This window comes from Triticum urartu, chromosome 7 (genome assembly GCF_003073215.2).
Source record: "Triticum urartu cultivar G1812 chromosome 7, Tu2.1, whole genome shotgun sequence".
NCBI classification, from domain to species: domain Eukaryota; kingdom Viridiplantae; phylum Streptophyta; class Magnoliopsida; order Poales; family Poaceae; genus Triticum; species Triticum urartu.
Window position 1 is genome coordinate 442575766 of NC_053028.1, and position 72089 is coordinate 442647854.

The window sequence follows — 72089 nt, forward strand, 5'->3', positions numbered from 1 at the left end:
ACCACATATAAATTGTACATTATTCTATATTGAAAACACACATCACCCCTTCCCAACGTACATCATTTTGGGCCGCATGTAAGAGGTGCTGGTTTTGTGGTCCCTCTCGTGCAATGTTTATGATGGTTCAATCTATTAGCCCAAGCGGTTTATCGACAACAACAACTGTCATTTGACCAAATGAAAGATTCATTGGTCCGTCTTATGTAGGTCATGTCGACATGCATGTATGACCAAAGTATCGATCATTACGTGCATCCGCCCCGCTGACACGAAGTGGGAGGTGGTGGGCCAAGCATCCTAGCTAGGTACGACATTATGTCATTATATATATCCTAGCTAGGTGGCTGTTAGGGTGCTTTTGGGTTTGCGAGGCAGGTGCCACCAAAGTTATGCATTGTGTATTTAAAGTTTTAAACATCCCCAATATTCGTATATATATTTGGCCACTTCCAGGTGGTTCTTGACTTCTGGCCCCTCTCGTAGATCTTCAATGATGCGCCCAACCGTGGGCCCGCGGGGTCAAAGTTGTGCATTGGAATTTTGAACATCACATACCACCCTTTTCACTCATATATATTTGGGCCACATGCTGGTGTGGCTATCTTTTGACCCTCCCTAACGTTATATTTTGCTGCAAAGACTCTGACGATCCTTAACGGACACGGGGTATAATATCTAAACCATGTGCCATACAAGTGCGATGTGAATCACCACGACCACGCAAGCGCGAGCAAATTAAGGTGGAGGTACTGGCTCAACCGTGTGCGATGCAAGTGCGCTGAAATCACCACGACCGTGCAAGCGCGAGCTAAGGGTGGAGGTACTGGCTTAACCGTGTGGGATGCAAGTGCGCTATAAAACCACCACCCGTGGAAGCTAAAGGCGGGTAAGTTTATTTGGAAATTAGGACGAACCGTGTGAGATAGACCTGCTAGCTAGAAATATAAAAAACAAACTACCCGCCTTGAGCGTTGCAAAAATCGGCGGATTCGTGCCACTTTTCCTTATTATCATACACGCATACTGTTATTGGACTGTGCATGATCTTGGGCACTCCCACCCCGCATCAATTCCTTTACCCAAATTTTAGTAGCCGCCGTACTTCAACCGTCGCCCACACTCCTCCAGCACCGACCTTATAGTAAAATTTTAGTAGCCGAGGCATTTGAACCGTCGCCCTCCCTCGTCCACCACCATCCCCACCCACTATTATTAAAATTTTCAGTAGCCGCGGCATATCCTCAAACACCCCCCCCTCCATAGTCCCCGCCCCCTCCCCCCTTCGAACCCTAGCTCGCGGCCGCTGCCGGTGCCGCCACCAACCCTGTCGGTCTGCCCGTTCCTCCTAGCTTAGATAATAAAGTTCAGCTTATCCAGCGATTCCCATACCGTGGCCCCACTCCCCTGAGTTTTTAGATGAGGCATGCGGTGTCCCTCCCCGCCAGATCCACATCCCCTGCTCCAGAATGTCGCAGCCTAAGCTCGAGCATGTATCCCGGGGAGCCCGACGAGCATTCAGCCAAGAAGAGGTTTATCGTGGCCTCTCCGGTGGATGTTGGCGAGGTGGCCGCCGTTCGCCCCGACCTGTCGATCCCGGAGCAACACATCACCGCGGACGCCGGCGAAGACGTTGACTATGTTGCCATGCCAAAGGCTTCATGTCAGCGGGCTAGCGTATTACTGTATCTCGGGAAAGCTGGCTATGACATCAAGCTCATCCACACCGACGGCTTCATGCGGGCCATGTCACAGGTTAAGTGGTCCATCCCCAACCCCTCTGGTTCAACTGCCGTCGATCTCTTTGACGGCCCTGTCACTGATCTTCTCCACCAAGCGGTCAAGGATTTGCGAGCTTTATACACCATCGAGCCCATTTTGTCACTTCTGAAGGACACGTTCTACGGCTGCGGCTTGGGATCCTCAATTGCCAAGTCAGATCTCATCGACCACGACCACGAGGAGGGCACCCACGAAGGTTCTTCCAAGGTGAAACAGCCCATCTGTGACATCAAAGAGCGCACCATGGGTATGTGCTCTTCCAACTGGAAGGATCCCGTCCATGAAATGTGAGGCAACATTCTATCAGCAAATATTACCTTTTCCAGCTTGCCAACCCGTACCCTTTGTTGTAGTAGCATTTGTCGTGTGGTGCTTTAACTGTGCCATGTTTAATTATTTCAGTTATGCAAAAATGTATTGTTCAATAGGTCTATGTGATGTTTAAGTACGAATTGTCCACTTTAGTTTCATGAATGGCTATATTTGGTTGTTTATAGTGAGTAGCTGCCTTATTTATCTATATTTGGTTGTTAGGTTGGTTGGAGTGAGCATTTTTTCAGTTATCGAGCAGATGCCTTGTTTATCTGTATTTGGTTCTTAGTTTGGTTGTAGTGAGTATTTGTCCAGTTATCAAGCAGACGCCTTGTTTATCTGTATTTGGTTGTTAGGTTGCTTTTTTTAGCATTTGTCCAGTTATCAAGCAGATGCCTTTTTTATCTATATTTGGTTGTTAGGTTGCTTTTTTTAACATTTCTCCAGTTATCAAGCAGATGCCTTGTTTATCTTTATTTGCTTGTTAGGTTGGTGCAGTGAGCATTTGTCCAGTTTTCAAGCATATGCCTTGTTTATCTGTATTTGCTTGTTAGGTTGGTTGCAGTGAGACTCTGTCCAGTTTTCAATGGCTATATTTGGTTGTTATACTGGTCATTTATGCCTTGTTTATTTCAGTCATTCACAATGTGTGGTTCATTATGTGCAAGTCGGAACCGTGCCGCTTGACTACATCAATACCAGTTTGAACGGCTATATTTGGTTCTAGTTATTCCTGGTGTAGTTAACACATGCCCTTTATTTTCAGTTTTACACATTTATCCAGTGTGATGTTTAAGCATTACCTACGTTCTACTCCCTCCGTTCCAAATTACTCGTCGCAAAAATGGATGTATCTAGAACTAAAATACATCTAGATACATTCATACTTGCGACAAGTAATTCAGAACGGAGAGAGTATTCATTTTCAACAATACCAGTTTGAATTGCAATATTTGATGGCTGTTAAGCCTGCTGTCGGTAACATTGCCTTCCATTTTATATCTTCTTTAACAGCATGCTAAAACCAACAAATTCAAGCTATCATTTGGAGATGATGTTTGCCTTTGCTATATTTGTTTGATGTTAAGATTGATGTACTTATCATGCCTTTCCACTACTTATGCAGGACAACAATGGGAGTGGCCACCATTTTCCGCCGAGGTTAGATTCATCCCTAGGCTTGTACTCCCCCCATCGTTACATAATGTAGTGCATATAGATCCAGGCCTGGACACTAGTTAGCCTCTAATATTGACTTGTTGCTTGTTGGTACATATGCCCTTGGCAAGGATCCACGCATCGACCCTTTTTGCGTATGAGACAATGAGATATTGATGAACAAGCATCAAGTGAGGAAAGTAGTAAGGATTATTAGCAAAAAGATACGAATGGTGGCAAGCAAATTATTTGTTTATGCTCTATCCAACACAACAGTGAGTTGTAGGATGGTAACTACAAACTCTGCAACCTTCTCTTTTTACTGCCCATAATGATTTGTTACACAACAATGTCTGAATCTTTTTTTCGTTCCCAGTGGTTCCCGAAGCAGTTCACTCAAGATTACCTCGCAAAGTACATGATTGGTGGACACGCAATGAAGGTTAAAGTATTTCATCCAGACTACAATGAGCATCGAGAAGTCCTAACGAAGACAGTGCAGGATGGACAGGCAGCCATCACAGGGGGTTGGCCTAGAGTCGTGTGTGCCTTGCGCATGGAGGAGGGCACAATATGGGCATTCCGCTTCACCTTCTCCAGCAACCAGAATGTCTTTTGCCTCTCCCTTTACAGTCTTTAGTACAACTGTGGTTCATCATTCTTTACTTGGTGCTTCGGTAGTTCTTTAGTATATGTACCTGTGCATTGAATTATGGATTCGTGGTTGAACCTATATTTGTAATAAACATGGTTGGATATGAAATAAGTGATTGTCTACTTCCAAATTCATAACATTTGATTTTTAAATTAGGGATTAATTATGGATTAAATAAGGATTACACTGCACACAGTTTGCGAAAGTGAAACGTATGCGATATACGTGGAGATCGGACACGTTTCTAGGCTCCACTACGTGTGCGATCAATCTCCACTGCACACACGACTTTCTCTTGAAAATTGTTTGCGTTAGGCCACCTTGCGCAAATGTTTATCACATAAAAAGTGTGTGTGATGGACAGCCTTTGCCAGATAGTTTATTTCTACGCACCGTGTGTGATGCATTCAATAACGCAAACGGTAAAATTATTAATATCATGTGCAATGACAATGCTATCACAAATGATTTAACGGGAAAAATTGTGTGTGATGTACCTGTGAACGGAAACGTTTTCCTTGGAGCGATTGTGTGGGATGTACATACAAACGAAAACGTTTAGCAGGGACAGACTCTGTGGGATGTACTTATGACTGGAAACAATTTCGCCGTATAATTGTATTTTTTAGCTCTACTATACGTATTTTCGTATTTGAGCACTTGCCAGTCACACACGACCTCATTTTGCCGAACGTATGTGCCAGGAGGGCATATCCCCGACGGTTTTTGGGTCGTGTGGGAAGGACCCCCCTATCGCCCACACTCACTTGGCGACGGTTCCAGATGTCGTCGCGGAAAGGGGTTTTAAACCGTTTGTTTAGGACCGATGCGCACCAGTGTGTGGGCAACGAACACTCATTGTATAGAAAGAAAGTGCCATATCCACCTTTTACATAGACTACGATCTTTTACATGGAATACAATCTGCCTACTTGCTTTGTGTCACACTACCAGCACTCCACCCTTGAAGCTAAACATTATGCCACTCATAATTCCTTAGTTTATTTGTTCAAATATGAATTTGATATGATTATAATGATCCTACTTCAATTTTGAAATGTGTGTCCGCCTGTTATAGAGACATAAGAGGTTTGTATTTCTGTGTGTGGTCTGGTCAGCATGGTTGGAGGATGAACTTTGTATACGTAGGGGTTCGTAGTGAGACACTCTTCAAGTTGAATCCGCAATGTATTCCATAGATAATTGACTACTTTTTATGTTTTCATGAATCTCAGATACTGAACAACATTATAATGATTATGAGTTTGCGCGCATGAAAAGAATAAAGCAGAACAATGCCATGGTTGTCAAACTTTGCATTAAGGGACTGAAATCAAGTCTGGATGCAATGCAATGAAATGCAAATGCTCTCCACCTACAGATTCATGCTCAGAATATGATCCTAACAATGATTCTGAGCTAGAGGGAGACCTAAGTCAATGTAGCTCCCTAGTGGAGGAGTCAGAGGAGATGCCCTATCTTATTCACCCATCAAGATGCCCTACCTAGTGGAAAAGGTAGTGACGACTGATAAATCAAATATCCCATTAGGTGCAGTTGCAATATCAGTAGACCCAGAAAACTTGGCCACAACTCTAGCAGACTCTAGCCCTACTACACTGACCATCTCTGATGCCCCAACTCAGCAGACCCCAACCGCAGCAAACAATATGATGATGCCAGTTGACATAGCACCAACTCTATGACGCAAAACTCCCATTCTGGCAAAGAGTACACCAAATCCAGTTGTCAAATCTCTTTTCGAACGAGAGAGAGCCCCAATTGCAGCAAATAGGACCTTGTTCCACTTCTTCCCAGTGCGCATCTTTCCTTCATGGAAAGACTATACCACAGACAAAGAACAATTTCCAATCTTCCTCCGCAACTTATGCGTAAGTAATGTACTAATGTTATTCATGGTAATTACACATATGTTTATGCTCAGAGAAGACATAAGATTTCATTATTTTAAATTGGCGAGGACCAAACTGGATAGTCAATACGAGCAAGGGTTGGTTGCGCTTTTCAAGCACTCATTGATGAAGTACTGTTCCTACCTAAGGCAAGCACACTTCGATGGCAAGCCTCTAAACAAAATTGCTATGAAGTCTCTGGTGCTACATTTATTAGACAGTGACTTGAATAATCTTGTTATACATTGGTCTCATCTACGGCGTAAGGTACTGTCTATAATATCACATCACAATTTGAACTACATTTCTGCATGTGCCTTAACATATCACTCGTACGAAAACTTTTTGCAGAAGAACATTCATTATCAAGGGACCACATAATCTTGCAACTATACGGCACACTGCATTGCTCTTGTGAGTACCTCTTGCCTTGTATGAGCATACTTACTTTCATAGCTGGTTGATTATGTAGCATCACTACACATGTTAACCTTGTTATCCTCCATTTGGTGGACATTATAAGATCCGTATCGACTCTTACATAAATTTAGAATCAACCCAATGCTTTTGAAAAGGTTTAGCTCTACAGTCCTCTTGTGAGGGCTGAACATCGTCTATCACTTTACTTACATTAACAGCCACTCCCTTCGTCCCATAATATAAGAGCGTTTTGTACAGTACACCAGTGTATAAAACACTCTTATATTATGGGAAGGAGAGACTGGTTCACTGTGTAACATTCTGCATCTTATCTCCCTTGCCCACCATTTACTAAAAACTATCAGACTATATTTAATCTTACCAAAGAGTTGAATACACAAACAATGCCAGTGCAGAAGTGTAGCACATTGCTCCCGTCAGTACATTTTGTCCTGTAATGCTTGTACTTACATGGATTGGTAGTTGATTATGTAGCATCAATCTGCATCTTTTCTTCATTATCCTCTATCCCTTCCAGTATTATCATATCTATAATTACTCTCTACAAAATGTAGAGTACAGGCAATGCATATGAAGAAGATTTTGTGCTGACATTCTTGAGTTATCGTTCCCTTGACATGGATAAGGGCATTGTAAAGCCGGTGTTAACTATTAATGTAAGTCAGTCCGGCCCTCTCAACGCTCCCCCGCTCCCACGACTAGGTTTCCCCCGCTCCCCCCGCTGCCGCCGCCGCCGGCGGTCGCCAGCAGCGCGCTCCCCGCCTCCCTGAATAAGAAATTCGAGTCCCCGAAGAAAAAGGGTGGGTGGGCGGGAAAAACAAAGGCAACTTGGAGACGGATGAAACAAACACCGTTGAGAAGAAGTGATAATAGATCTTGTGAATGTTGAAATGATCGGATCCACTTGAAGAGAAACACGCCGGTGAAAAGAAATTGGCATGACAATCTCGATTATCATGAAGGATTAGTATTCCCATAGGAATATGAGAACACCATTTGGGGAAGGTATGGAATCAACATTTGACTTCGAAGCAACTCGAATACCACAACTCAAAAACAAAAACAAAGGATTGGATTGCAGAATAAGCCAGAACAAACATATGATAGAGATTTCGTCCGAAGTTTTTGTGGTGGGGCCTACATGGGCTCGATCGTACAACACCATCATGTACAAGGCAGTGCACATGACATACGAAGCGTCCCCGAGTCGGCATAGCCAAGGACTCTTTAAGACACAACAAGACCACTGTAAAATCAACCGTGAATAGGCGGACCACTAGACGTCGAACCCCAATTTCATATCATACATCTGTCGGAAAGATATCCTAAGAGCTACTTGAATTCCCACTTATAAACTCCCGAAATTTTCCAGTTATGCAATCAGGTGTTGGGGATACAGGGGAAGCATAATATCTCACCCAAAACTAGAAAATCCTACATCCAGCTGTATCAATCCTTCAACACATAACCAAGAAACCTTCGGAAATCATCTACCTCAACCTTCGAAAAGCATCCGTTATACAAGTTATGGCAATACTCCCGAACTCCCTCCCCAGTACTGGGTGGCGTCGAGGTTATCTCACCAACAACTGCATAGAAGAGATTTTCGATGTCGGCGAAACTAAACTCAGGTATTCCAGAACTGCAATGATAAAATTGTGACGACAACACCTCGGAGCTCAACTCCCCGGGACACTTCCACAACCCCTAAATGACGGGAGGCACCAAGAACAATGTTCTCGTCACAAAACCATCAGAACAATTCCAAGATACCCGCGTGATCCTAAAATTTTTTAGTGAAATTTGAGAAGAGAAGAGTCAAAACTCTACGTCAGGATGCCTTACCAGAGCGATGAAGGGACTGAGGAGTAAAAAGAATTCCTAAACTCTCCGATATATAATTCCTAAAAGACTCAAAACATTTTTCTAGACTCAACTCGTCAGCTAATTCGATCAAGCAGGGGGGGCTCCTAAGGTCGGGGAAGGCTCTGATACCAACTTGTAACGCCCTCGATGCGACTATATCTCCCACGTGTCGAAGCACGACTTAGAGGCATAACCGCATTGAAAGCAATGTCGCAAGTGAGGTAATCTTCACACAACCCATGTAATACATAAGGGAGAGAGATACATAGTTGGCTTACAATCGCCACTTCACACAATTACATGAATAAAGCATTACATCATCCAAATACACTCAAGGTCCGGCTACGGAACCAAAATAAAAGAACCCCAAATGCGACACGGTCTCCGATCGACCCCAACTGGGCTCCACTACTGATCAACTAGAACGAAACAACACAAAGGACAAGATCTTCATCGAGCTCCTCCTTGAGCTTGGTTGCTTCATCTGCACGGACTCATCGGCACCTGCAATCTGGTTTTGGAAGTATCTGTGAGCCACGGGGACTCAGCAATCTCGCACCCTCGCGATCAAGACTATTTAAGCTTATGGGTAAGGTAAAGGTATGAGGTGGAGCTGCAACAAGCGACTAGCATATATGGTGGCTAACATACGCAAATGAGAGCGAGAAGAGAAGGCAAAGCACGTTCGAGAATCTATGATCAAGAAGTGATCCTAGAACAACCTACGTCAAACATTACTCCAACACCGTGTTCACTTCCCGGACTCCGCCGGAAAGAGACCATCACGGTAACACACGCGGTTGATGTACTTTAATTAAGGTCAACTTCAGGTTTTCTATAACCAAATATTAACAAATTCCCATCTGCCCATAACCACTGGCACGGCTTTCGAAAGTTCAAATCCCTGCAGGGGTGTCCCAACTTAGACCATGACAAGCTCTCACGGTCAACGAAGGATATTCCTTCTAGCGGGAAGACTCGATCAGACTCAGAATCCCGGTTTCAAGACATTTCGACAATGGTAAAACAAGACCAGCAAAGCCACCCAGATGTGCCGACAAATCCCGATAGGAGCTGCACATATCTCGTTCTCAGGGCACACCGGATGAGCCAGACGTCGGGTGGGCCAGCCTAGAGTTGCCCCTGGTAGCTCCGGACATCGCTTGGTTTGGACCAACACTCAGAGGAGCACTGGCCAGGGGGTTTGAAATAAAGATGACCCTTGAGTCTACTTCGATGTAGAGAAACAGGAGTCAGAGGCGAGACGGGCAACGCGAGGCGGGGACAGATGAGGCAGGCGTGGGACGAGCGGATTCTAGCCGCCGGCGAAGGATCTAGGCGGGCACAGCGGCAAGGGCCCTGGATGGCGTCTGCTGCAGAAGGAGTCCCGCGAGGTTAGGACGGAGCGGCAGTGGAGTCGCGAGGAACGTAGGGGCCGCGGGTGAGCTCGCTCGGGGAGCTCGTCGGGCGCATCTGGTCGATGTCGAAGCCAACACAGGCGCAGCGAGAGGAGATCGGCCCCTGGCACGTGTGAGGACGGGAAGAAGCGGCGCGGCTCCTTGGCGGCTTGGACTCTGCCGGCCGGAGCGACAGCAGGGAGCTCCTTCTCCCACCGAAGACGGCGACGGGAGGAAAGGGAGAGAGGCGACGCGAAGATGGAGGCGCCATGGCGTGTGCTAGCGGCGCTGGAGGGAGACGAGGGGAAACGGGCAAGCGGCAGCGCTGAAAGGGCATTGAGGGAGAGAGCGGCAGCGAGGGAGCGAAGGGGTGCAGCGCGTGCGTACTGATCCCCTCTGGCGGCGTTGAGGGACGAGGAGGGAGAGAGGGGGAGGAAACAGGGAGGCTAGGGGTTCGGTCGGGCCTTGGCTGGTTCTTGGGCCGGCCGGCCTGAGGCTGTAGCCGGGCCTTAGGGGAAAAAGGATGGGCCACCCTGAGATCTAGGCTGGGCTCTCTCTCTCACTCTAGAACGAAAAAAACAGAGAAGAAAAAAAACAAGAAAGAAAGAAAGAAAAGAGAGAAAAGAAGATGGTAGGAGAAAGAATATATTCTCAAACTCATAAAAAATGAGTCCAATCCAAGAAAATAGGAGTGGGCATGGATGCAAGGTTTAGATTCAAACACATTTGAATTAAATTCAAATGGGTGAATAGGAAGTGGAGGTTTGGAAGGTCCAAAAATGTTCGGTTTTTAGAGGAACCTCGATAAAAGAGATACAGAATTGTGGACAAGATGTGAAGGTCAAACTCGAAGTGGAAATAGGCATGAGGATTATTTTTGCACGTGTGTTATGGTGAATATCAAATTAAAGAAATATTGAATATACCTCCCTACTATTGGGAGGATAGGTTATAAAGAGAAACCACCAAGTGAGTTCCCTCGATTTAAATGGATCGAAGATCCACACAATTTATTTAGTTGAGTTAAGAAAAGAAATGACATGATGGCATGATGGCATGATGCAATGCACATGATGCAATGATGAATGCAAAGAACCAAACAAATCACACGACGAAACCCAGAAACATGGAAGGCATCTGAAGCTCCGGTCTTGGGGCGTCACAATATGCCTGAGGCATGCACAAGTCTACTGAAGGTTGTGAGGCAAACCCAACATATATTGCAGCAAAGAAGGCAAAACATCTTGAAGATAGCGAGACAACCCCAAAGTCATGTCTTGATGCAGTGTCCAAGTTACTTGAGACTAGCAGTCAGACAAGCTCACACAATTCGCTGTCTAAATCAGTTCGACTTCTTCAGTCCCAAGTTCAAGCAGAAAGGAATTCTGCAACTCAACTTTTACTTGAAGTCCTATCTCTAAGGAAGATTGCGGAGAACACCAATGAGAACCTCATTGCTAAACAGCTACGCCTGGAAGCTATGACCGACATGCTAGGCCGGTCTCACAGCCTTGCTCAGCAGCTTGCGCAGCAGCTCACGGGCAAGGCTAACTTTTCTTGAACTGTCTTGGAAGTGGTCTTGGTTCAGTATTATTTCGTTACACTACAATGGTGCCCAGTTTTTGTAATCTTCTTCTTCGTTACGCTTTATGATCATTGGTGGTGAACTTTGATGCCCAATGGATGTAATATACCATAAACCCTTTATTGTATAGTGTAGGTTTATTCTAAGTTACTATGCTGTGATTTCTTTATTGTATAGAGTAGGTTTGTTCTTAATTCCTACTAGTTACCATATATGCCATCATCCGCCATCTGAAAAAATGGCGAAAATCTGATGTAGTCGACCGGGCCGAAACATTTGCCTCTAACGGGCCTGCATTTTAGTAGGACACAATTGGGCCGGCCTGCAACTTTCTTGGGCCTGAAAGGCCATTGGGGCCCTTCACACTTTGTGCCAGACCCACAACTTACACGAGCCTACATTCGTCCCAAAGTTTAGTTGGGCCTTTAGTGGACCCAACGCTTAGTTGGGCCCATGTAGCTTTGGGCCATTAAGAGGGTGAATATTCTGGTGGCCTGTTATGGCCCAGAAGATACAATGGGCCTTTACCGGGCCGAAATGCATGTTGGGCCTCAATTTTCAATAGTCGTCCACCGGCCTTTATCAGGCTGAAATGTGGACCGGGCCATTATTGGCCCAGTTATAGGACGGGCCATTACTAGACCAAAACATATCTCGGTCCTTAGTTGGCCCACTGATATCATGGGCCTTTAAGAGACTGAAAGCTTAGTAGAGGCATCAACGGGTCGAATTATACGACGGGCCTTTAACAGGCCCAAAGTTACGTTGGGCTGAACTATTGCCACCTTGATCACAGGCAGTTAGTGGGCCAGATGTCACGTCGTACCATATATGGCGCATGGGCAGCACAGGCCATTCCCAGGCCGAAAGACACACCGGGCTGAAATGGGCCCATGTCTACATCGGGCCTCTAACAGGCCAAAATATCACTGGGCCATTTTTGGGCCCAAATACTCGGCGGCCAATTAACGTGCCAGATCTGTCTTTGGGCCGTAAATGGGCCATGTTTAAGTAGGCCCCTAGTGGGCTGGCCCACCAGTACCTGAGTAAATACTACGGGCCTTTGACTGGCCGGCCTTTTGACCTATATGGGCCTCTGTTGGGCCCTGCCACATGTCGATGTATCATAGGCATGTCTCCTTCATTGGATGGACGACATCTGGCCCACCAAGGAGCCGACACGTGTTTCCTCCAACCAATGATGATTTTAGACGTGGAAAATCTCCATTGGTCCAGACTGTTAACGGGTTATTGGATCCAAACCGGAACCCGATAGCTTAACGGCGACCCGTTACAGTGATTCCATGTGTCGGTTACCCTTGACAAAAGCACTTCCATGATGCGCCATTTATAGTCATGGAAGTGGACACTTCCGTGATGATAATTTTGGTATTGTCATGGAACACTTCTACGACAACACAGGTATGACTATATTGATTCTGTCATAAAATTGTCATGGATGTACATGCATGACAGAAAACGTGACCTATTGTGACAAACACGTATCATGACAAAGGTGGTTTTGTTTTTGTTTGTGATACTTTCCAGTGATGACCGTAGTTTGAGGAGTTCATGTATGCTTTGATCCGGTTCTCTACTAAAGGAGGCCTTAATATCCCTTAGTTTCCTTATGGACCCCGCTGTCACGGGAGGGTAGGACAAAAGATTGCATGCAAGTTCTTTCCCATAAGCATGTATGACTATTTACAAAATACATGCCTACATTATATTTATGAACTGGAGCTAGTTCTATATCGCCCTAGGTTATGACTATTATATGATGAATATCATCCAGTGAATTCACCGATCCAATGCCTATGAATTTCCCACATATTGCTCTTGCTAAGTTACTACTGCCATTGCTACTGTTACAACTGCTACAATACTGTTACTGTTGTTACCGTTACTATTGCTACTGTTACCACTCCTATCAAAACTATCATATTACTGTGCTACTGATCACCTTGCCGCAGATATTTAATCTCCAGGTGTGGTTGAATTGAAACTCAACTGCTAATACTTACAAATATTCTTTGGCTTCCCTTGTGTCGAATCTATAAATTTGGGTTGAATGCTCTACCCTCAAAAACTGTTGCGATCCCCTATACTTGTGGGTTATCAGTAGCATAATTTCTTTAAGCGTCGTCTAGAGTTTTACTAGCATAATGGATATTCAATTTCTTATCAACCCTTCATATAGTAGAAGATGGGGGCCTGGGACTGCCAGTGGCCCCACAAGGTACTTGGGCGCGCCCAGGGGGTGGCCACGCCCAAGTGCCTTACGGGCAGCTAGTGGGACCCCAGTGGTACTTCATTGCTCTGGTATTTTTAGTATATTTTATAAAAATTCTCCATGAAATTTCCACTCATTTGGAGTTGTGCAGAATATGTATCTCTGATATAGCTTTTTCAGGTCCAGAATTTCAGCTGCCGGTAATCTTCCTCTTCTTGTAAATCTTGCAAATTAAGAAAGAAAAGGCATTAGAATTGCATCACAAAGTGTTACAATGATCAAAACATTATAAATAACAGTAGGAAAACATGATGCAAAATGGACGTATTATCTGCACTAGCCACGCAACTGCAACTGCATGTGTTCAACGTGTTTGCTACTACGTGTTGTTTTGTGAGGGTGGAAAGAGAGTTGCATGTCTGCTGCTAGGAACGCAATTGCAATTGTCGCCCCCGACTGTAATTAGGTAGTGTTTTGTCAAGGGATTGGGAATTACATGTCTACTATTGGGAACACAAGTGCAAGTGTCACTCGGATTGCAACAACATGTCTTGAAAGGTGCAACTATGGAGTATAATGTTTCTTTTGCCTTGTTTTGTTGTGTCTTGTTGCATGTGGCCTTTTCATTCTTCTATCTATCTTAGTTTTCCCATTTTTAACACCCGACAGCCTACGCACAACTAGAGTAGTACGTGGTTTATTTTATTTTTACCTAGTTTCTTTTCTCTTTTTTATTTTAATTTTACACGTGCACCACCCTCGTATCCCTGTGTGCAACCATGTTGAACACACGACTAAAGTTGCACAGTCCTGTTTTTTCATTTTTCATAAACATTGTCTCTGTATCTAAATTGTGTGTCTTGCTATTTTAATATTTTCATATGTTAATTTATCCACTTGTTAATGTCTTTTTGCACTTTTAAAACGCTATTGTTGCAGATAATTTATGTTTACTTAAATGGGCGTATACTCATATATAATGAGTCAGCTGGGTTTGATTTTTTGGTGGGTCTATGATTTTTTTTTATTCTGGGGATTTTTTGTGATGCATTGTGTTTTTGGCAAAATAATTGTACTTTTAGGTGATGGTCTTTCGTTTGGGCAGTAGACACACAATACATTGCCGTTTGCATTTTTGTGCTACATATAAGCGTTTGATTTTGAAAACCTCATAGAACAACTCATGTTTTTAGACTAACTAGATGATACCCCGCGCGTTGCCGCGGGAACTTGTTGTGATTTTTCTTAGCAGTAGATAGAAAAAATACGAACAATATCGCGGTACATTATTATGCCAAACTACTTCAAGAGACAATATATTACAAATGTGAGCGGAGGCAAGGAGATGAAAGCATGAAATAAGGGTATATTGTGAAAGCTTCGGAAACTGTCCATACAATTAACTTTTCCGTTGAGCATGCAAACAAATTCCCTACCCTATCTCAAATTCCTAGTTCTTTTCAGGGTCCCTTCTAATTACTATGAATGGCTATATAGTAAAGAAGGTCTTCCACTTGTCAACTAAAAAATATGAAATGACTAAAAATATTTGAACTTAGTTATTGAGCAAAGTCGCACGCAAATACCATGAGGAAACCATAAATATGTCCTCTTGAAAAATCTGCAGTCAAAGGAAAATAGCATGTTTTGACGACATTCTTTATCAAAGTAGTTGACACATTGGTATGCAACTGTAAAAATTGTGGTGAGACAAATATGTGTACTGTTACATATGAGAAGATGACAAACTCGATTAGTCAGAACTTATTAGTTGGTTAAGTGTAATTTGTATTAAAGGTATATGCTATTGTACTACTTTTTGTCAGATACAGAAATTAAGACTTTATGCAATAGTTTTTTATGCAAATTGTGTGATCGTCTTACCCGCAAAAAAAAATATTGTGCGATCGTGAAAATTTTATTCACGTCAACTCAAACATTAATTTTAATGAAAAAATCATAATAACCTAGGATTACCTGGCACGATGGCTTGAGAACCAATAATGTAAAAAATGGTGAGCAGTCACTTAGAATAAACAATCTTACATCGGATAATTTGATGTTTCTTGTTGAATCGAAAAAGAGATCAAGATAAGCATGGCCTCAAATAAGGGCAAAGTTTGATATCCATGTGAGCCGTGTGTCGGATCCCCTATTGCACCACCATGTCTTTTGGATAACCTGCAATATCTCAACATGGTTTAAACCTGGAATTTTTGGATAACCTGCAATTAAGATAAATATGGTTTAAACCATGCACTTTTTTCCTGAATATGCCAAAACAGAATTTATGTCACAATCCAAAAAGACAGTGTCAAAATGCAGAGCCTAATTGTCAATTAGCTATACCCAGAACATTGACAGATATAAAATAATCGGCAGCTTAATTAACTGCTAGATACTGTGGCGGCAAAGCAGCTAGACAACATATAGGAGTACTGTGAAGAGGGGGATTTGGACGAAACCTGATACAATAGGGGAATTGAAACCAGATGTCTGCGATGGATAAGCCTCGAGAATCATCCCATCAAGCATGCGTAGTACCAGCAGGCATGAGCGTGGACGACCGAGGCTGCAGATTCATCTTATCAAAGGAGAAACTTGTGAATCAAAAATTATGCTCGGGGTGGAGACAGATCCCATGGAGAAGATAGAGACAACACATTGACTTGCCGAGGGACCTGGGAGGGGTGGAAACAGATGCAATAGAAAAGGTGGAGAAGAAGGAGATGGCTCCCCGGGGATGATGGGTTGAGATTTCAATCGAGGGGGAATGGTTGCAGCCAGCAGTTGCCGCGGAGACGATGGTAGGGGCTGCTCCGTGTATCACTGCTTGAAGGCGAGCGGAGCTACTATAACGAATCCATCTGCAACTCTTGCTTGGAGAATATGTAGAGGAAGGAGCAAATTCATCAATCCTTTTAGTACTTGAGTGGACATCGGATAGGATGAAGAAGAAGCATATCAAACTAATAATGGTGAAGACAAAGTGAAGCGTACACGAGAAGAAGGGTCCGTGGAGATGGGAAAAAATTACGGGAGATTATTAGGAGTGACATGCTAGATCAGAATCAGACTGATTGGTTGGTTTTGCAAACTGAATGCTGATGTGGCACCATGCTGGTGTGGACATTGTGTATGTTGAGAGAATGTAAGATTTCCTCGGCATGTTTTCTTTACACCCCTTTTTTCATTATTTTATTCTTTTCAACTTTTTCATCAATTGAGCAACCTATTTCTGACATAGCTTAATTGCAACGATGCACAAGAACAATTTAGCCTAGCTTTCCCATCGTTCTGATGATTTTTGCCAGCCGAACGAGTGCATAATGTGAGCGAAGTGCTACAACCTAGTCCAGTTGAGAAAAAGTTTTTTTAGGCAAAGTTGAGAAAAAGTAAAAGACAGGCAGACGGACAAACAAACGGGAGCAACTAGTTAACGAGCGCTCCTTCAGGAGCTTCGCAACGATCAGCGCCACTTGGCGCGCTCTTAACCATTCGCCACGTATCGCGCTCTGGATGCTCCATCCGGATTTTGTTTTTTTATTTTTCCGCACGCGTTTTCGCTTTTTGACGGGTTTTTTCGACGTTTTGGTTTTCCCCCGGTCTTTCTTAGCTTTTCGATCAAAAAAATTTTGAAAAAAAAATTACGTGAAAAAAACGCATTTTCTTTTTTTTTCTTTCGTGAAAATCACGGTTTTTTTCCGCGAGAGGCACGGTTGTGATCAATGTGGTGACTAGCACAAGCATGTAAAGTAGCTCTCGTGATATTGCTGATTTCAGAGACTTAGAATTTCACTAAGTCTTTGCTCTGCTGTTATTTTTTATGTCATGTATTCATGTTGCTACAGAGTGATACATGCTTCATTTGAGTATGTTCAGTAAGGATGATTTTGAGATATTGTTGTGCTCTATCCATCCATGTCCCTGTTTGCATTTATGGAATGTCCTAGCATGACTCGATCTTGCTCTAGTTTTGCTATAAAATGTTCCTGGCAGATTGTTTGCGTGTTAATCAATTTTGCCAAGGTTGTTGTAGTTGATCCATGCATGATATGAGATTGTTCTTGCCATGGTTAGTTTCTTGAACATGTATTCTTGATGGTAGTATGCTTATTTTGTCATGCAATGCCTTGTGTTGAGTGCATCGAGCTTGCAAACATGCCTTCATAATTCTGTTTATGCTATGCCCAGTTTTCTGCTAAGTCTGAATCTGTTAACAAAACTTGCTATGTTTACATGGGTGCCATCGTATTTTCTGTGCCCTTTTGGCTTATGGTCAGTAAGGGACTTTTGTTATATGCTTTGAGTAGTTTCATGCCATGCCTTGATTTGCTATGATATGTTCCTGTAGCATGTTGTTATCTTGCTCTAAACATTGCTTCCTGATGTTAATTCCTGGCATGTTGTTATTTTCTCTAAGTCTGTGATGTTGATATCTTTTCCTCTTTTTCCATGCTTGTTTGAACCTGCTATTGTGTGATTTAGCTGTAGCTCAGTGTTCATCTTTTGTCAAGCATCTTGAGTAGATCACTTCCATGTGATTTGTTGTTATGTTAGAGTGCAGTAGCTTAGTTTATTGTTGCATTCAGATGGCATCGTGTTGTTAATCGCAGAATTGTGCCATTATTGTTTTGCTTCCCATTTGCAAACCATGCATCCGATTCCAGTGATCTTTATATCGATTTCGACCGAAATCAACTCATCTTTCCAGCGGTACTCTTGGTTTGCCAAGTTGATGCCTTGTTCAATTTTTCCCTTCCGGAGCACGCATATGCATTGCATGTCACATCCCGCATATCATGCCATGTTTTGCATCATGTTGCTTGCGCATTGCACCGTGGTTGATTGTTGTTTTCCTTTGCTTGTGTTCTTGCCTTGGGTAGAGCCCGGAACGAGTTCGTGTTCGAGGAACCAGTTGAGTATGCTTACGAGGATCAAGCTTACCTCAACTCGGAGAACTTTGCAGGCAAGATGACCATACCCTCGAAATCACTTTTATCTTTGCTTGCTAGTTGCTCGCTCTATTGCTATGCCGCAATACCTACCACTTGCTTTATCATGCCTCCCATATTGCCATGTCAAGCCTCTAACCCACCTTTCCTAGCAAACCGTTGTTTGGCTATGTTACCGCTTTGCTCAGCCCCTCTTATAGTGTTGCTAGTTGCAGGTGAAGATGGAGTTTGTTCCATGTTGGAACATGGACATGTTGGGATATCACAATATCTCTTATTTAATTAATGCACCTATATACTTGTTAAAGGGTGGAAGGCTCGGCCTTATGCCTGGTGTTTTGTTCCACTCTTGCCGCCCTAGTTTCCGTCATACCGGTGTTATGTTCCTTGATTTTGCGTTCCTTACGCGGTTGGGTTATAATGGGAACCCCTTGACAATTCGCCTTGAATAAAACTCCTCCAGCAAGGCCCAACCTTGGTTTTACCATTTGCCACCTAAGCCTTTTTCCCTTGGGTTCTGCAGACTCAAGGGTCATCTTTATTTAACCCCCCAGGCCAATGCTCCTCTGAGTGTTGGTCCAAACTAGAGCACCGTGCAGGGCCATCCCTTGGCAACTTGTGTTACATCGACTCCTGTATGCTTAGCTTATCCGGTGTGCCCTGAGACCGAGATATGTGCAGCTCCTATCGGGATTTGTCGGCACCGCGGGTGGTCTTGCTGGTCTTATTTTACCACTATCGAGATGTCTTGTAACTGGGATTCCGAGTCTGATCGGGTCTTCCTGGGATAAGGAATATCCTTCATTGTCCGTGAGAGCTTGTGATGGGCTAAGTTGGGACACCCCTGCATGGATTTGAACTTTCGAAAGCCGTGCCCGCGTTTATGGGCAGATGGGAATTTGTTAATGTCCGGATGTAGAAAACTTGACACTTAACTTAACTAAAATGCATCAATCGCGTGTGTAGCCGTGATGGTCTCTTCTCGGCGGAGTCCGGGAAGTGAACACGGTTCTTGTGTTATGCTTGGACGTAAGTAGTTTCAGGATCACTTCTTGATCACTTCTAGTTCACGAACGTGCTTTTCTTCTCTTCTCGCTCTTATTTGCGTAAGTTAGCCACCATATATGCTAGTGCTTGTTGCAGCTCCACCTCACTACCTTTTCCTACCCATAAGCTTAAATAGTCTTGATCTCGCGGGTGTGAGATTGCTGAGTCCCCATGGCTCACAAATACTTCCAAAACAGTTGCAGGTGCCGATGATACTAGTGCAGGTGATGCAACCCAGCTCAGATGGGAGCTCGATGAAGATCGTGTTCGTTGTGTTGTTTCGTTCCCAGTTGGTCAGTAGTGGAGCCTAGTCGGGGGGATCGGGGATCTAGCATTAGGGGTGGTCGTCTTTTATTTTGGTTCCGTAGTCGGACCTTGATTGTATTCTGGATGATGTAATGCTATATTTATGTATTGTGTGAAGTGGCGATTGTAAGCCAACTCTTTATCCCTTTCTTTTTCAGTACATGGGATGTGTAAAGATTACCCCTCTTGCGGCATGCCTACTATGCGGTTATGCCTCTAAGTCGTGCTCCGACGCGTGGGAGATATAGCCGCATCGTGGGTGTTACAAGTTGGTAATCAGAGCCTTCCCCGACTTAGGAGCCCCCTGCTTGATCGAATCGCTGGCGTTGTTGAGTCTAGAAAAATGTTTTGAATCTTTTAGGATTATATATATCGGAGAGTAGGATTCGTTTTATTCATCAGTCCCTTCATCGCTCTGGTGAGGCCTCCTGACGTAGAGTTTTGACTCTTTTCTTCTCAAATTTCACTAAAAAAATTTAGGATCACGTAGGTATCTTGGAATCGTTCTGATAGTCTTGTGACGAGAACATTGTTCTTGGTGCCTCCTAACATTTAGGGGTTGTGGCAGTGTCCCGAGGAGTTGAGCTCCGAGGTGTTGTCGTCACAATTTTATCGTTGCAGTTCTGGAATACCCGAGTTTCGCCGACATCGAATATCTCTTTTATGCAGTTGTTAGTGAGATAACCTCGACGCCACCCAGTACTGGGGCGGGAGTTCGGGAGTATTGCCATAACTCGTATAACGGATGCTTTTCGAAGGTTGAGGTAAACGATTTTCGAAGGTTTCTTGGTTATGTGTTGAAGGATGGATACAGCTGGATGTAGGATTTGTTAGTTTTGGGTGAGATATTATGCTTCCCCTATATCCCCAACACCTGATTGCATAACCGGAAAGTTCCGGAAGTTTATAAGTGGGAATTCAAGTAGCTCCTAGGATATCTTTCCGACAGATGCATGATATGAGATTGGGGTTCGATGTCTAGTGGTCCGCCTATCCACGGTTGGTTTTACAGTGGTCTCGTTGTGTCTTAAAGAGTCCTTGGCTATGCTGACTCGGGGACGCTTCGTATGTCATGTGCACTGCCTTGTACATGATGGTGTTGTACGATCGAGCCCGTGTGGGCCCCACCACTAAAACTTCGGACAAATTCTCTATCATATGTTTGTTCTGGCTTATTTTGCAAGCCAATCCTTTGTTTTTGTTTTCAGTTGTGGTATTCGAGTTGCTTCAAAGTCAAATGTGGATTCCATACCTTTTCCTAAGCGGTGTTCTCATATTTCTATGTGAATACTAATCCTTCTTTATCTTCGAGTTTGCCATCTCAATTTCTTCTCAACCGGTGTGTCTCTCTTCAAGTGGATCCGATCTTTTTCAACATCCGCAAGATCAACTCAAGTCCTCTCAACGTTGTTTCTTTCATCCGTCTCCAAGTTGCCTTTGTTTTTCCGCCCTCCCATCCCTTTTTCTTCAAGGACTCAGACTTCTTAATCAAGTATCCATTTTATTCATGTGAAGTCTCTCCATTCTTTTCCGTCAATGTTCTTATCCGGTGATTCTCAAGAAGATGCTAACGGAGCTTCAAGTTCATCATTCTTTGTTTCTTTTATCTTCTCTAGTGGTTCCTACTCAAGCCTTTCAGTGTTGATCATATTCCTTTCATTGTTTCAAATGTTTTCCCATACCGGTGCACCTCTTAATCATTCACCTCTCACTATTCATTTGTTCCGGAGGCTGAAGATATCTCTAAGATTCATGTTTCCACTCTACATTCGTTCAAGCTCTTTCGAGATTGTTATCTCATCCAAGCCATTTTATTCAACTGGTGCAATCTCTATTTTAAATCCTTCAACGGTGTTTCTTTTCAGTGGGCCCTAACCCACAGGTCTTTTTCCAGGATCTTACCTGACTCTTCTTATTTTCCTGGATCTATCCTCAAATTTCTTTTCGAAGTTTGACGTAAGAATGAATTATCATCAGTCATATGTATTTCTCCATGATCTTTCAAATTATTTTCATCGTTGGCTCAACCTTTCCAATTTTCATTCCGGAGTGCATCAAAAATTCTCAGTGGTGGTTCTCGTCATCATTCTCAACATTTGAAGACCGAAGAAGAGTTTTTCCTCCAAATCATATCCGTTCTCTTGAAGATTCGTGGTTCAAGCTTGTTGCCATCCTCTCATAATTGTTTTTGATTGTGAGAATATTTTTCACCTATCCGGAGCAATTCAAGATTCTTTTCAGTTTGATTCGTCCAAAGCCCATCATTTCAGAAGATTTATTCATTTCCAGCTTTCAGCTCGCATTCTCCAAATCTTACCAGTGCATCATTCAAGTATTCTCTTATCAGCTCGTGATCTTTTCGTTCTCATGTATCTAAATCCCCTCAAGTATCTTCATTCGTTCTCTAATTCTTCCCGGTGTTTCTTTATCTTTTCTTCAATCGTTTTCAAATTCTTACGGTGGTCCGTTCAAGATTACTTTCCTCTTGTTATCATATCAAGTCATTCGTTGTTTTCCAAATCCTACCGGTGGTTTGTGGTGGTGCTATATCTATCTTAATCCTTTCTACGAGAATAAGTAGTATGCCAAATCCGTTGTTTTTCACCAATTTAAATTGGTGAAGGATAAGCATAATGTAATTCTTATTCTCGTTTCATCGAGTAAATTCAATTTCTGCTTTCCGAAGTGGTTCATCATATCACATTCTCGGTTTGAGATACTTTATCTTTTATTCCGGAGTTCCAAGCTTCCACTTTATCTCATCGCAAAGCTTCATCTAATCATTGCAAGGCTTCAATCTTATTATTTTCATCCTTTTTTTCATTTTGATCATCCTTTTGTTACCAGAGTTCTTCATGGATGTTCTACATGATGGTTCACCAAGGATTTCATTCCTTCTCGAAGTGTTCATCAAGATTCTTTTCAAAGGAGCTCAAGCATTCTTCATCTTGCAATCCGGAGTGTAATTCTTTCTACCGTATCATTGGAGGTGGTATTATGTCATTCTTGATAATCTGAGTTCATGTTTCATGATTCACATGTTGTTAAGAATGAGGTATTTTAAATCCATTAATCTCTTCATTGGATTTATATTGGGTTATATTTCACCTAAAGCCTTCCCTAAGGATTGTTGCTATTTATGGTGCTTATAACTGATCCAAATTTTTCATTTATCCTCCCGGTGAAATAAGTTTCTCGTCTCCTTGTCCATATCAATCCAATTCTTTTTCCCGTGAGTGGCAGGTTGTCACCTCATAATTTGAGATGTATTATATAAGACCATATCAAGCTTATTCTTTTCGTTGTTGATAATCCAACAACTCCGTTCTAGCATTTGTTGTAAGCGTGCTCTACCAAGATCTTGTTTTCTTCCCCGTTCATTCCATTTCATCCTCTCATTTCTTCCGGAGGCATGGTGATGTTGCTTTCTTCAACCCATCTTCTTGTTTTGTCAAGATCATTTTCTTTCCTCTGCTCAAGTTCTTTTTGCCCTATCAAGTCTTGCATCACTTTTCAACCGGAGTGCTGCCCGAATTTGTTCTTCTTCGTTCCTCTTTTCTGACGGAGATTGTCAACTTCGTTCATCTCCGTTGTATTCTTTTCTCGTAGTTGTTCAACCTTTCAAGGTTCTTTGGTTTCACTCGTTTGTCAAAGAAGAAACTTAGTTTTACCTCTTCTCTTCCTCTTCCGTTTTCCCTCCGGTGCCATCCTAGATCTCGGGACGAGATCCTCTCGTAGTGGTGGAGTGTTGTAATGCCCCGAGACCGATGTGCCAGGTGTCTTCTAGTTATTCGTTGTTGTTGCCTTGTCATTTGTTTGCGTGTCATGCATTTCATATCTTGTCATCATGTGCATCGCATTTGCATACGTGTTCGTCTTATGCATCCGAGCATTTTCCCCGTTGTCCGTTTTGCAATCCGGCACTCCTACGTCCTCCGGCGCCTCATTTTGCCTCTTTTCGTGTGCGGGTGTTAAACGTTCTCGGATTGGACCGAGATTGGCCAAGCGGCCTTGGTACACCACCAGTAGACCGCCTGTCAAGTTTCATGCCATTTGGAGTCCGTTTGATACTCCAACGGTTAACCGGGGAACCGTAAAGGCCTCGTGTGTGTTGCAGCCCAACACCCCTCCAAAGTGGCCCAAAACCCATCCAAACCCCCTCCATCCTCTCGGCCGTTCGATCACGATCGTGTGGCCGAAAACCGCACCTCTTTTGGACTCTCCTAGCTCCTCCTACCTATAAATATGTGCTCTCCTCCGAAAATTCCGCGTAGATGAAACCCTAGTCCTCTTCCTCCTCGCGCCGCCGGACATGTCCATCCCGTCGCCGGACATGTCCACTACCGCCGCCACATCACCCGGACCAATCTGGGGACGCCACCTCAGCTCCGCCCTCCCCCCCGCCAGTAGCGCGTCGCCACGTGGTGCCTCGCGCCTCTCCAACCGCCTCCCACCGCGCCGGCCACCCGGGGCCCAGATCCGGCCTACCCCGGGGCCGAACCGAGTGGCGCCGGGCCCTCTCTCCGCCGCCGCTCGCCCGCGTGCGCCGCCCATCTCGCCGTGCACCGCCGCCGCCTCGTTCGCCGAGCACCGCGCCCCGCCGCCGCGCACCGCCAGCGCCACCACCGCGCGCCACCCCGTCGCTGCACGCTGGCCACCCCACTCCGCCACGCCTCCACACCTCGCCGGCGCCCCCTTTTTCTTCCTCGCCGGAGCCGGCCGCACCCGTCGCCGGAGCTGCGTGCCGCCCTCGCCGGAGCTCCGTCCGGCCGGATCTGGAGGTGGACCAGATCCACCAGGACATCGAACCAAACGTCGCGCCACGTCTTGGATCTCCTCGTCCCGCACGTCGCCATCCCGTTGACTTTTCTTGGAGGTCTATTTTTCTCTAAGTCCCTTCTGTGTGATATTTTCAGGCCATGTTCATCGCATCATAACTTCATCATCATAGCTCTGTTTCATGCGCATGATATATCGAAATGTTCATCATGATGTCCTCTTCATTTTGTTACATTGCACCATGCTTATTTGAGTCCATCTTGATGCCCTAATTGCTATTGCAAGAGTGCTTCATAATGTTAGGAGCTGATTCTTATCAGTTTATGAGCATTTGTCATTTTTGCCATGATTATTGTGTGCCTCCTATGAGCATGAGCTCTACATGTGTTTTGGGCCATGCCATTCCATCTTTATAGGGGTGTATGCCATGTATTTTTGTGATCAATGTGGTGACTAGCACAAGCATGCAAAGTAGCTCTCATGATATTGCTGATTTCAGAGACTTAGAATTTCACCAAGTCTTTGCTCTGCTGTTATTTTTTATGCCATGTATTCATGTTGCTACAGAGTGATCCATGCTTCATTTGAGTATGTTCAGTAAGGATTATTTTGAGATATTGTTGTGCTTTATCCATCCATGTCCCTGTTTGCATTTATGGAGTGCCCTAGCATGACTCGATCTTGCTCTACTTTTGCTATAAAATGTTTCTGGCAGATTGTTTACGTGTTAATCAATTTTGCCAAGGTTGTTGTAGTTGATCCATGCATGCTATGAAATTGTTCTTGCCATGGTTAGCTTCTTGAACATATATTCTTGATGGTAGTATGCTTAGTTTGTCATGCAATGCCTTGTATTGAGTGCATCGAGCTCGCAAACATGCCTTCATAATTCTGTTTATGCTATGCCCAGTTTTCTACTAAGTCTGAATCTGTTAACGAAACGTGCTATGTTTACATGGGTCCCATCGTATTTTCTGTGCCCTTTTGGCTTATGGTCAGTAAGGGACTTTTGTTATATGCTTTGAGTAGTTTCATGCCATGCCTTAATTTGCTATGATATGTTCCTGTAGCATGTTGTTATCTTGCTCTAAACATTGCTTCCTGATGTTAATTCCTGACATGTTGTTATTTTCTCTAAGTCTGTGATGTTGATATCTTTTGCTCTTTTGCCATGCTTGTTTAAACCTGCTATTGTGTGATTTAGCCGTAGCTCAGTGTTCATCTTTTGTCAAGCATCTTGAGTAGATCATTGCCATGTGCTTTGTTGTTATGTTGAGTGCAGTAGCTTAGTTTATTGTTGCATTCTAGATGGCATCGTGATGTTAATCGCATAATTGTGCCATTATTGTTTTGCTTGCCATTTGCAAACCGTGCATCCGATTCCGGTGATCTTTATATCGATTTTGACCGAAATCAACTCATCTTTCCAGTGGCACTCTTGGTTTGCTAAGTTGATGCCTTGTTCAATTTTTTCCTTCAGGAGCACGCATATGCATTGCATGTCACATCCCGCATATCATGTCATGTTTTGCATCATGTTGCTTGCGCATTGCTCCGTGGTTGATTGTTGTTTTCCTTTGCTTGTGTTCTTGCCTTGGGTAGAGCCCGGAGACGAGTTCGTGTTCGAGGAACCAGTTGAGTATGCTTACGAGGATCAAGCTTACTTCAACTCGGAGAACTTTGCAGGCAAGATGACCATACCCTCGAAATCACTTTTATCTTTGCTTGCTAGTTGCTCGCTCTATTGCTATGCCGCAATACCTACCACTTGCTTTATCATGCCTCCCATATTGCCATGTCAAACCTCTAACCCACCTTTCCTAGCAAACCGTTGTTTGGCTATGTTACCGCTTTGCTCAGCCCCTCTTATAGCGTTGCTAGTTGCAGGTGAAGATGGAGTTTGTTCCATGTTGGAACATGGACATGTTGGGATATCACAATATCTCTTATTTAATTAATGCACCTATATACTTGTTAAAGGGTGGAAGGCTCGGCCTTATGCCTGGTGTTTTGTTCCACTCTTGCCGCCCTAGTTTCCGTCATATCGGTGTTATGTTCCTTGATTTTGCGTTCCTTACGCGGTTGGGTTATAATGGGAACCCCTTGACAGTTCGCCTTGAATAAAACTCCTTCAACAAGGCCCAACCTTGGTTTTACCATTTGCCACCTAAGCCTTTTCCCTTGGGTTCTGCAGACTCAAGGGTCATCTTTGTTTAAACCCCCGGGCCAGTGCTCCTCTAAGTGTTGGTCCCAACTAGAGCACCGTGCAGGGCCATCCCTTGGCAACTTGGGTTACGTCGGCTCCTGTACGCTTAGCTTATCCGGTGTGCCCTGAGAACGAGATATGTGCAGCTCCTATCGGGATTTGTCGGCACAGCGGGTGGTCTTGCTGGTCTTGTTTTACCATTGTCTAGATGTCTTGTAACCAGGATTTCGAGTCTGATCGGTCTTCCTGGGAGAAGGAATATCCTTCGTTGACCGTGAGAGCTTGTGATGGGCTTAGTTGGGACACCCCTGCAGGGATTTGAACTTTCGAAAACCGTGCCCGCGGTTATGGGTAGATGGGAATTTGTTAATATCCGGTTGTAGAAAACTTGACACTTAACTTAACTAAAATGCATCAACCGCGTGTGTAGCTGTGATGGTCTCTTCTCGGCGGAGTCCGGGAAGTGAACACGATTCATGTGTTATGCTTGGACGTAAGTAGTTTCAGGATCACTTCTTGATCACTTCTAGTTCACGACCGTGCTTTGCTTCTCTTCTCGCTCTTATTTGCGTAAGTTAGCCACCATATATGCTAGTGATTGCTGCAACTCCACCTCACTACCTTTTCCTACCCATAAGCTTAAATAGTCTTGATCTCGCGGGTGTGAGATTGCTGAGTCCCCGTGGCTCACAGATACTTCCAAACAGTTGCAGGTGCCGATGATACCAGTGCAGGTAACGCAACCCAGCTCAGATGGGAGCTCGATGAAGATCGTGTTCGTTGTGTTGTTTCGTTCCCAGTTGGTCAGTAGTGGAGCCTAGTCGGGGCGATCGGGGATCTAGCATTAGGGGTGGTCGTCTTTTATTTTGGTTTCGTAGTCGGACCTTGATTGTATTCTGGATGATGTAATGCTATATTTATGTATTGTGTGAAGTGGCGATTGTAAGCCAACTCTTTATCCCTTTCTTTTTCAGTACATGGGATGTGTAAAGATTACCCCTCTTGCGACATGCCTACTATGCGGTTATGCCTCTAAGTCGTGCTCCAACACGTGGGAGATATAGCCACATCGTGGGTGTTACAGCCGTGCCTCTCAGAAAGGAGAAAAATACACGTTTTCTGTTTTTTTTCTTTCGCGAGAGTCATGATTTTGCTTCCACGAAAGGCACGGTTGTGCTTTCACGAAAGTCACGGCCGTGCCTCTCAGAAACGAAAAAAAAGTGTTTTCTGTTTTTTTCCTTCCACGAGAGTCACGGTTTTGCTTCCATGAAAGGCACGGGCGTGATTTTCGCGAGAGGCACGGACGTGCCTCTTTCGGAAAGGGAAAAAACCGTGCTCCTGGTTTCGGTTTTTTCGCCCGATTTTTTTCGTCTGGTTTTTTCGTGAAAAAAGTTCTTTAAAACCTATCAACATGGGATCTAGTTTTGAAGATCTCGACGCTAGGAATCCAATAGTGAAAACGGTTCGAGATTTGGACGCACAGTTTAAAAGATAAAACGTTTTGAATAAACAAATCTACGAAAAAAGGGAAAACTTCCAGGTTGCGACAAGTGACATGCTGCATGTGCGCCACTTGCCGCGACCTGGGAAAGTGAAGTGTTCTTTGCAATGAGTACTCCTTAATTAGTGATTTCGCAAACAAACAGTCCAGCCCAAAAAAGACAAACAGTCTAACAGGCCCGACAGAAACAACTGAAGAGAAAAAACAACAAAAGCCCACAACTCAAGCCCATAACGATGGAAATCAAAACCCAGCAACTAAGGAGACAAAACGGGCCAAATCAGATGGTAGATGACATGATTCTAAAAAAAGATGGTAGATGACATCAGCCGACTATCCCAGTCGACTGATTCCTAGACACAACCTTATTATAATGGTCTAAAAAAATTCTCATGCATGTTCATCGTGCCAACCACGCTAGTATGGAGGCATGCGGAAATTTGGCTCCACCTTGTCATGTACATGTTCTCTTTTCAACAACTTTTCCATCACTTGATTTCTTAACTGTCTCAGCTTCAGTAGCGTCAACAATTGGTGATGCCACGCCCGTATCAGTACCTGTTGGATGCTTAAACGACACATGCCATTGCGTGTTAGAAGGTTTTTCCCCGAAAAAGAGATAAAGACGATGACGAACACCAGTGGATCCTTTTTAGGTAAGGGTAACTAGTCTATGAGAAAGTCGGGCGGCATTATATCTCTCTTATAGCGAGACCTACCATGCTCTCGCATCACACGCCTCACTTAATGGGCCGGCCCAGGCCCGTGGGAGGCCACAACCTATTTTTCATGTTTTATGTGTTCATTTTTCTTTCTTTTTCTCTTTTGTTTATGCTTCCAATATTCTAAATAAATATATTACAAAAAAACTCAACATAAGACATTTGAAAAAATGTTAAGCAAGCATTTGAAAATGCTAAATGTGTATAAAGAAAATGTATCTCATGTACACGAAAAATGTATACAAAAAATATACAGTTTGTGTGATAAAAGTTGATCATCTATTTAAAAAATTCTTAATCAAGCATATGGAAAACATGTTAAATAATATCTGAAACAGTTAATCTAGTATTTTAAAAATATTAAATATGTATATTAAATGTTGGTCATGTATTAAAAAATTATCAAACTTGTATTTGAAATATGTTAATCAAGCTTTTGAAAATGTGCATAGAAAAAAATTGATCATATATTAATAAAAAATCTTCTATTTGAAAATTATTAATCAAGCATTTGAAAAAAACATAAAGATGTGTATACAAAACAATGTTGACCATGTAATAAAAATATATTAACCAAGCACTTGAAAATGTTAAATGTGCATGAAGAAAATGTTCAGCATGTATATAAAAAATATAAAATATGGGAAAAAAGTTGATCATGTGTTTAGAAATTACTAAAAACGCATTTAAATAAATTAAACATGTATTTAGATTTTTTTCAATCAAGCATTTGCATTTTTTTAAATGTGTATAGAGAAAATGTTGACCATGTAATGAAGAAATCTTAATCTTGTGTTTTGAATAATGTTAATCAAGCATTGAAAATGTCAAAATGTGTATAGAAGTTTTTTTTTACCATATATTTTGAACATGTTTATTTTGTATTTAAAAAATGGTAATGAAGTATTTGAAAATATTAAAAAAAAACTATAGAATATTTTTGACAATGTATTAAAAATTATGGAACATGCATCTTTAAAATGTTAATCGTGTATTAGAAAAATGTTATTGATATCTAAAAATGTAGGCTGAAAACCAAAAGAAAAACAAAGAATAACAAAAAACTATGAAACCAAAAAAGGAAACTAAAAAACTAAAGAAAAAAGAAACGAAAAAGAGAACAAAGAAACAAGTGCAAAAAGAATGAAAGACAATGAGAACCTACACATAAATACAGAGAAACAAAAAAAAACTGCTGAAATGCGTTGGAAACCAGGAAAGAAACAATAAACCCAAAAAATGAAGGAAATGAGAAAGAAAATAAAAAACAACAAATAGAAGAAAAACAAGCACACGAAAGAAAAATAAAAAAAGAAAACAAAAATCCAGAAAAAACCTAGAAAAGAAACAAAAAATAGATGGAAAAAAGAGAAACCCATGAAAACCGAGAAATAAATGAAGGAAATCGGTTGAAAACAAATAAAAATGAAATAAAAACGGTTGATGAAATAAAAGAATACGGAAGTAAGAATAGAAAAATGAGAAAAAAAAATCAAAGAAAGCGGTGCCAACGTGAGTGTCTCGATCGAGACCAGATCGAATGGAAAAAATGCAGACAAAACTGGGTCGTTCCAATGGCTAAACGCGGGGGATAGATTTCAGGCGACATCGACATATATCTTGTTATAAGCGTGATATAGTCCCCAGCGGCAAAAGTCTACATTAGAGTTTGGGGACTTGGGCGAGCAAGCCTAGGAAGCTCAAATGATTTTGGGCCAATTTGGGCATATTGATTTTCGTATTGTGAATGTTTTTTTTTCATATAGTTGGACAAACTTTACGTAGGCTGGCTTTAGACAAATCCTAGACCATTCTCGAATTCTCACACGAGGACCGGTGCGACAACAGCGTCAAAACTTAAATAGAAGACCTGAAAAACGAGAGGAGGAAAAAGCTATACAAATCCCATAAAGCTTGGCGCTACGATGAAGTCATTTTCCCTAGCCAACTTTCCTTTGTCATCTTGCAAACGGCCCAGAGCTTGTCCACATCTCCACCCTCCCATCCACAAGAAGGCCCAACCCAAGCTTTCAGGAGCCCCACCTGTCAGTAACCCACCCCAACCCTAGAACCGCCATTCCTTTACCTCCATCTTGACCCCACATGTCATTCACCCATCAACGCCCGAGCATATATATACCCAGCTGGGCCTAAGCCCACCACGCGCCTCCTTCCCCTCTCCAACCTCCCAAAAATAAAGGAGAAAAAGTAGAGAGAGAGAGAGAGAAACGCGAAACCCCAAATCGATGGCCGCCGCCGCCCTCCTCCGCCGCTCGCCGGCGGCGCGCGCCCTCCTTTCGCCGGCCCTCTCCTCCCGCCTCGTCGCCTCCAAGCCCCACTCCTCATCCCCCGCGCCGCCGCCGCCCTCGTCGAAGCCCGCCAGCACCAAGACCTTCTCGATCTACCGCTGGGACCCCGACTCCCCGTCGACCAAGCCCCACCTCAAGGACTACAAGGTGGACCTCTCCGACTGCGGCCCCATGGTGCTCGACGCGCTCCTCAAGATCAAGAACGAGCAGGACCCGTCCCTCACCTTCCGCCGGAGCTGCCGTGAGGGCATCTGCGGCAGCTGCGCCATGAACATCGACGGCGACAACGGGCTGGCCTGCCTCACCAAGATCTCCTCGGAGGCGGCCGGGGCCTCCACGATCTCGCCGCTCCCCCACATGTTCGTCGTCAAGGACCTCGTCGTCGACATGACCAACTTCTACAATCAGTACAAGAGCGTGGAGCCGTGGCTCAAGCGCAAGGACCCGCCGTCGGCCGGTGGGAAGGAGATCTACCAGTCCAAGGCCGACCGCGCCAAGCTTGATGGCATGTACGAGTGCATCCTCTGCGCCTGCTGCTCCACATCCTGCCCGTCCTACTGGTGGAACCCAGAGGAGTATCTCGGCCCTGCCGCACTGCTCCATGCCAACAGGTATACCTGCACCTCCCTCATAAGCTCTTGATATTGTGAATTGTGATGATATGCTTGAGTATGTTGCGTCTGTGTTTTGGATCTATGCTTGATCTGTTGGTGTGTCGTGCTGTGCTTGCTGTGAAATGGTTATGTGATGATGCGAAGGGTGGTTCTATCTCGCTTAGGTAGTTTGGTGAGAAACTAAGTGCGTTTTATCTAGGAGAATGGTTCGCTGGTCTGATGTGGCGCTGAATTATTTGGTACGTTTATGCAATGATCATCTGTTACTTCTTTGCTAGCTCCCTGGCAAAGTGGTGTAGATGATCGTTTGTTGGATAGTGTGAAATTCCCGTTTGGTTGAAGATCGCCTATACATATTAAGGTATCAGTGATTGTTTATATTTTTAGGTCCATTTATGTAATGATAATCTGTTACATTTTTGCTAGCCCCCCTGTGAAGCGGTGTAGATGATCATTTGGTGGATAGTGTGAAATTTCAGTTTGGTTAAAGAATGACTGATACATTTTAAGGCATGAGTGACTGTTTGTATTCCTTTTTATCTGGTCTTTGGCTGATTGAACTGGAAGTTGATGCCACTGCTGGAAATAATCATGAGTTTGTAGTTTTAGTAGTCTGCTTCTTCATGACGTCGTGAGTCTTTTTCCTTACCTGATTCTTGATGACATTGGAAGCCCTCCCCTCAAGTAGTCTGATTCTTGACGAGGCCTTGATTTTGAAGTTACTTTTATTTGTGGTGGCCTCTCTTTCAGTATAGAGCATGCTAGTTTCCCTTTACCAGAAAATTATGGTTATGTTCTACCAAGATTAAAATGATAATTGTCTAATATATTTAATGCCTTTTGCTGTAAGCTTTAGGATGTTGTTAAGTCCATGACACGTTCACCCGTTCACCCTTTTTAGGCTTCCGCTGTGGGGGACGCTAATGAAACCGAAACCCAGCATGCTTCCGCTGTGGGGGGCGGTAATGAAACCAAAACCCAGCATGTTCATGCACGTCCAAGCTCGAGGATACCATGGGGTCTCAGTCTCAGAGAAGAGAAACTTGCGGGATCACAAACGTAGAATTCTTGCAGCAAAATATGAGCTGAGAGGAAAGCTTTATAAGGCTGTCTGTAGGGACCCTGAACTTCCATCAGATATGCGGGATAAGTTTCGCTATAAGTTGTCCAAGCTGCCAAGAAATAGTAACATGACACGTCTTAGAAACCGCTGTATTTTCACGGGCCGCTCTCGTGGTGTCTACCAGAAATTCCGCATGTCTCGTATCGTGTTCCGCACCTTGGCAAACAAGGGTGAACTGATGGGTGTTAAGAAAGCGTCTTGGTAGATGTTAACAGCTGGGTAGAAGAAAGAACTAGCTCTTCAGTAGTCCAGCAAAATAAGGTTGCCCTCTTTCAGTGTTTGATTCCTGAAACTATCTGTCAAGCTTTTTTTGCCAACAAACGGCATGGTTCTCTCTTTATTTAGTTGAAGCAGTGTAATGTACTGTTTTTTATGCTATTCAGCATTTATGAAGCTAAAGATTCTGTTGTTTAAGGTTTCTACAAGCTGGCTGTTTGATTCAGTATTTATCTGATCTGGCTTTACTTCATGTTTTCACTGAGATTGCATATCTGATCCTCTGATTCATCATATTTGTCACCATGCTCCTGTCATAACATATAATTTAAAACATGATCTGATATAAGGCACATGAAAATTTGAATATCTTTTGACTAATAATTGCAACTCCCCTTAGTCAGAAGAAACTGGAAACAGAATCAGAGGTTTTAGTCGTTTGTCACTTGTACAAGCATCTCATTTCACATATCTGCAAGTGTTTCAAATGTCTTCAGCCCTTTGGATTGGGCTTACGCCTGTAGAGTCTGAGAGATATGACATGCTTCTTTGGCGTGTGCCGTAAACACATTCGTCCTTCCAGGTGGATCCAAGACAGCCGTGATGAGTTCACAAAGGAGCGCCTCGACTCCATCAACGACGAGTTCAAGCTGTACCGCTGCCACACCATCAAGAACTGCACGCATGCCTGCCCCAAGGGGCTCAACCCGGCGAAGCAGATCGACACAATAAAGAAGCTGCAGCTCGGAGCCTGAGTGAGGTCTACTACCCCGTGGAGATGTCGAAAGTTGTAATCAGCTGTCATTTGGTTTGTTTTGGCTCCGTGGTGACGAATAATGGGTGGAAACGCAGGATATTCCCCGCTTGACGATTCCGTGTAGGGAGTGAATAATTGCTACCAGATTTTATTCTTTTCGTGCTGTATCTAGTTTGGTGGTTCATCGTTGATCATCTTTTGATGCATGTCCATGCTTCAAGTAATTCATAAACTTTTGAGTATGTGTTGTCTACTTCCTTCGTCTGAGGAACATAAACGCTTACAGTGCTACCGAGTTTACCACGTCGGCACAGCTTAGCGCAGCTTCCCATCCATCGCTCACCACTCTCGTTGCCTACCAATACAAAGGCAAGGAGGAAAACGGTGGCCGGGGCTTAGGCCAATTCCACCGCGCGACCCTATCTTGTCCCTGTTCGTTTAGGGTAAAACGGACAAACCAAACGGCCCAGCGCGCGGGCGCAAACGGACTTTTGTCCGTTTTGTGTCCGCTTTCAACTCATCCCTGGTTTAAGTTTGCGTCGGTTTTGGGGTGAAACGGACAGTGCGCGGACGGGTGGGACGCGCGCGCTTGTCCTTGCCTGGCCCGCTTGTCAATGGCATAAAGCAAAACCCCCCGTCCGCCCATTTGGCGCCATTCCCACCAAACCCTCGCACGTCCCTCCCGCCACCCCTCTCCCTCCCCCGTCCATGGCCGACATCCGGCCGAATTCCGGCGGCCTGGCCATCGACCCATCCGGAAAGGTGAAGAAGAAGGCGGCCAAGGCGTCAAGGAAGCCGCAGTCGGAGTGCGCGCCGGAGGAGATCGCCAAGTTGGACGCCGAATCAGCGAAGAGGAGGGAACGGAGAGCGGTCGCCAAGGTCAATGTCGCCGCGGCCAAGTTCGCCGTCCAGCACGATGCGATGGAGGCCGCGCGACATAAGGCCGCGGTCGACGAGAAGGAGGACATCGTCAACAAAGCACACGCGCTCCTCATGCTTGGCATGGGTCGTCCCGCCGTTTTCCCTGCAGTGGCCGTCGGCTCAACGAGCACAGCTCGTCGGTCGCCCGGCCTCCGCACTACCAGTCGCGGACCACGTCCATGTCGGCCGTCTTTCCTCCGCCAAGGCACGACGGCTAGACCCGTTTCTCGGGGTCACCGGACGTCGGTTTGTTCGCGCCATGGCATTGCATGACACTTTGCATGGCATAATATCTCAAAAGGATGTGAGACGAGAAGAAGCGGCAAAGCAAGGACGAGCAAATGAAGCAATACCTAGACCTTCAAAGGAAGAAGTTTGAGATGGAGGAGGCGGCCAAGAGGAGGAAGATCAACATGAAGGAGGCGGCCCGACAAAGGCTGTGTTGTCGGCGTGGACAACTATTCATTTTGGAGGCTGGCTGATGCCGGCGATGGACGTGTAGGCCGCTGGCCTGATGAACTAGGGCTTGGCTTTCAAACGTATTTTTTTAAATAGACCGGACAGGATGGGGCAAACGGATGCGTCCGTGCGCTGGGCGCACGGCCACCGCATCCCAGGACACGCCCGGGCACGATCCCATTACCCTATTCAAACGGACAGAATCCGGACAAAACGAACATCTGTTTGAGGTCGCGTGGTGAAGTTGGCCTTATTGCGGGCGTAGACCAAGACGAAAGCAGTCAAGCTGCGGAGCACGAAGATGAACGTCATTACCGTGAACACCTAGCGATGTTTAAATGAAAGTGCCGTAAATACCTAGCGACGTTTCAATCCAGATGATCTCCGATCTTGCCTTTTCTTGAGACGAATACGATCTTGTCGTTCGGTACCATAGGGCATTCTAGAGTACGCTTATATTCCTACCGCGAGATATCTCAATTTTCCGACTCATTTCACCGCTCTACCCTACTTCCTCTCATCATCAAAGTCTCCATGTAAATCGTGTGGTCCCCACGTCGTTGCTCCCACAGCCAATGGCATTGCAAGTTGCAGGCCGCGAGATAAGCTTTCAAACCTCGATCGCACACTCGCCGCACAAGATAAGCTAGCCACATCGTTCCTTCTAGAAACGCAGGGGGAGGGCATTGCATTACACACCCTCGCACCTCACACCACCCCTCCATCCACCTTTTTGCCAGCGTGAGAGCTTCTTCTTTCTTGCGAGGGAGAGAGGGTAGCGAGCAACCAGGGAGCTAGGCGTCAATGGCGACCATAGCCACGATGACCATGCTCAAGCCCGCCAAGATCACGGCCAGGTCGGCGCCTTCGTCGTCACCGTCGTCCAGCACCAAGGTGGCGTCCCCGAGCATCTCGCTGCGCAGCCTGCAGAAGAACGCGGCCAAGAAGGGGGCCCTGGCCGTGTCGCCGGCGGCCGCGGCCATGGCGAGCGCCTTCTTCACCTCGCTGGCCTCGTCGGACGCGGCGATGGCGTCGCAGCGGATCGCGGACGTGGCGGCGGCGGCGCCCGCGGACGACAACCGGGGCCTGCTGCTGCTCTTCGTGGTGGCGCCCGCGCTCGGGTGGGTGCTCTACAACATCCTCCAGCCGGCGCTGAACCAGCTCAACAAGATGCGGTCCGAGAAGGCGCTCGTCGCCGGGCTCGGCATCGGCGCCGCCGCGGCCGCGGGCCTGGCCGCCGTGCCGGAGCCGGCCTCCGCCGCCGTGCAGGAGCTCGCCGCACTGGCGGCGGTAGCGCCCGCCGACGACAACCGGGGCCTGCTGCTGCTCTTCGTGGTGGCGCCCGCGCTCGGGTGGGTGCTGTACAACATCCTGCAGCCGGCGCTGAACCAGCTCAACAAAATGCGGTCCAACTGAGCGTCGTCGTCGTCGTCGTCGTGGCATCGCATGCGGTCCGGCCGAGTGGGTTCGTATGTGTGCGTTGGTCTATTAAGAGTCGTGGTAGTAGCGTGGAACGTGGTGTGAGTGCCCGCTTGCATACTCTCTAATCTTGTTCCTTCCATTGATCAAATGCAGTACAGCTCTTCTTGTTCTCTCTTCTGCTACGTTCAGTGCAATGTTCTCTTCTGCTACGTTCCAATGCTGGATTGGGGTTTTAGGGCAACTCTAACCGACCCCTAAAAAATAAGGAGGATCTGGCAGAGTAAAACCTTAGCGGAGTATTTTTACTCCACTTAAGATTTGGCCGGATCTAGCAGATCATCAATATATAACGGAGTAAAGTTATTTTTTTTGTTTATGCACTTCGTCGAACATCGTCATGCGTGTCTACCACGCTGGTGACCCATAGAAGCCCTAGGCCATCTCCCTCGGTCATCGCCCATGCACATCTTTCTGGCCGCGTTCCTGCCGGCCGCCGTTGTAGTTCTATACCTCAAGATGCGGCCGCGCTTCGTGTACCTTGTCGACTACGCCTGCTTCCGCACCAAGCCCAGCCACCGCGTCCCCTTCGGCACATTCCTCAAGCACGCCAAGCTTGTCACCTTCATTGAGGGGGCCTCGATTGACAAGCGCATCATCCGTTTCATGACGTGGCTGCTGGAGCGGTCCGGGCTTGGGAAGGAGACGTGTCTGTCCCCGGCGCACCACTTCATCCTGCCATACCAAAACTTGGAGGCCTCGCACGAGGACGTGGAGCTCGTCATCTTCTCTGCCATTGACGACCTACTTGCCCAGACGAGCATCAGCCCCGACGCCATTGACTTCCTCGTCGTCAACTGCAGCCTCTTCGTGCCCATCCCATTCTTCACCGACTGATCATCCACAAGTACAGGATGCGCAGCGACATCTATAAGGTGCACCTCTCCAGTATGGGGTGCAACGCGGGGTGGCCGTTAGGTCAAGTTCTTCGTCTATGAGGTCGCGCCATCGACAAGGGAGCTTCAGGCGAGTTGCCAGCCGGCCACAAGAAGACCTTTGTGTGAAGATAATTTATCCCCGGCCGCCGTCAGACCGAGTATATTTAGGGATTTTGGTAGGCGTAAAAAAGGAAAAACGACTAGGTGCGGTGTAAGAAAGGAAAATGAGGTAAATATACCCGAAGTCATAAAACTTGCACGCGATGGTCAATTTGGTCCACAAACTTGTAAAATAGGTGTTTCTTGTCATCAAACTTGCACGAGCGTTCATATACGGTCACATTTCATGTACACGGACGTATCCATGGCCTATGTGGCATTCCAGCGTGGCCAGGGCCCACTGTCAGCCGCTGTAGCATGTAGATCTGCAGAGAAGCCTTTGGCTTTTTTTATTTTCGTATTAAGCCCCTAAAAATAAAATGAGAAAACAAGCGATATGGGGTTTTGAAGCTGCAACGTGCCTTAATAGTCTCACATGGACAACCACCAGATTACTGATCATTCATGTCTATATAGCATGACTAATTTTTGTATCATATAAACATTGACTGAAAATAAATTTTACAAGAAATGTAACACGGAAAAATGAGCACCGTGGCTCGACCATGTGACCTTGTGGTCAAGGTTAACTAAGATTACCACCGACAACACAACACGTCCAGATGTAAGAAAACAATTTATATTTTTGTGCTTGTGACATTTAAAAAATATTTATGTGTTAAAAAAAGGTATGCGACATTTTAAAAAGTTTCAAAAACTTGTATTTGAAAAAATGTTAATCAACACAGCACGTCCAGATTAACATTTTTTCAAATACAAGTTTTGAGACTTATGTGTATTGAAACATATACTCCATATGATGCACATATGTTTTGATGTTTTAAATACTCCAGTATACATCTATGTTATGAGTATTTAAAAAGTATATGCTTAATACTTTTTAAACATATGATTAACATTTTTTTCAAATACAAGTTTTGAAAAAAAAATCAACTATGTTTTTAACATTTTTGAATGGTACGAAACATTTTCAAGCTACACAAACAGTTTTATACATTGTATAGGCATTTACAAAATGTCATGACCAGTTTTTTTGGAATGCACGAACATTTTTTAAATGCAACGTATCATTTTAATTTACACAAATGTGGTTTACAATGTTTAAACATTTTTTTAAATGTCACACACCTTTTTTTGTAACACATAAACATTTATTAAATATCACAAACACAAGAATATAATTTTTTTTCTTACATAGAACAAGAAGGAATAACAACATGAAAAATATTTATCCCATTTGGATATTTTGTGTTTTCGAAACCCAGTGGTAATCTTAGTTAACATTGACCACGAGGTCACATAGTCGAGCTACGGTGCTCCCTTTTTTGGGGTTACATTTCTTGTAAAATTGATTTTTCAGCCGTGTTTATATGATATAAAAATTATTTGTGCTACCTAGACATGAATGATCATCGGTTTGATGGTTGTTAACCCAAGCCTAGTAGGGGCACGTCCCTAGTTCGTAACCGAACCATCCCTTATTTTTCCATTTTATTTTAAGGGCTTTATACGTAAATAAAAAATCATTTTATTTTAGGGGCTTAAGAAGTTAAAAAATAGGTGCATAATACGTAAATAAAGAAAAAGCCTGCAAATCTACCATGCGTCGCGGGTTTATAGTGGGCCCTGGCCATGCTGGCATGCCACATAGGCCACGGATACGTCTGCGTACATAGAATGTGACAGTATATGAACGTCTGTGTAAGTTTGATGACCAGAAACACGTATTTTACAAGTTTATGCACCAAACTGACCGTGGCGTGCAAGTTCTATGACTCCTGATGTATTTACCTCAAAGTATCGTAACCTTCCGTCGATGTAGCGTGCCAAGAAACTTTCGAAAGCCTGGGCAAACCCGCAAGTCACAGAGTGACCAGGATGTCATCATTTTCTTGCAAACCGCTAATACTCCGTATATCACTAGAGGTTTCATTATCGCTCCAGTAGAGATCTGTGGTTTGGCTTCGAGCAATTTTCTCCTCTCACCGTACTACACGGTCCATGCTAGATGCTACTGTATACTACTAGTACCGTCCCTGCATCACAGGGCAGAGACAGTGGACACATGAAACTAAAAGATCGGCGCTTTCGAGGAAATCGATCGCCGTGACACAGTAGTACTCCACGCTAGTGGATTAGTCAAGGTCAGAGGTATTCGCGTTGCACTGTGTGCGTCTCGGCTTTTGCGTCGCTCGCTCGCGCCCGCGCGTGTCAGCCGTCCAGTGAGGCCCATTTTCCCGTCCTCCTCCATCTCCTCAAAACTGTCAGGTCCGGTTTGACAGATGCCAAGCCGCGTGAAAATAAACAAAACTGGCCCTTTTTGATAGTTAAACATAAAATGATCTTAATTTAAAAATATTTCACAAAATGGCCTTCTTTTACATGACGTCCGGGGCTAGGGCGTCGTGCTAAAGAGCATGACGCCCCGACCTAAGGCGTCATGGTTATGAAATGTAGCATGGCGCTCCGGGCTAGAGTGTCATGCAAAATAGTATGACGCCCTAGCCCGGGGCGTCATGCTATCTAGCATGACGCACTAGGCCCGGGCGTCATGCAAAAGGGCCAATTTGTGAAAAAATTCAGAATGAGGCCATTTTGTGTTGAACTTTTGAAAAAGGGTCAGTTTTGTCCATTTTCACCCAAGCCGCAGCTCTCTGAACAAGACGGTGGTCAAGCCTTCAGCTTTCCGTCTCTCTCTTTTACTATTAGCTATCCTTCTTTCTTCTGCCGGGGGTGAAATGGTAAATTGACCGTATGGCATCTTCAACGCTGACCAACAAATTTGCTCCCGCATCCATCCGCAGACTGGGAGGCCTGTTGTCGCACACGTACCTCCAACATCGAGGGTGATGCATCACAGTTCACGTCAAAATAGACCCATCCGAAAGCACGGTACGCAAACAATACGGCAGGTGCTTTTGAAGACCCGAAACCCTGCACACCCGAGAAGGACCCTGTCTGGACGTGCAGCGGCTACGAGCTGCCCTAAATCGGTTCGCCCGCCCCTGGAGCCTCAAGGATTGCCGCCCTTCAATATGAAGAATGAACGAAGAACGGGAGAGAAGTTACAAGGGAGCGATTAAAAACCGAACTAGGATAAAAAAGTAGATGGGTTTTGTGATTGTGTGTTGTTGTTCAATTGACCGTCACCTCCTGTATATATAAGAGGCGGATGGACTTTCCGTAAGAAAAAAAAAACTTATCTTGCCGTGCAAATCATCAAAACCTAACAAAACACGGACTGCTTGCAACCTCCAGGCAGGATCTGGAGGCTCGGATGATCCGGCCAAGCCCATATTTTTGGCAGCAGCACATTGATCGGGCTGTAACTTTTGCATATGACCTTGGATGAAGACAACTTTTATATCAAAATCAACGGATTCGAGGAGACGCACAACTTTGTTGTTGAACACTTTTTGATCTGAGGCCATCTTGAGGGGGTATCGGGCCGTTACCTAAAATCTGTATTAGGAAAAGTTGTCCAGACATCCGAACTCTTACTCGGATCGTCCGGGACTCCTCCCAGATCATCCGGCTTCGTGGTAAACCTTCTGTTGTCTAGGTCACTCGGCCGTCTCCGGCCGGATGATCCAGCCATGCATTGCTGCAACACGCAGTTTTGCGTGTAACTTTTGCATATGACCTCACATTAAGATGATTTTTATATTAAAATCATCCGTTTCGACGAGACGAAGAACTTTGTTGTTGAAACTTTTTTCATCCGAGACCATCTTAATTGAGTTTTTGGCCATGCAAAAATCTAACACATGCCCCCTGTTTTTTTTTTGCAAAGCTAGCGTGTCAAAAAATATTTTGTACCCTCTTCACTCTAAGGACGATGTCAACACTCCATCGGCCATTTATATGCTTAGAGCGATAATTATATATCGGCCATGTTTATGATTAGGGCGATAATTCTATATCAACTATTGATTTGAACTTCTTGTTGACATCATATCTTGGAACTGATTACCACCAATCGGCTTTAAATAGGTGGGAATGAACCCATTCCTTGTATCACTAAGGAAATCAAACTCTGAGAGGCCACGCCCTGTTAAGCAAGTAACAACGGGATGATTCCAAGCCACCAATGCATCAGCCAAAGCAACACAAGCCGAACTATCCATGTGAATGACTTCTACTTCATCATTGACCCATTGTATTAAGAATTGATGCATGGTAGATGGCACACATTGGTTAACTTTACGATGAAGAATGTGGTGGCCAAAGTTTTGCTTCCCACAATAAGTTCCATGCACATCACACCTTTGGTTTCTGCCTTTTCTTTATCCTCAAATCCATTAAGTATCATAGTGGTCTTCATCAATGCATGATCATGTAACCTCAACTTATTGAAGACCAAATAGGGCATAAGATTTACCACAACAGTACCATCAATGAGCATCCTAGCAACCAACGATCTATTAATATGACCTTTGAGGTACAATGGCTTCAAGTGTTTCATTGGTTCTTTTGACTTCTCGAAGATTCTTAGGACTAAAATCCAGCTGGGCCACCTTCCCTTCTTCACCTATAGCATGAAACTCGGTATGTAAGTAATACACCATATTAATATCCATACCTTCCCGAACCGGCGTAGATTCGTAATCCACCATCTCATCTTCATCTCCCACAGTGTATATTGGACTTGAAGTTTCCTTAATTGAAAGGAATGTTTTGGGTGTTGCGAACGATGTAATAGTGGTAGCATCATCCTCGTTTGGTGGTGTAGGTGTTGGTGTAGCTAATGTAGAAGCATCTGCGTTTTCTTTTTGTTTAGGCTGCCACACTTGTTTTGTGAGTGCCATGGGCCGAATTTCATTGAACAATTCGTCACTTTACTTCTCCTCTTTGTGCTCTACCTTCTCACAGTTCCTCATGCGTTGTAATCTCCTTTTCATGGTCTTAGTTAAACCGGGAGGACACCACTTAGGTTAAGTATATTTGGGATCTGTAGGTTTGGCCTTGCTTGTGCTAGCCTCATGATCATTAGCCATGGAACCCTGCTGAACAATAAGCATAACACCATTAGAATTAGTCGGATTACCAACAATCGATTTGATCTTCTTTTGCTTGTCGCATTCTGAAATTTCCGCATTAGGTGACTTAACACGCCACACTTTTTTATTGACCCTGTGTGGAGAAATTTTTGTTGGCCGATTAGCACCATGGCTCGAACGGTCTTGTGTGGGATAATAAAGCCTCTTGCGAGTAGGCCTTCTAGGTGCTGCTTACCCCACATGAAAAGCATAAGGAGCCATTGGGACTTGCCCCCAACCTCCATTAAAGTCTCCCATGTAATATGGCGCATAGGGGTGGCAACATCCACGGTGGTGGTGCCCAGGACCCATATGCCTGGCATAGCGTTGAAATTCTTGCTTCGGAGGTGGTCTTGAACGCTTTGAAGGTGATGTCCGATTAGAGCTAGAACCGACCGCTTGATTGCATATTTGGAAAGCAACATACCAAAAGTTGGCTTGATTCGCTTGAGCTTAGCTTCACTCTTTGGATGGAGAAAGCGGCTGAGGGTTTTGGAGCAATATCACTAAGCATTTGAGCAAGCAAGCCATTAAGCAACACCTCATCCCCTTTTAATAGTATTGGCTTTCCTATGGACTCAATGTGATCTTGGATCACTAAAATAAAGATGGAGAGTTTTGAGCCTTTTCCAATATATGTACTTCGCATTTTGAGGGGTCCACATCTCTAATCCATGCCATGCCATTCATCGAACTTCCTGAAATATTTATCTTGAATGGATATTAGTTCAATGAGCTATATGTTGTTATGAATTACCAAAACCACCTGGGGATTAGTTGCACTTTCATTTTACATAGGAGGTGCCGATGAAATAGGTAAACTTGGACTAGGGTTTTCAGATATACCAATAGTACCACTAGATGACGGAGGCATATTTTTCTGAGCATTAGAACTTGCTACGAAAGAATTGTATGTCATCACATTACCCTTACTAACAAGACTTTCAATCACAGTTGAGGGAGTCCTGGATTAGGGAGTCCTCGGGAGGCTGGCTTGTCTCTTATGGGCCAGATTGGTGGGCCGTATTGTATCCGGACCGAAGGCCTTTTGTACCTTGGAGTACACCCCAAGGCGAGATGGAAGATCCGATGTTTCCTTTGTATTCGATTATCTGTAAACCCTAGCACCCCTGGTGTCTATATAAACCAGGGAGCTTAGTCCGTAGAGGCCAGGAGAACAATCACCATCCTACCAGTTAGGGTTTAATTAGTTTGTCTGATCTCGTGGTAGATCTACTCTGTAACCCCCTTATACACAAGCAATATAATCAAGTAGGACATAGGGTTTTACCTCTTAAAGAGGGCCCGAACCTGGGTAAACATTGTGTCCTACGTCTATTGTTCCCCATCGATACAAGGTCCACAGTTCGGGACCCCCTATCCGAGATCCGCCGATTTTGACACCGACAATAGCCACTTGCTTTGGAGAAAAAACTTTGTTCACAGTGATTTCATCTTGTTCGTCAATGAGAGGAAGGGAATTGACATTTCCAACGGGAGTGATGTTGCCTTGACGGTCCTTCTTGAAACTTGCAAGAAACGCCTCCAAATCCTCCTCCTCGTGCTTCTTCTTGAGCGCCTCAAAAACCTCTTCACACTCCTTCTTGTGCGTTTTGTAGGCTTGGCGATGTTCCTCCGATAGTTCATCAAGACTAGACTTAATGATGTTATCGGCGTCAACTTCTGATGGCTTGGGGCTATTAGACATGGTTGATGATGATTCTTGATCTTTCTTCCCCAGCGGAGTCGCCAAAAAGTGTGTTCGCACATGAACGCATCACCCTATAGCTCCAACATCGATGGTGATGCACCCCAGCTCATGTGAAGGAGACCTGTCCGGAAGCGCGGTACGCAAGCAATCCGGCGGATGCTTTTCGAGACCCGAAACCCCACACGCCCGGGAGGGACCCCGTCTGGATGCGCGGCGACTATGGGCTGCCCTAGGTCGATTCGCGTGCCCCTAGAGCCTCGAGGATCACTGCCCTTCAATACGAAGAATGAACGAAGAATAAGAGAGAAGTAACAAGGGAGTGATGTAAAAACTAGGGTAAAAAGTACATGAGTTTTGTCGATTGTGTGTTGTTGTTTAATCGGCCGTCACCTTCTGTCTATATAAGAGGCGGATGAACTTCTCGTACAAAAAAAGGACTTGGCATGTCGTCCAAATCATCAAAACCAAACAAAATATGGACTACTCACGACCTCTGGGCTAGATCTCGAGGCCCGGATGATCCGGCCAAGCCCATATTTTTTATAGCAGCATGTTTATCGGGTTGTAACTTTTGCATACAACCTCAGATTAAGATGATATTTATATGAAAATCAACAAATTCGATGAGGCGCACAACTTTGCCGTTGAACACTTTTCGATCTGAGGCCATCTTTAGGGGGTATCGGGTTGTTTTCTAAAGTCTGCAATAGGAAAAGTTGTCCACATGTTCAGACTATTGCTCGGATCGTCCGAGTTCTATCCATATCATCCGTGACTCCTCCCAGATCATCCAGCTTCGTGGTAAAACCTTCTATTGTTTGCGTCACTCGTTTGGCCTTCGGCCGGATGATCCGTATCTCAACCCGGATGATCCGACCATGCACTCATGAAACACACAATTTTGCCTGTAACTTTTGCATACGACCCGAGATTAAGACTACCAAAATCATCCATTTTGACGAGACGAAGAACTTTGTTGTTGAAAAGTTTTTCATCTAAGGCCATATTAATTGATTTTTTGCCATGCAAAAGTCTGGTGTCAACACCTGTTCAGGAAAACGGATGCGAGAGCCGGCTATCCAACGCTACCCGCATACAATTCAAACATTGGTTAAACAAAACGGACGAACTACATTCAAACCGTATGATATTCATACAAACCAGAAAAGAACATTTACATTTCGAACAATTTTAACTAAATTATACCGGACTAATGTAAAACTAGTCTACTGTTGGCGTCGGCGGATATCCATTCCCACAACACGGATACCCTAAACTAGTCTATGGCCGACCACGGTGGATCTCCATTGTCTTCCCCATGTCCTGCAGCCCGTACATCGGACTTCCTTGAGCCCCAAAGGTATATGCTTCAGGGAAAAGACCAAGAGTAGCCTCTGCTTCCCCATGTTCGGTTGTGCCACTCATGGGAGTGGCACCAGAGGGATATGCTTTAGCCGGAGGGGAAGGGTGTCCTCCGCTTTCGTGAAGCACAAACCAAAGTTGGTTTTTGGGGTGGGGGACAACGATGAACTATGAAGCGGGCAAGACACCCACTGTGTATGCCGGCGACGCCTCGACGGTGACCTTCATGGGACCCAAGCGACAGCGGGCTCCCATCTTCTACTTTTCCTCGATGATGGCAACCAGTGTGGATGTGTTGGCCGCCGCCTTGTCGATCTCTGCGAAGCCGACTTCTTTCTCCATTGGCTGGGTGTGGTTTCATGAACGTTGACGGCGGATGGCATGGTCGTAGGCACGGGGTGATCGGTATGACACGGCCTCGTCCACGGAAGCCACGATGCCCGTGCCACCGTGCTCCCATGCGTGCCAGCCTGGAGCAACTTCCACTCCTCGGCGAGTTGGCTTGGAGCGGTGAGTTGCCGAGCCACGCGCCAACTTAGGGAAGTTGCCTCCGCAAGCTGGCCTGCAATAGCAAGGGAGGTGGAGCAGGGAGTTGTCTGACTTGTATCCTACGGGCTCAGCAGGCCACCCAGTCGGCTTTTATGCCAGAGAACTCCTCTTCCTGCTCGTCGAATATCATGAAGAGTGGAGAAAATGATGGAAGGAGGAGATGGGAGTGGAGGTGTGGTGCGATTTTTTGCGGGCGTATGGCATCGTTTAAAATAGTGCGTGGACGCCCAGAGCCAACCGACGTTGTGTTTAATGATGGGCGGCTCATGAACGAACGTGTGTCCGGAGTAGTTTTCTCGGCATACATGCATGTTTAATGAAGGAGGACGGACGGTCTGTACCCGTTTGAATGCGGCGAGGAGGCATGTTCAGCCGCACGTGCACCGGACGGCGCTCTCTTGGCCAGCATACCGCTTCAATGCCGACAGTGAGAGGTCACGTTCGCTCTGGGCCGGCCGCTCTACAACTACATGAATGCAGGCAGCTGGCACCGAGCAGGAAAGCACGTGGGCGCGAGTGGAGGGTTTTGGTGGGCCAAGATAATCAGGAGCGGGTGTGTCAGCGGTTCGTACACCTGCAATCCCGCACTTTATCTTCGGTTTGGAAGAAAAACACGTTCACATTGAACTGCGGACAGAAATATAACCATGTTGAATAGCAAAAGATATCGGATCGCGTGGTGTGAACGGTCGCGGATTGTTTGAAAGTCAGCATTAGAGATGCCATTATAGTGTACGGTATGGCATGGCGGAGCCTTTCTACTATTGTGGACAAATTTGTACAGAACACCTATTTCGCAAGGTTGTTGTACAAAACACAATCTATTAGTCTAATTTGTTGTAGACAGCTACAATCCATTGTTTAATTATGCTGACATGATTCTTAACTGGTGGGTTTGCTTCTAAGTGCACGTTCCAAAAAAAATGTCATATAAGTCGGTTCTGGTTAACTGAACTTCTAATGTCTCCTAAAATTATGGTTAAAACGAGCTAAAATGATTGAGAACAATTCATTCACGCAGGTGTGATAATAGCCCCCGCTCCTAGCCACAGCCCCCGTGCCTAGCCGCGCCGGTGGCCACTCCGGCCCTGGCGGCCACCCACAGCCCCTCGGCGGCCGCCTCCCCGGCCCCGGCTCCCCTCCCTGATGGACATCTCCCCTCCTCCCCCCGGCGGATTGCACCCGGTGCCGCGCTGGCTGGCTTGCAGCCCCTCCTCCGCCGGATCTGGCTCAGTGGCGTCCTCCTACCGCGACGCCGTCCTCGCCTCCCCCACCCCTCCCGCTGGCGACCTGCAGGCCGGCCTCACTCAGCCTCGCCGGCCCGGACCGCGGTCAGAGGTCCACCGCGTCACCCCGCCGCCGGAAGAGCTGTGGCAGGTGGCCCGGGACCACCGCAGGAAACGCCCGCGCCAACCTCGTCCACGTCCGCGCCGCCCCGATGCGCCCCCGCATCCCCGTTCCCCGGTCGCGACCAGCGGCGGGTGCCCCCGCCGTCTCTCCCCCGGCCACCCGCTCGTGGACTGCCGCAAGGACATCCGTTGCCGGTGATGCAGGTTCTTCAGCCACAAGGCGCGTGCTTGCACCGTGCCTCGCGCCTCCCTCCCTGGCCCGGGTCCGGCCAAGTGGCCACGCACGGCGCCCCCTTCCCCGGTGCCTTGCGTCAACGATTCCGGCCTCCCCGTGTCCTCCGGGCAGGCCTCACTGACCCCGTCGCCGGCCCCCTCCCCGCGCTCCTCATCGACGTCCTTGGCCGCGGCTCCGCCACCATGGCCATCTCCCTCGCCCTCGCCTACGGCGCCACCCCCGCGGCCCTCATCGTCGCCGTCCTCTGCTCCGGCCTCCTCCTCCTCGGGCACCCCCACCGTGATGTCCGGCCACCCCTCCCTCCGTCCCGCCACCGCAACGTGCTTCCTCTAGCGCTCCGACGAGATCAACGCCGCCGAGATCGCGCTCCAGCGTGCCCTGGTCGCCACGGTTGCCGGCCGCCGCACTAGTGTCTCCTACACTGATGTCACGGGTCTGGTCAGCGGGCGCTTCGACATCCCCGCTGATGAGTTCTCGGTCCACCGACGCGGCCCGACGCAGTTTTTGATCCGGTTCAGGAACATGGAGGACCGCGCCCGGGTGGCTGCCGGCATCGCTCGTGGACCGCGGTTCCGCCTTCTCATGCATCCTTGGTGCCGCCTCGCCGACGCCCAGGAGATTTCTCTCCGGTTCAAGGTCGACTTGGAGATCTTTGGCATTCCTAAGCACGGTTGGCACCGCTCGTCCACGGTGACCCTGCTCGCGCCGTTCTGCAAGGTGGACGAGCTTGCCCCTGAGACCAGCAGCGGTGCCGACATGTCTGTGTTCCGGCTTTCGGCGTGGACTCCCAACCCAGACACGATTCCCCGTTCCTCTGATCTCTACCTCCTGGAGCAGGACGCGGTGCTCCCCGACGCCAACCCCGACGTCACCGAGTGCTTCGCGCTGGGGGTCCTGCGTTATCCAGTGACCATCCACGTGACACGCTCCACGGATTTCCGCCTGCCTGCTCCGGCACCGCCGCCGCCCCCTCTGACGACAGCAACCCCTTCGACGTGCCTCCATCGCCGCCGTGCCCCGCTGCCTGGCCGCGCCACTATGACTTTCCGCGCCATTCCGGAAACTCTGGTGACGCGCGCCGGCACCCCCTGGCCCCGGCAACTCCGGCGCCGGTCCGTGTTCTCGCCGGCGGCACCATCATCCACCCCCACCGGCAGACTGGCATGGGATCCTGGGGGCCCACCCGCTGCACGCTGACGCACCTCCCCGGGCCCATGCAAAAAGCCGCCTTGGCTCCGGAAAAAGCCGCCTTGACCACCGATCCGATGGTGCGATCCGGTCTCCCACCCCAGCTGGGCCCACGTGGCCCGCTCCTGCGCCACTGCTGCTGACCTACTGGCCCCACCAAGACTCTGATGGTTATCCATCCCCTGGCCGCACAGCTCGCGAGGCTTCCTTGGACCCACCCCCGCTCCAGGACAAGGTGGATGGCGGACTAGGCCATGCTTCCCCGACCAACGGGCGATCAGCGGATCAGGAGGGTGCGATCTACCCTCCCCCTGATTCGCTGCGTGCGGAAACAGATCCCGAGGCGCCTTCCGGCACAGTGGCCCCGCCCTCCCCCCGGGTGCAACAACAGATCGGGACAGATCCAGAGGCATCCCTGTCGCCAGCCCCACCATCCCCCACGGGTTGCACGCGCTCCCCCAGCCAGCTGTCGGCGGCGGCCACCCCATTCCTGCCAAGTGGCAGGACCCGGCTGGCCCCGGCCTCGCTGGACCATACAGGCACTGCTTCGACTGCCCCTGACGGCTGCGTTCTGTAGGATTTCATCTTGGTGATCCAATGCCGCGACACACCGGTTCTTCCCACCCCGGGCCCCAAGAGAAGGAGGAAGGAGCTCCCGCCCAACTTCACCCCAAGGAGGAGCCATCGGATCGCTAAGAACGACCGTGGATTGAACTCTGAAGCAAAGGCCAAGAGGGTGTTGCTGCTTCGGCTCGGCCTTGTACGTGATGGCAAGCCCATCTCCGCTGCTGCCATGGAACGCTACGACAAGCTATTTGAGCAGCCCCTTGCGGAGGATGTTGTCCAGGCCTTTGCGGATTACTACAGTTGGCACATCCCCGCCGGCACCTTGGCCGCCTGCGACCCCCCCTCGACGGCGGCGCGAGGCATCGCCGCGAACTAGCTCCGTTCTGCCTCTACCTAGGGACCGTCCTCCTCTTCCTATGGATTGTAATCCTAAGATTGTGTTTTGGAACGTCCGCGGTCTGACCAAACGTAATGTTGTTCGCTCCGTTGTCACTTCGGTCTCCCCCACCATCGTGTGTCTCCAAGAGACCAAGCTCGATACGGTCTCCCTGCCACTCGTCCTCGAGACCCTTGGCCCTTGCTTCACTGATTTCTTCTCCCTACCGGCTATTGGCACCCGTGGCGGCAACATTCTAGCTTGGAACCGCAACGAGCTCTCCATTTCCAGCCCGTACATTGGGCAACACCATGTCACCGCCCTTGTTTCTACCACCACCGGAGCACACCCTTGGTGGATCTCCGGCATTTATGGGCCGCAGGAGGATGACGACAAGATTGCATTCCTCCAAGATTTACAGGAGACCCGTGAGACTTGTGCCGGCCCCTGGCTTCTTGGAGGTGACTTCAACCTCGTCTCTTCAGCTGAAGATAAGAACAATGGGCGCATCAATAGACGCACCTCGAGTCGCTTCCGCCAATTCATCACGGACATGGAGCTTCGGGACGTCTACATGCATGGCCATCGCTACACTTGGTCCAACGAGCAAGACTCCCCTACCCTCGTGCGCAACGACAGATTCCTATGCACTTCCGACTGGGACACCTTCCAGCCTAATGCCCATCTCCGATGCCTCGCCACAACTGTCTCAGACCACTGCCCGCTGTTCTTGGATTGCTCCCCGCTCCAGGCAGGCCCTAAACGGTTCCACTTCGAGCGCTTCTGGACCAAACTCGATGGCTTCCAGGAGATTGTGGCCGATGCTTGGTCCGGCGTTCACGACCTGGACCCCTTTCGGCGTGTTTATCTCCGCCTAAAGCACACTGCGCGCCGCCTCCAGAGCTGGGGTGCGCGTACCATCGGTCACGTCTCGCTCCAGCTCTTGATTGCGCGTGAGCTCACTGCTCGACTGGATGCAGCGCAAGACTATCATCCTCTCTCCCCCTCGAAAACATGGCTGCGCAGAAATCTCAAGCGCGCTTATCTGGGGCTGGCCTCTCTTGAGAGGTACATTGCCCGCGAGCGGGTCAGGTTCAGATGGCTCAAAGAGGGTGACACCAACTCTACGTTCTTCAAGATCCATGCAGCCCACAGGCGGCACAAGAATCGCATCTTCTCCCCGCGGACTGAAAACGCTACTGTCCATGACGACCATGGCATGGCTGAAGCTGCGTTCCACCACTTCTCCTCCCTCTTTGGATCATATTCACCTCGATAGTTCTCCCTCAACCTCGACCAGATCGATGACCGGTCCATCGACCTTGCTGATCTTGAGCATCCATTCACAAAAGAAGAAATCATCGGAGCAGTGCGGGCGCTCCCCCGCGGAAAGGCTCCGGGACCCGATGGCTTCACCTCGGAATTCCTCGTTGCTTGATGGGACACGATCAAAGCTGACATCTGCAAGGTATTCGAAAAATTCTACTCCATGAACGGGTGCAGCCTGCAGCGCCTCAACGAGGCCCTCATCACCCTCATGCCAAAAAAACAAGACGCCTCCGCTCTCTCGGACTACCGGCCTATCATCTTGATCCACCTTATTGATAAGCTCATCGCCAAAGTCCTCTCGCTTCGACTCGCTCCCCGACTGAGCCAGCTCATGTCCACTAACCAGAGCGCGCTCATCGCCGGTCGCTATGTGCATGATAACTTCATGCTTGTCCAGCAGACTGCTCGCCAACTTCACAACATGCGGGCACCTAGGGTGCTCCTCAAGCTGGACATTGCGTGCGCTTTTGACACGGTCTCCTGGCCCTTCATCATCGACGTCCTTCATCACCTGGGCTTCGGTAGGCGCTGGATCGAATGGATCACCATCCTGCTCTCCACATCCAGCACGCGCGTCCTCATCAACGGGTCCCCCGGCCCCCCGATCACTCTCGCCTGCGGCTTGCGGCAAGGGGACCCTATCTCCCTGATGCTAGTCACGCTGGCCATCGATGTCCTCGACTCCTTACTTGTGCATGCCCATTGGCGTGGACTTCTGCAACGTCTCACGGCCCGCCACGCTGCATCGAGCATTTCTCTCTACACCGACGACATCGTCGTGTTCTGCCACCCCCCCCCCCCGTGACCTACGGGTCATCCGTGAGCTACTGTGAGTCTTTGGGGCGGCATCCGGGCTTTGCACTAACTTCTCGAAGTGCTCGGCCACGCCCATTCACCATGGGGAAGAGGAGATCGCACGCATCCAGAGCGAGCTGACCTGCGCCGTGCTGAGCTTCCCCATCATCTACCTCCGCATCCCCCTTTCCGTGCGGAAGCCGTCGTCGTCTTCCTTGCTGCCCATCGTTGAAAAGTTGTCCAAGAAGCTATCAACATGGCGCACAACTCTCCTCTCCCGTGGTGAACGCCTTGCCCTAGTTCGCCATGTGCTATGTGCAATCCCCTCACACATCATGGTCGCCATCGCCATCTGCTCTCCAGTGCTAAAGCAGGTCAATCGCATCATCAGAGAGTTCCTCTGGCACGGCAGGAAGGACACCTAGAGTGGGCATGGCCCCGTCAACTGGCAGCGAGTCTGCCTCCCTGTCGAGCTCGGCGGCCTCGGCATCAAGGACCTATACCGCCAAGGCATTGCGCTGCGTGTGCGCTGGTTGTGGCTCCAACGCACCGACCCCACCAGACCTTGGGCACATCTTCATCTCCCGAGCGACCCCGACGCCTCTGCTATCTTTCGGGCCGCGACTTCCTGGGAAGTCGGCGATGGCCGGACCTGCCGGTTCTGGACAGACCACTGGATCAATGGCCAGACTGTGTTTGACGTGGCCCCTTCCCTACTTCCCCTTGTCCCACGACGCCGGCAGAAACGCACGGTCGCGGAGGCGCTCCATGATCGTAGCTGGATCGCTGATCTCCGCGGTGCCCTGACACCTGGTGCACCCACCGACTATGTGAACCTGTGGAGAATTCTATAGCCGGTTGCGCTATCCAGTTCCCCCGAATGCTTGAAATGGCGGTGGACTGCGAATGCCAAGTACTCGGCCAAGTCTTGCTACCTAGCCCTGTACGCTGGCTCCACCCCGGCCCCCTTCTGGCGCCTGGCATGGAAATGATGGGGCCCCCTGCGAGTCAAAATCTTCACTTGGCTCGCCGACCTGGACTGTTGCTAGACCGCAGCTAGACTTGCCCGGCATGGCCTGCCGCACAACGATCGCTGCGTCCTTTGCGATCAGGCCGAGGAGACCAGGCAGCACATCATCATTGGCTGCCCTTTCTCGCGGCAAATCTGGCATGATGTACTCACCTAGGTGCGCGCCACCACCCACCCTCCATCTGGAGACGAAGACTTCCTCACCTGGTGCACAACGACCATCGCCGGATCCCCCCTGGCCTTCGCAAGGGCCTTGCCACGCTAGCCACGCTTACCGCATGGTGCATATGGAAGCACCGCAACCGCTGCGTGTTCGACGGCGATACCCCCTCCATCTCGAGGCTGTTGGCGTCTATTCAAGACGAGGCCCGGACCTGGGCTCGAGCTGGTGCTCGCGGACTCAATCTTTTGCTCGCATAGGCGTGTATGTATATAACAATGTGGGCTGAGCATCCCACCCTAAAAAGGCTCTCTTGTACCACCCCCCCTTCCTATCAATGAAATGATACGCGCTTTTGCGTATTCGCGAAAAAATGATTATTCCAGATCAATATTTTGTTTACTACTCTCTCCTTTTTTCCCGTCCCATAATATAAGTTTTACATATAATATGTGAGTATATTAGATATAATAAGGGACGCGGATTTGATGAACATGGGTGCGCACACACCTTTTTATGAATAGTAAATTCAAAAAAATGCTAGAAAAAATAAAAAAAATCTGAATTTATTTTTGTAATATACATAGTCAACCGGTATACTCGCATATAAAGTTTCACGAAGAAATCACATCCCTGGTATTCTGGGAAAAATGATAAAATTGAAGATATATTAAAAAACACTGTTTAATGATAGTATGGTCGCATTTGTATTTTCGTCACTAAGAGTACCATGGGTGTCATTACATCAAAAAACTTCACACATGAGTAGAATGATCGACTAAGTTTCATACGGCGACATTTCAGTTTTTTATTTCTCTAATATTTTTTATGAATTTACTATTCACGTGGGTGCGCGCGCACCCATGTTCACCTTCGTATTTTCGATATAATAAGATCTTATGATATGAGACGTAGGGTAGAGAGTTGTTTTTTTTTTGCACCTCTTGAAAATTTTGAATTTTGGAGAGAAAGATCAATTGAGCCAACAAGCTGCCGATATCTCCAAAACATGTGATCCAAATAAGCTAAAAGGTTCTCAAAGTACTTGGTATTTATATGTTTTACTGAGTTCTACAAATTTTTAAATGTTAAGTTTTTAAAAATATACAATGAGCAACTAAAACAGTGAATATCGACATTTTTTTATTGGCCAGCTCATGTGATTATTCTTTTTTGCGACATGTGCACTTATAAGCGGGATCCATTCATCAGAAATTATGTCAACACAGTTAACGATCAATTAAAGCTAGCCGCAAAGGATTACAGCAACATATATTTCTTAATAAATCTGAAGAGTATATATTGTGTGCAAAATCTACTCTAATAGATGATAGTTTATGCACTCGCAAAAAACAGATGATGGTTTATGCAATTTCCTTTTTGCCCACGTGTTGTTTTGCTGCTTGTGCATGTACTCCCTTCGGTCCTTTTTACTCCGCATATTAGATTTGGGTCAAGTCAAACTTTGCAAAGTTTGATCAAATATATATTGAAAAATATCAATATCTACCATACCAAATATATATTCCATGAAACTACATTTCATAATGAATCTAACAAAATTGATTTGGCATCGTAAACATTAATACTTTTTTTTTATAAATTTGGTCAAAGTAGAGATACTTTGACTTCAGACAAAACTTATATGCAGACTAAAAATGATCGGAGGGAGTACTATGTGTAGGTCGCATATGTGCATCGTGCTGTGTCGGACAGGCCCACCACGTTGGGTTCAACACTTGCTGTCCACTCAGTACCAAACCACAATATGCTTTTTTTATTTTTTGCGGGACAAACCGCAATATGCCAATAAATAGTTGTTGCCAAAATAGCGTATTTTATATCAATGATTCATAACACAATTAATTAGCGAAAAACCACAGTTAATTTGAGACGAACAACATGAAGTGTTATCTGAGCAATGTGCTCCCTCCGAAACAAATAGTTTAGCATTTCATCCAAAAACACAATGAAAAAAAATCCTCATTTATACTGGATTTTTTAGATTTATGTTTAAAAAAATTGCAATCCATTTTTGAGGCGTGAAGAAAAAACAAACGCAAACACCTTTTCAGAAGATTATTTGCTATCGTATATCCCCATTTCCGTTTGATTGCAAACTATCATGGATTCTACGTGTGGGACAAAGCAAGATAGTAACGAAATATTAGAAAAAAATTCATGAGTTTTTTAACAAGTTATAAAAAATGTCCACCGCATTAGTCGCTAGTGATCGTAATGAGAGATTGCTCACTCACACATGGTATGTCATTCAAGAATCGATGCTTTTTTATGGTGCACATGCGCAAGTGACAAATGGGAATCCAAGTGGCGTGGATGTGGGAAGACATCCAAGTTTAGCTTGGTTCCATCTAGAGATCATCCCCCTTTGGGCTAATAATCAGCATGATCCCACTTATGAAAAGCTAGATAGAGTGTTGTTCTGCCTAGCTTGGGAGGAAAAAAACCCTTTAACAATTCTCCAAGCCTTTGCAAGTCAGGTCTCAGATCACACCCCCTTCATTTTTAGACACTAGGGAAAGAAATAAAAATGAACCAATTTTCAGATATGAGAATTGTTGGGCTTTGAGAGATGGATTCAAGGAATTTGTGTACAAAGTGTGGAATGAACCATACAGAGGCAACACTTCCGAAAGGTGGCAGGAGAGGCTGAGAAATCTAAGGAAGAAAACCAATGGATGGAACATAAATGGGGATGCTTGGTATAGGAAAACTAAAATGGAGCTTATTTGTAAACTAGATGAAATTGATAGAAATGCCGAGGATGTTGGACTTACTATTGCGGTAGAAAAGAGCAAAAAGATATTAGGGAATAACTTAATAGATTGTTAAAACATGAGGAGGTTAAATGGCTTCAAAGGTATAAAGACAATTAAATAAAAGATGGGGATGGGAATACAAGACACTACCATGCCAAGGTAAATGGCATGAGAAGGAAAAACGGAATTGTTTCCTTAGAACAAGAGGAAGGGGTGACTGAAGGGGATGAACAGTTAATGAAATATATAACTGATTTCTATAAGAATTTATTTGGACAACCAGAGGGGGCTTGTAGCTTTTTAACAGAACAAGAGCTTGTGAAATTAAGTGAAGAGGATAAAGAAAAATTGTCAGGACCTTTCTCCCTGCAAGAGATTAGGGAGGTGGTATTTCGAATGGAGAAAAATAAAAGCCCATGTCAAGATGGATTCCCTGCTGATTTTTGTCAGGAATTTTGGGAACTGGTGAAATGGGACTTAAAAGCCTTGATAGATGAGTCTGGAAATGGAACTTTGGATATAGCTAGGCCGAACTATGGGATCACTACCCTGGTTCATAAGACTGCATATGCTAAACAGATTCAAAAGTTTAGGCCAATTTGTCTTCTCAATGTTAGTTTGAGGATCATCACCAAAGTGTTGATGAATAGGTTGACTAGATGTGTATCCCCAGTAATATCTCCTACTCAGACTTCTTTTATTAGAGGGAGATACATAATGGAGGGGTAGTGATTCTTCATGAAGTTCTAAACTCAATTCATTCAGAAAACAGAGTGCCCTAATCTTCAAAGTTGACTTTGAGAAGGCTTATGATAAAATCAAGTGGCCTTTTTGTCATACAGATGCTTAAGCTTAAAGGTTTCCCTGATAAATGGTCAGATTGGATTACAGAAACTATGAGAGGGGGACATGTAGGCGTGAGAGTGGATGATAGGATTGGGCCATATTTTAAAACTGTTAAAGGGCTCAGGCAAGGGGATGATCCATCTCCACTGTTGTTTGATCTTGCTGCTGATGCCCTTGCTGTCATCATGAAGCCTTGGAAAATGATGTTGTGAAAGGGGTCTTGGGAGATAACTTACACTATAAAAAAAGACACATCCGTGACATTTTGGGCCGAACGAAATATTTTCTGTCATACTTATGACACTTCTATGACGATAATTGTGACAAAACCTGGTATCATCATAGATGTGGTGGGCTCCTACTTCTATGAAAAAAAATCATGATAGAAAATGGGTTGAAATGCTGAGGATGTCTGGGGTGCCATGTATCTAGCACGGACGATCGAGTATGCGGTCCAAGATGGATGGTCCTCCGTCGTTCCTTCTATAGGGCTTCTTTCGCTGGCCGGATTTGGAGCCGCTGAATCTAGCGTGAACTGTGGTGTCATCAGTGTTATCGCCATTGCTTCGGCATTTGTGTCTGTTGCGTCGGAGCTTGCTGGTGCTATTTTTGCCTCGGAGGGGACTGCTTCGTTGGTTGTGTTTGTACTGCGAGCCAGCCAACTATCCTCTCCCACGGAAAAGCGGGTCATAAGTGCCGTGAGGGCTGCCATGGACCTTGGCTTTTCTTGGCCGAGGTGGCGGGCTAGCCATTCGTCACGGATGCTGTGTTTAAAGGCCGCTAGGGCTTCGGCATCAGACCAGTCAACGATCTGGTTCTTTTTGGTTAGGAACCTAGTCCAGAATTTTCTAGCTGATTCTCCAGGTTGTGGAACTATGTGGCTTAGGTCATCGGCATCGGGTGGCCGGACATATGTACCTTGGAAATTTTCAAGGAAGGCTTCTTCCATGTCCTCCCAGCTGCCGATGGAATTTTCAGGCAGGCTGTTTAGCCAGTGTCTAGCTGGTCCTTTGAGCTTTAACGGGAGGTATTTGATAGCGTGGAGGTCATCTCCTCGGGCCATGTGGATGTGGAGAATAAAATCTTCGATCCACATTGTGGGATCGGTTGTTCTGTCATATGATTCAATATTGATGGGCTTGAACCCCTCGGGGAATTCGTGATCCAACACCTCGTCTGTGAAGCAGAGAGGGTGTGCGGCGCCTCTATAGCGGGCCGCGTCACGGCGCACCTCTGATGAAGTCCGTCTGCGGTTATTGGCCCGGGTGTAATTAAGTTTGTCACGTATGAGTAGGTGGCTGTCCTCCCGAGTGGGGAAGCGTCCTCATGATCCGTAAATTGATCTAGTGTGTCCTGCCCTACTGTCCCTGTTTTTGCTAGGCGGTGGGGCCGCTTGTTGTTCGGCTGGAGTTGCCTTTTTATCCCGACCACGGGGTGGTCGGTCTGCCGCACTATCCCGACCGCATGGTGGTCGTTCCGCATTACGCGAGGGAAGTATGGGATTTGGTGCCTTCTCATCGAACTGAGGTAGTGGTCTGCGCTTTGGGTAACTCTTGGCTAGGCGCTTGAGGCCGTTTTCTTCGGCTGCCAGGACATCGGTCCATCTGTCAATGAGTAGGTCTTGATCGACTTGGAGCTGCTGCTGCTTTTTCTTTAGGCTTCTTGCAGTAGCTATTAGCTGCCGCTTGAAGCGCTCCTGCTCTAGGGGTGCCTCAGGCACGATGAAATCCTCGCTGCCGAGGCTCTCCTCATCCTCGGAGGGTGGACGACAACTATCGTCATCTGGGTCGCTCGGCATGTCCTGTTTATCAGGGTTAGCTTGCTCATTGTCCTGTTCCTCCTGTTCGGATGCTGCTCCAACAGGGTCTTCGTTGTTTTCGGCGTCGTCCAGAGTGCTATTTTCTTCGGTGCCGGTGTTGCCATCTTTTGAGCGGTGTGGCTTAGAGCGGCGTTTAGGGCGCCGGCGGTTGGACTGTGTCTTAGAAGGTTTATTCACATCTGGGTCTTCTTTGTCATCGCTGCTAGATTCTTTAGGCGTATTAACCATGTATACATCGTATGAAGAGGTGGCCGTCCAACGTCCAGTAAACGGCGGGTCTTGGCCTTGCTCCATCTCGGCATCGTCGTCCATACGGTCGATGTCTTCAGAGCCATAATCAAGCACGTCGGTTAAATCATCGACAGTGGCTATGAAGTGGGTGGCGTGTGGGAAGCGAAATTCTTCGTCGTCAGCCCCTAGTTCGAGCTGGACATAGTTCGGCTGCGAGTTTCCCGTGAATGACAGGTTCTTTAAAGAGTTTAGCACCTCGCCCAAAGGTGAGTACTGAAAAACGTCTGTGGCACTGAATTCAAAGATCGATAACCGATCTAGCTCGGTGTCCACGAGCGTACATGATCCGGAACTTATAGCCGGAGACGAGTCCGGAGTTTCGTTGGCGCAAATATTGCAGGGTGTTGAGTCTGCGTGCGGCTCTAGCGCCACAGACTCCGTGGCCTCGGATGGCACGATCTGCTCTGGTTCTAAGGCCATTGCAGCAGCAGGAGCCATCTCCTGAATCTGGTCCGATGACGGATTTAAGTCATGTTCATCGGGGCGAGGGGGGCGATCGCTGCGGTCTCAAATCCATTGAAGATCAAGTCTCCACGGATATCTGCAGCGTAGTTCGAGCTTCCGAATCTGACCTGGTGGCCAGGGGCGTAGCTATCGATCTGATCCAGATGGCCAAGCGAGTTGGCCCGCAGTACGAAGCCGCCGAACACGAAAATCTATCCAGGGAGGAAGGTTTCTCCTTGGACAGCGTCACTATAGATGATTGAAGGGGCCATTGAACCTTTCGTCGACGGCATAGTGGAACTCTCAATTAAAGCACCAATGTCGGTGTCAAAACCGGCGGATCTCGGGTAGGGGGTCCCGAACTGTGCGTCTAGGATCGATGGTAACAGGAGACGGGGGACACGATGTTTACCCAGGTTCGGGCCCTCTCTATGGAGGTAATACCCTACGTCCTGCTTGATTGATCTTGATGAATATGAGTGTTACAAGAGTTGATCTACCACGAGATCGTAATGGCTAAACCCTAGAAGCCTAGACTATATGACTATGGTAATGAGTCTCCCCTTTCCGGACTAAGCCCTCTGGTTTATATAGACACCGGGAGGATCTAGGGTTTACATAGAGTCGGTTACATAAGAAGAAATCTTCATAGTCGGTCGCCAAGCTTGCCTTCCACGCTAAGGAGAGTCCAATCCAGACACGGGTACAGTCTTCGGTCTTCATGTCTTCACAGCCCATCAGTCCGGCCCATGGATAACAGGCCGGACGCCCGAGGACCCCTTAGTCTAGGACTCCCTCAACTATCGCTACCGCTTAGTGATAAAGTAAAGCAATTACATGGCGATTGCATTTCATACAATAAAGCGACAACCATATGGCTCCTGCCAGTTGCCGATAACTGTGTTACAAAACATGATCATCTCATACAATAAAATTTAGCATCAGGTCTTGACCATATCACATCACAACATGCCCTGCAAAAACAAGTTAGACGTCCTCTACTTTGTTGTTGCAAGTTTTACTTGGCTGCTACGGGCTGAGAAAGAACCGTTCTTACCTACGCATCAAAAACCCCAACGCGGTATAGTGATTGCTTTTTGATCTTCAGAAAAAAACTTGTTCATTGAATCCGATTCAACTAAAGCTGGAGAAATAGACACCCACTAGCCACCTGCGTGCGAAGCACGTCGGTAGAACCAGTCTTGCGTAAGCGTACGCGTAATGTCGGTCTGGGCCGCTTCATCCAATAATGCCGCTGAATCAAGAATCAACTAGTGACGGTAAGCAATATGTATATACCCACGCCCACAACTCCTTTGTGTTCTACTCGTGCATATGACATCTACGCATAAACCTGGCTCGAATGCCACTGTTGGGTAACACGGTAATTTCAAAAAAAAATCCTACGCACATGCAGATCATGGTGATGTATAGCAACGAGAGGGAAGAGTGTCGTCCACATACCCTCGTAGACTGTAAGCGGAAGCGTTATGACAACGCGGTTGATGTAGTCGTACGTCTTCACGATCGACCGATCCTAGTACCGAACGTACGACACCTCCGCGATCTGCACACGTTCAACTCGGTGACGTCCCACGAACTCATGATCCAGAAGAGCTTTGAGGGAGAGTTTGGTCAGCATGACGGCGTGATGACGGTGATGATGAAGCTACCAGAACAGGGCTTCGCCTAAGCACCGCTACGATATGACCGAGGTGGATTATGGTGGAGGGGGACACCACACACGGCTAAAAGATCAATGATCAACTTGTGTGTCCATGGGGTGCTCTCCTCCCCGTATATAAAGGAGTGGAGGAGGGGAGGGCCGGCCCTCTACTATGGCGCGCCCTCGGGACTCCTACTACCACCGGGAGTAGGATCCCCCTTCCATGTAGTAGGAGTAGGAGAGAAGGAAAGGGAAAAGAGAAAAGAAGGAAGGAGGGGGCGCCGCCCCTCCCCTAGTGCAATTCGGACTAGACCTTGGGTGGGCGTGCAGCCTCCCCTCTCTCTTTCCCTTAAATCCCAATAAGGCCCATATACTCCCCGGCGAATTCCCGTAACTCTCCGGTACTCCAAAAAATACCCGAATCACTCGGAACCTTTCCAATGTCTGAATATAGTCGTCCAATATATCGATATTTACATCTCGACCATTTCGAGACTCCTCGTCGTGTCCCCGATCTCATCCGGGACTCCGAACTACCTTCGGTACATCAAAACACATAAACTCATAATACCGATCGTCACCGAACGTTAAGCGTGCGGACCCTACGGGTTCGATAACTATGTAGACATGACCGAGACTCATCTCTGGCAATAAACAATAGCGGAACCTGGATGCTCATATTGGTTCCTACATATTCTACGAAGATCTTTATCGGTCAAACCGCATAACGGTATACGTTGTTCCCTTTGTCATCGGTATGTTACTTGCCCGAGATCCGATCGTCGGTATCTCAATACCTAGTTCAATCTCGTTACCGACAAGTCTCTTTACTCGTTCCGTAATGCATCATCCTGCAACTAACTCATTAGTTACATTGCTTGCAAGGCTTATAGTGATGTGCATTACCGAGAGGGCCCAGAGATACCTCTCCGACAATCGGAGTGACAAATCCTAATCTTGATCTATGCCAACTCAACAAGTACCATCGGAGACACCTGTAGAGCACCTTTATAATCACCCAGTTACGTTGTGACGTTTGGTGGCAGACAAAGTGTTCCTCCAGTATTCGAGAGTTGCATAATCTCATAGTCGTAGGAACATGTATAACTCATGAAGAAAGCAATAGCAACAAACTAAATGATCATCGTGCTAAGCTAACGGATGGGTCAAGTCAATCACATCATTCTCTAATGATGTGATCCCGTTAATCAAATGACAACTCATGTCTATGGCGAGGAAACTTAACCATCTTTGATTGAACGAGCTAGTCAAGTAGAGGCATACTAGTGACACTATGTTTGTCTATGTATTCACACATGTACTAAGTTTCCGATTAATACAATTCTAGCATGAATAATAAACATTTATCATGGTATAAGGAAATATAAATAACAACTTTATTATTGCCTCAAGGGGATATTTCCTTCAAATATAACTTGGGGTCCATTGTTGCACGTAGGTTGCATAATAATAGTATTGATGGAGATTTCTTTGGTGGAATTTATGCAACCCGTTTAGCTGATTTTCTTGAGATACCCATACGCGGAGATGATATTGAGTTGCCTCCTGCGTATTTAGATTATAATGCCATGGTTAGTCATCAGTTTGTTGTGAGGAATGATAACCCACAAGTATAGGGGATCACAACAGTTTTCGAGGGTAGAGTATTCAACCCAAATTTATTGATTTGACACAAGGGGAGCCAAAGAATACTCTCAAGTATTAGCAGCTGAGTTGTCAATTCAACCACACCTAGAAACTTAATATCTGCAGCAAAGTGTTTAGTAGCAAAGTAATATGATAGTAGTGGTAACGGTAGCAGAATGTAACAGTAGTAAAAGCAATGTTTTTGGTATTTTGTAGTGATGATAGCAATAGCAACGGGAAAGTAAATAAGCGAAGAACAATATATGGAAAGCTCGTTGGCAATGGATCGGTGATGGAGAATTATGCCGGATGCGGTTCATCATGTAACAGTCATAACCTAGGGTGACACAGAACTTGCTCCAGTTCATTGATATAATGTAGGCATGTATTCCGAATATAGTCATACGTGCTTATGGAAAAGAACTTGCATGGCATCTTTTGTCCTACCCTTCCGTGGCAGCGGGGTCCTTACGAAAACTAAGGGATATTAAGGCCTCCTTTTAATAGAGAACCAGAACAAAGCATTAACACATAGTGAATACATGAACTCCTCAAACTACGGTCATCACCGGTAAGTATCCCGATTATTGTCACTTCGGGGTTAACGTATCATAACACATAATAGGTGACTATAGACTTGCAAGATAGGATCAAGAACACTCATATATTGATGAAAACATAATAGGTTCAGATCTGAAATCATGGCACTCGGGCCCTAGTGACAAGCATTAAGCATAGCAAAGTCATAGCAACATCAATCTCAGAACATAGTGGACACTAGGGATCAAACCCTAACAAAACTAACTCGATTACATGATAGATCCCATCCAACCCATCACCGTCCAGCAAGCCTGCGATGGAATTACTGACGCACGGCGGTGAGCATCATGAAGTTAGTGATGGAGGATGGTTGATGATGACAATGGCGACGGATTCCCCTCTCCGGAGCCCCGAACGGACTCCACATCAGCCCTCCCGAGAGGTTTTAGGGCTTGGCGGCGGCTCCGTATCGTAAAAAGCGATTATTTCTTCTCTCCGGTTTTTTCTCCCCGAAACTCAATATATGGAGTTGGAGTCGGAGACGCAACAGTGGGCCCACGAGGTAGGGGGCGCGCCCCTACCCTCGTGGCAAGGTGGAGGGCCCCTGGCCTTCATCTTTTGCAGGTATTTTTCTTATTTTTTGAAAAGTGGCTCCGTGAAGTTTCAGGTCATTCCGAGAACGTTTGCTCCTACACACAAATAACACCATGGTAATTATGCTGAAAACAGCGTCAGTCCGGGTTAGTTCCATTCAAATCATGCAAGTTAGAGTCCAAAACAAGGGCAAAAGTGTTTGGAAAAGTAGATACGTTGGAGACGTATCAACTCCCCCAAGCTTAAACCTTTGCTTGTCCTCAAGCAATTCAGTTGACAAACTGAAAGTGATAAAGAAAAAACTTTTACAAACTCTGTTTGCTCTTGTTGTTGTAAATATGTAAAGCCAACATTCAAGTTTTTAGCAAAGATTATAATTAACCACATTCACAATAACGCATACACTACAAAAAATACACTTCTGTGATGATACATGTTTGTCACAGTAGGTCGCATTTTCTGTCATGCATGTACATCCATGACGATTTTATGACAGAATCAAAATAGTCATACCTGTGCTGTCGTAGAAGTGTTCCATGACATTAGCAAAATTATCATCACGGAAGTGTCCACTTCCATGACGATAAATCCCGCGTCACAGAAGTGCTTTCGTCAAGGGTGACCGACACATGGCATCCACCGTAATGGAACGCCGTTAAGCTATCGGGTCGGGTTTTGGATCCGGTAACCCGTTAACAGCCCCGACCAATGGGGATTTTCCACGTGTAAAATCTCATTGGCTAGAGGAAACACGTGTCAGCTCATCGTTGGGACAGATGTCATCCACTCATTGGACAGAAGGCGCCTATGATACGTCGACACGTGCCATGGCCCAACAGAGGCCCATTCCTGTGAAAAGGCCGGCCCGTTTGACTTGGTCAAAAGGCGGCGGGCCAGCCCATGTAAAGCCTGTTAACGGCATGTTCGCATATAGCCCATTTACATCCCGCTAACCCAAGGCCCGTTACGCCCTATCCAAATTAGGCCCATTAGCGTCATCTGGGCCACCCAATATGATTCCAACCCGTTTTCACTTCTGGCCCATGTATGGCCCATGACGTCTTTCGACCCATATGAGGCCCTATGTAACTCTTGGCCTATTAACGGCCCATGGTGAAACTGACCCGTAATGAACAGTGTATCACTTTACACCCATTAACGGGCCGTGGTGAAACTGGCCCATAATGAACAGTGTATCACTTTATACGCATTAACGGCCCGTTATTCCGGTGGGCCGTTTCCAGCCCATGTTCTCTTTCGGCCTTCTCAGAGCCCATTTATTCTTGGGCTCATTTCCAGCATTCGTTTACTTACGACCGTTACTGTCATTTTCTGCTTGTGGGCCAAATTCAGCCCGTGGTTATAGTCGGCCTGTTTGTGGTTCGTCAATACGTTGGGCCGTTTTCATAGCGTCATCAAATACGACCTATTAACGATGGCCCGTTATGGTCGGCCCATGAACGGACGATTCCAACTCTAGCCCGTTTACAGCCATAATGCGGCCTGTTATTGGCCCATGTTTAGCCAATCGATCATACTGCGCGTATAAGGCCCATTGATGATACTGCCCGTAGAAGGCCCATTGTTTCTATGGCCCATAGAAGGCCCACTGTTTCTACGGCCCGTAGAAGGCCCACTGTTTCTACGGCCCGTAGAAGGCCCACTGTTTCTACGGCTCGTAGAAGGCCCACTGTTCCTACGGCTCATAGGAGGCCCAGTGTCACTACAGTAAATATTAGCCCATGGTTATTGTGGCCTAGTTTTAAAAAATAGGTTATTGCAGCCACTAGTAAACCGCGGAAAAAGAACTGCAATGACTACAAGCAAACAAATAAACAAGACAACAAGGAAATAAATAAGAAAGCAACTTACGCTAGGCTATCACGGCTATCACACATATTACATCCACTGGGCATCAAAGTTCGCCACCAATGCAAATAAATGCGCCAACAAAAGAATATACAAAACTGAGAGCACTTCATAAGGCACTAGGCCTGGCTAGGTCGCCCCCCCAAACAGCTGAAGAAGCTGAGTAGACCTAAGTTGTGTCAACGATAGATGCATCAACACTAGATTTAAGTCATGATGGTGCGCACGACAGTCCTCTGACATCTTCATTGCATCTTTGACTTCAAGTCGGAGCTGAGCTGAAGCAAGCCTTTCCGCTTTAAATTGAGACTGAAGAAGTCAAACTGATTGAGGCAGCGACTGCACAGAGGTTGTCTCACACCTGCTGGTGAGTAGCTTCAACTCACTGTCTTCATCAAGACAGGACCTTGGGGTCATCTCGCTGTCCTCAAGATGGTTTGGTTCACTATCTTCCCTAATGTTCTGCCTGGCATAAGAGATACGAGTCTGAAAGAGAAACAAGGAGACACGTAACAGGTTTGACAATTATATAAGAAAATAAATGGATCTGTTCTGCATAAGGAACATGTTTTTACAACTACAATTTGAAACTGGTAGTGGTTGCAAACATCCAATCAGATGTAAACAGCAAAGCAAACAACAGTGGAGGAAATGATGCCTATCCAAATCTATACTAGAACAAAGTTTGAAGGCTTGAGAAGGATGAACTTACATTTCATGTAACACGGGCTGGACAAAGCCCTTCTCCATGTTGATGGAAGGATAATTCAATAAATTCCCCAAAGAAAATTCTTTATAAGCGTTGCCATTATTCTACATTTTGCAAAGAGTAAATATAGATCAAATAATATTGGAAGAAACAGAGGATAATGAAGCTCATGTGGAGACTGATGATACATAATCAAATAGCAATTAATTAAGTACAACGTTACAAGGCAAAAGGGAGAGAGGTACTGACAAGAGCAATGCAGAGCCCATTATTGTTTTGAGATCGTATGATCCTTTGAGCAAGGAGATTCATCTGAAATTAGTTTTCATACAAGAGAGAAGGTAAGGCATAAGCAGAAATTGAGGAGTTCAAATTTTGAATTGATATCATAGACAGTACCTGACGCTGGGCTCCCAACAGTTCTAATAGGGGTTTGGCCACTGGAGGAGGGGTAAAGTGTGGTACAGTTGGGTCTGTGTTTTCTGTGGCTGCTGATCTATCGGATTTAACAGGTATCACTACCTTTTCCAAATACCTAGTTTGTACTTCTTGAGGATCTGCACTCACCCTCTTCGTTTTGGACATCTATTACGAAAGAACAACATTTGACTGGAAAAACATAGTGTGACGACACATGGAATAGGTACAGAAAATGGATAGGTATGGCATATACTCATATATGATGCTTAAACTAAGCAGATGGTGTAACAAAGTAGAAGTAATGCAAGAGGTCAGATGCAAAATATGTGCGACCAATACAACTTTGCAAAGTTAGAGCAAGCACCTTGATGGGTGAATAAGATAGGCCATCCTCCACCATGCCAAGTTTGTTAGCCAGTGGATCGTTTCGCAATATTCCTCTTGTGCGCCCATTCTCATATTCATTTTGATAATGTTCAATATCTGACATGCATGAAAACATAAAAACAAGTGAGATTTTCTTTGTAATGCAGAAGTGATTCTAATCCAATACTGCATCCCTGTAAACCCCTTTGTGCTATCTCTGCAATTCTTTTAAAAATGCCATGCATGCTGTAATTTGTTGTGTGCATTAATATAATGTGGCCTACTACTCAAAATATGAGAGCTCCAGAAGTGATGACACTTCGCAGATGATAGCTTCAACATATAGTAAAGAAGAACAAGTCGACCTGACCTGACAGATTCAAAATATACTAAGGGAGAACAACTCGACCTGACCAGTCGACCGCAAGAGAAAAGTATCACCTTAAAGAAGAGCAGAAGAGCAAGCAGATTGAAGATATTAGAAGTCTTTCAATACAATGTCGGTTGGCTACCCATGATGAACTAGAGCGCACAGAGAAATACTATTCTTTCCGGTCTCTCCATATGTGGCTCACATGCATTTCGAAACTAAAGTAGGAACATTTAGCTAACCAAGTAAACATCTCTCAGTTTTACTAATATCAGCAATAATATTAGATATGAATTTGTACAACTAAGCTTGTTTAGCTTGATGGGTGGAGCAGTGCTATTACGACACGAACCACGTAGGTTGATTGTGGTCATCATAAAATGGGGAAAACATAAGCATGATGAGTATAGTGTTGACCGTGGCAGTGGGATGGCAGATCTGAAGCTGCAAACCACACAAAGGGTAGTTAGCAACCGATGTTTGCTTTGAAATAACAACTAAGATTTGGTATGGACAAGAAAGTACAGTCAACAAGTGACAAAGAAATGCAATTATGCTGTCTCTCTATATGTCGCGACATGCATTTGGAAACTCAAGTGGGACCTTTAGCTAACCAATTAAATGTGTCGGTTAACTAATATCAGTATCATATCACAATCATATTTGAACAACTAAGCTTTCGAATTCTGAGTGTTGTGTTGTTTAGTTTGAAGGGTGGAGTAATGCTAGTACGACAGAAAGCACCTACGCAGATCATAGTAGAGTAGATAAAAGGGGAAAACCCTTAGCATCAAGAGAAAAATCAGAAAAGTGAAACTAGTTGGACCAGTGGGTGGCGCACATGCTTTTCGAAACGAATATAGGAACATTAGGTGACCAATTAAACATTCTCTGTTTTAGTGATATGAGCATCATATCAGATTCGTATTTCAACACGTAAGCTTTGGGTTGAGGTCTTGAGGAGCAGTGCTAGCACGACACGAAGCACCTACGATGATGGTAGTGAATATAAAGGGGGTAAACCATAAGCTTTACGAGTATAGTGCCCGTGCCATGGAGGATCTGAAGGTGCAAACCGGACAAAGCTACTTCGCAACCAATGTTTGCTTTCAACTAGCAACTACGATTTGGTACGAACAAGAAAAGTACAATAAACAAATTACGATCTATTTTTCGGGTGAGATCAATAACTTAAGCACATATGGAAGAGTACCACCTCTCTTGCGACGCCGTGTAGGCCTATGCTGATACGCTGAGGGTGTTGCGGGTGCGATGGCTATCGGCGGCGGGGAAGAAGACTTTAGACGGCAGACGGCCGGGTCGGGGGATATATCTTGTTGCCGTGGATGAGGCGGTCATAGGAGCGGCAACGGCAAGGTGGACGACGGCGCCGATGAAGCGAGAGGAGGCGATGAAAGGATCCTGGTCCAGCGCCGTGGATGAGAGACGTCCATCTCTTGCAGTGGACGACGGGGTAGGGGTAGCGGCTCCGGCAAGGTGGAGGAAGGGGTGGCGGACGGAGGAGGCTGGCCGCAGTGCGGAGGTTGTCGTGCCGCCGACGGTGTATGAATGGGGAAATTGAGGGAGGGAGGATCTCAAACTTTGGGACGCGCTTCTCTGAAATGGGGGAAAGTTACGAACTTATCCCCCATTTAAAATTTCGGACATCGCGTCGGTTGGGGATAGGACGGTAATCTCGCATCTCCCAAATATTTTCCGGTAACTATTTCGGGCGAGGAGAGGGTGTTTTGCCACCCACGGTTGGCGCCCACGGTGTATGAACGGGGCTGACAGGTAGGGCGGTTGTGTCACGTCTGATGGAAGTTACACATCTGCCCCTATTTAAAATATTAGCCTACATCAATTTCGTACAAGGAGAGTTTGTTTTGCCGCCCATCGTGTATGAATGGGGAAATGGAGGAAGAGACACATGTCTTTCGGACAAGCTTGAATCAAATGTGTTTTGCCGCCCACGTTTGGCGCCCACCATGTCTGAATGGGCTCAAAGGCCGTCGTGTCACGTCTGATTGAAGTCACTAGTCTACCCCTATCGACAGTAGTGTAAATCCGGTCGATAAGGATGTCAAGTGTCAGGGGTAGACAGTAATTTCCATCTCGCAAACACTTGCTTCGGGCAGCCTACAAATTATAGTGGGTGTTTAGGCGCTTTGTTCAAAACTTGGGAGAATTAGCACTCACGTTTGCCCTCGGACCTGGCAAACTAAATTCAAATCCAATTTGTATTCGATTACGAATATCCATAGATAATTATATGTTTTGTTATTTATTTCTTCAAAACCACAACAAAGATTTATTCCACCTTTATATATGATTATGATTTAGAAATGTCGTGATCTTCGAATTCAGTAGGTTGTATACACTCTGAGTCAAACAGTTATTTCATCCAATACAATATGCTCACACGAAAAACAGTTCACCTTATGTCAATCATACAAGTACTGAGGATTACCTCGCCTAAAAAATTCGGATCATTACAAGACATGGACAACATAGGGGGTCTTGCAACATAATCCATTCAGAGACATGACACAACATGCAAGTACAATAATCTAATGACAATTTCAACTGGTATCTAAAGAAGAATTGGGATTACCTTGGGCTTCAGATAGCAGAAACAGCAGGACCTCCTCCGTCTTCAAATGCAACATTCTTACTTCCTCCAATTCTTGGGTTGCTTGCATAATGCGTGCCGCTAATTCCGTAATTTCCAGCCTCAAGATAAAGATTACCTCATTCATGGCAGCCACACCATCTCTTTCTGCCTCTAGTAGAGCCTCAAGCACTATAATATCTGTGCTCAGACTGCTCTCCGGCTGTGTTGCCTCTGAACTGCTACCATCTGGTAACATGGATGGCGCACTGCTTCCACAAATAGATTCTGGGGTTGTACATTGTGTCCTAGTGTGAACTACATCCTGAAAGGTTTCCGCTGGACATCAATAAGAGATAGTTATCGTATGATCCAGACAGTAAGCTTACATGGTAAACGACGGACGAATTATTGCCGAGCATGGCAAACTATATTTAAATGGTTCGAAGCAGCATCAGCCGAAAAAGAAATTAAAATGGTAAGATGAAACTAGGGGTGTAAGTGGCAAATAAACGACATCCGCCAGTCCCATCTAGTTAGTTTTTGCTACCTCCCTAGTTCATTTTCCTCAAAAAACAAAAACTCTTTTGAACTATCTTACCACTAGTGGACTTTAATCAGGATTAAACGGTACCCAGTTGACATCCCTAGTTGAAAGGGAGTGTACAACCGCTATATTTAAGTTGCCAAGGCATCTAAGTAGTTGAAATAATCTGAGAAAGCACTTAACAGTGTGGCCTCATATAAACTACGAAGACAGTCTTGTGATGAAGTTGAGAGGAAAAGTTAAGGACTCAAATGAAATAGGAATGCATTGCTTTATGATAGTACAGCAGGCACTGCTGATATATTAGCCAACTCAGGTATAGCGTAACAACAAATAAGCATTCGAATCAAGCAATACAACAAAGCAGACAACTGAACTATTTGTAATTCGGTAGGATTACACGTTGAGGGCACAAGCCAAGAAAGCAGCCCACTCGCATTACATTTCACATGTACTAAAACATATTGGCTTACCATATGTTGCTGTGAAGCCTAGCTGTTGTTGCAATGTTCTTTGAAGATATCGTCAGCATCCCGTGGTTGTAAATCTAGTTGTTGTAGTTTATTCTGCACCATCTATTTAGGTAAAATTAATTTTAATCGCATGCACTGGTCTGAATTGATCATCAATGGTTCATCTAAACTAATGAAAGAAGAGTGTGTGTATACACGACAATATATCTGCTTCCCTCTATTTTTATGCTTGTTCGAGGTGCGAGCCCCAAAAGAACAAATATTTTGCTTGATGGGGTTGGCAGCTCCATAATTAATAGAAGCATCAAATTAGCCATGCAACTTGGGAAGATCAAGAACACACAAACAAGTAATGAACAAAGGCTCGGAGCAGTGATGTAATAGCTAGCATCAGAAAATGTAGGGTAAAACGAACAAAAAGCAGCGGAACCACATGCTAGTTTGCTGATGTGTAATTAAGCATAGAGAACATTAAGCAGTCTGATGGAACCAACAGGTGGCATCAGAACAAAACTAAAGCATATTAACTATATGTGCACTGGTATGTAATTTAGCACATGTAACATGTTCACTGCCAGAAGTATGGCCCTACAGGTGCAAGAAGAATAACCGTCTCATGAAAAACTGAATGATGCCCTGAAGAAATTCAAAGGTGTGGTGCTTATGCTAGGAA

At 46.1% G+C, this 72089-nt stretch overlaps 2 protein-coding genes across 3 annotated transcripts; both read left to right on the forward strand.

Annotated features, from left to right (window-relative positions):
* The first annotated feature begins 31002 nt into the window (after window positions 1–31002).
* Window positions 31003–34119, forward strand: LOC125518009 (succinate dehydrogenase [ubiquinone] iron-sulfur subunit 1, mitochondrial). Of its 2 annotated transcripts, none has more exons than XM_048682971.1 (2): window positions 31003–31778; window positions 32683–33318. In XM_048682971.1, the coding sequence occupies exons 1-2, from the start codon at window positions 31105–31107 to the stop codon at window positions 33107–33109; spliced, it is 1101 nt and encodes a 366-aa protein (XP_048538928.1). In that variant the 5' UTR covers window positions 31003–31104; the 3' UTR covers window positions 33110–33318. The 2 variants fall into 2 exon arrangements, with proteins under 2 accessions (XP_048538928.1, XP_048538929.1); XM_048682972.1 differs by lacking the exon at window positions 32683–33318 and adding an exon at window positions 33704–34119 and having other exon boundaries at window positions 31005–31778.
* A 1810-nt stretch (window positions 34120–35929) lies between these two features.
* LOC125520089 (photosystem II core complex proteins psbY, chloroplastic-like) lies at window positions 35930–36849 on the forward strand. The gene has a single exon (XM_048684895.1). It carries the CDS (start codon window positions 36062–36064, stop codon window positions 36671–36673), a length of 612 nt encoding a protein of 203 aa, XP_048540852.1. The 5' UTR covers window positions 35930–36061; the 3' UTR covers window positions 36674–36849.
* The last annotated feature ends 35240 nt before the right edge of the window (window positions 36850–72089 follow it).

Coding starts and splice junctions, on each gene's coding strand:
- LOC125518009 (XM_048682971.1), top strand. CDS start 31,105: ATGGCCGCCGCCGCCCTCCTCCGCCGCTCGCCGGCGGCGCGCGCCCTC. Junction 31,779..32,682: donor GCACTGCTCCATGCCAACAG/GTATACCTGCAC, acceptor CACCCTTTTTAG/GCTTCCGCTGTGGGGGACGC.
- LOC125520089 (XM_048684895.1), top strand. CDS start 36,062: ATGGCGACCATAGCCACGATGACCATGCTCAAGCCCGCCAAGATCACG.